Source organism: Coregonus clupeaformis, unplaced genomic scaffold (genome assembly GCF_020615455.1).
Source record: "Coregonus clupeaformis isolate EN_2021a unplaced genomic scaffold, ASM2061545v1 scaf2652, whole genome shotgun sequence".
NCBI lineage: Eukaryota > Metazoa > Chordata > Actinopteri > Salmoniformes > Salmonidae > Coregonus > Coregonus clupeaformis.
The window spans coordinates 1-68930 of record NW_025536106.1 but is presented as its reverse complement, the minus strand read 5'-3'; the positions used below and the strand labels follow the sequence as shown (position 1 = coordinate 68930).

Here is a 68930-nt window from a genome sequence, read left to right as displayed (position 1 = left end):
AACACAGAGTTATATATGGGGTAAAACAAAACACAAAGTCAAAAATACAACAGAAAATATATATACAGTGTGTGTGCAAATAGTATGGGAAAGTATATGGAGGTAAGTGTAATAAATAATACTGTGCAAAATAATTATACTTAGTATTAACACTGGAATGATAGGATGTGCAAGAGATGATATGCAAATAGAGAGGGATACTTGGGGTAAAATGAGCAAAAAATAAAAGAACAACAATATGGGGGATGAGGTAGTTGGGTGGGCTAACTTAGATGGGCTGTGGACAGGCACTGATCTTAAGGTGGCTCTGACAACTAATGCTTAGGGGTTAGTGAGAGGGAGATAAGAGTTCCAGCTTCAGAGATTTTTGTAATGCCAGCCATTGGCAGCAGAGGAACTGGGAAGGAAAATGGCGGCCAAAGGAGGTGTTGGCTTTGGGGATGACCAGTGAGATATACCTGCTGGAGCGCAACTACGCGGTGGAAGTGTAGCTATGGTGACCAATGAGCCAAGATAAGGACGGGGATTTGCCTAGCAGTGATTTATAGACGCCTGGGAGCCAGTGGGTTTACAACTTAAAGATGTAGTGAGGACCAGCCAACAAGAGCGCAGCAGGCCACCAGTGGTAGTAGTATATGGGGCTTTCAGACAAAACGGATGGCACTGGTGGATAGACTACATCCAATTTGCTGAGTAGAGTGTTGAGGCTATTTTGTAAAATGAGCATCGCCGAAGTCAAGGATCGCTAGGATAGTCAGTTTACTTACGAGGGCATGTTTGGCAGCACGAGTGAAGGAGGCTTTGTTGCGTAAATAGGAAGCCGACTCTAGATTTAACTTTGGGATTGGAGATGTTTATGTGTAGAGTCTGGAAGGAGAGTTTATAGCCCAACCAGACACCTAGGTATTTGTAGCTGGTCCACATAATTTCTAGGTCAGACCCGTCGATAGTGATTTAGTCGGCAAGATAGCACAGCAAAGGCCTGGATTGGAAGAGCCTGCATTTAGTTTTACTAGTGTTTAAGAGCATGTTGGAGGCTACACTGAAGGAGTGTTGTATGGCATTGGAAACGCTTCATGCTTAGTTAACACAGCGCAATGAATAGGGCCTGATGTATACAGCAAATGGTTATTCGTTGCGTAGAGGGAGAGAGTCACCAGCAGCAAGAGCGACATCATTGATGTACACAGAGAAAAGAGCCGCCCAAGAATTGGAACCTGGTGGCACTCCCATAGAGGACTGCTATAGGTCCAGACAACAGGCCTCGATTTGGACAAATAAACTCTATCTGAGAAGTGGTTGGTGAACCGGAAGTAGAGTCATCTGAGAAACCAAAGGCAATATTTAGTCTGCCAATAAGCAGTGGTTGACAGAGATAAGCTGGCAAGGTCGAGTGAAGACGCCGCACAGTACTGGTTCCATTATCGATCGCGTTATGGTATCGAAGACCTTGAGCGTGTGAGAGCGCACCCGATGACCAGCCCGGAAACCGGATTGTGTAGCAGAGAAGGTTACTGTGGGATTCAAAATGGTTCGCTGATCTGTTTGTTAACTTGGCTTTCACAAAACTTTCTAAAAGGTAGGGCAGGGATTGGATATAGGTCTGTGACAGTTTGGATCTAGTGTCACCTTTGAAGAGTGGGATGACCGCCAGCTTTCCAATCCTGATATCAGACGTTACTGTAATGAGAGAGAGTTGAACAGGCCGGGCACAAGGGCTACTACAACTTCGTAAGGCTAGTTTTAGAAAGAAGGGGTCCAGATTGTCCAGCTCAGATGATTTGTAATCCAGATTTTGCAGCTCTTTTTCTAGAATATCAGCTGTCTGAATTTAGAGAAGGGCGGGGAAAAGGGGGCAAGTTGAGCGGAGGGGTGCAGAGTCTGGAGCATGGGATAGTGGTAGCAGCAGGTGGAAAGTATGGCCAACCGAGAAACACCAAGCTTTGTTGAAATTTCCGATTGGCTGTAGACTTATCGGTGGTGACGAGAGTTTCCTAGCCCTCAGTGCATATATATAGTGTATATAGTAGGCATATAGTGTAGAGAATCATTGATACCATCTATACCACTGTTAAATTGGACAGACAAAACCGAAAGAAAAAGACACAAAAACTGAACTTAAAAATGGGGGAAGCAGAGAAATAGCTCACAGCAGAACCGATCTACTGCTTTCTTAGAGTTGCTTTAATAATGAGAAATGACAGATCTATAACTCACATCTCTATGTGAATTTTGTTGGTTCCTCGAAAAAGATACATATTGTGCGCTTAAACAGAGATGTCAAATTGAGATTCACATTCCTTCAAATGACTCGGCTAAGAAAGCTGCAGACATAGAGTTAGACATGAATGAAAACAAAACGACAACACAACATATAACATAAAAATGAAGTTAAAAACTGTGAAAACGGATAAGATAACTTAAAAGAGCAGGTTTCTGAGAAAAATGCAGCATATACTTTCCTTTTCCTGCTTGCGCCGCTGACACTTACAGATGAGTCCAAAAATCGCTAGTTCTCATCAAACTACATGAAGGAAAATCGTAGGTGAATACTTTTACAATGTTAATAAATTATATCTTTTTAGCAAACAGGTACGTGTGAGCTGGGTGTTCACACCAAGCAACGCGGACATAAAGAAGTGCTCCTTCCCATATCAGCCAGTAAGTTTCTTGTTAAACAAGCTTCTGTCTTTCATTTATAGTGTATCATCATTCTCTGCTGCTATGTATACCATTTTACATGTAATCCTGTAGCTTAATACCACCTTCTTGCAGGCAGAAGATAAATGGATCCTGATAATAGTAGTTCTGAGACAGACACAGAGCTGTTTTCTTCAACATACACAATGTTGTGCGGGAAAAAGCATTCTACATGCAAACAAGCAAACAACAGAAGGTTATGCATAGAAGCAGAGACCCACTACGTGAGAAGGTGAACATGTAATGATCCACTACATTCACGTCAACACTTCACCAGGAATAATTTTTTCCTTTAGATGAGTTTACTCAGGCTACAGGTAAAGTTTAGTAGCAGAAGTGCTTATTTCAGTGAGCGAGGAAAGAGTCATCATGATATCTGTTCAGACCAGATGCATTCTCAAAACTCTTGGTATAGCCCACAGCATGATTGAGGCCCATTTGTTCCATCTTGACTGGCTGTAATTCCTGACTCTGGAGATGGGAACCAGTTTGACATCCGAAGGCACCAGAGTAGTAAGCCCAGTACATCACTGGGCTGGAGCTCCCGTGCTAGTCCAGGACCTCTATACCAGGAGGCTGTCAGATGAAGCTGCCCGAAGAAATTGCCAAAGACTCCAGCCACCACACACACACACACACACACACACACACACACACACACACACACACACACACACACACACACACACACACACACACACAAACACACACACACACACACACACACACACAAACACAAAAACACACACACACACACACACACACACACACACATTGAATCAGCACTGCACTCGTGGGATATAGCCTTCACACTACCTCGCACTCCTGCACATTGACTCAGTACTGGCACTCCAGTATATAGCCCCACTACTACACTGCACTTGTGCACACTGACCCAGTATCTGGTACTTCTGGGATATAGCCTCATCATGCTACCTCGCACCCCTGCACATTGACTCAGTACTGGTACCGTATATAGCATCATTACTACCTCGCACCTATAAATACTGACTACAAGTACTGCCACTCTAGTATATAGCCTCATTACTAACTCGTAAAACCACTGCGACATTGGACCCAGTACTGGTACTTAGTATATAGCCTCATTACTACCTTGTGACCCGCACATACTGAACTCGGCACTGGTACTCCTAGTAATATACCCGCATTTTTACATCGTACCCACATTTACCCAGCACTGGTACTTCTAGTATATAGCCTCACTCACCTCTGTGACCTGCACACTGACTCAGTACTGGCACTCCTAGTATATAGCCCTTACTACTACCCCGTACCCTGCACAATATTGACTCAGCAATGCTAATCTCTAGTATATAGCCTCATTGAACCACGTGCACCCTGCACATTGACTCACATGCTACTTCTAGTATAGAACCTCACAACCTCGCACACCTGCACACTGACTCAGTACTGGTACTCCTAGCATATAGCCTCATTACTACCTCACCACCTGCACACTGACTCAGTACTGGTACTGATAGAACATATAGCTCATTACTACCCCAATGCACCCTGCACATTGACTCAGTACTGGGTACTCTAGTATAGCCCTACACATTACACTCGCACTCTGCACATTGACTCAGTACTGCTACCCCAGTATATAGCCTTATTACTACATCGCACTCCCTGCATATTGACTCAAGTACTGGTACTCCTAGTATATATAGCCTTCACTACACCCTCACCCTTCACATTGACTCAGCACTGTAGTGTACTCCTAGTATATAGCCCCACTCACCCAGCACCCTGCACACTGACCCCAGCACTGGTACTCCTAGCATATAGTCTCACACTACTACTCAGCACTAACTGCACATTACTACCACTGGTACTCTAGTATACGCCCCATTACTACCCCGCACTCTAAGCACATTGACTCAGTACTGCTACTCCTAGTATATAGCATCATTACTACCTATACCTGCATCATTGACTCAGCACTGTACCTAGTGCATATAGCCTCAGAATACCATCAGCACCCTGCTATTACTGACTCCAGTACCGGTACTCCTAGCATATAGCCCCACTACTACCTAAGCACTCCGGCAAAACTGACTCACCACTGTTACCTCCTAGCATATAGCTCATTACCACCCGCATATGTACATGACTCAGTACTGGTACTCTGGTATATAGCCCCATTGTTTTTATTGTCTCACACATTCCTTTAATTAAGCTCATTATTTGTCTTACATTTTAACTCGTAGGGAATTGTTGGAAATTGGCTCAGAAGTAAAATTGTCACTGTAAAGCCCACAACTTTCATTCGGCAAGCATGTGACAGATAATATTTTATTTGATTTTAAGAATATGGCATACCAGTGTGAAAACTCCTGCAGTTATAGAATGACTTATTCATTGACTGACTGTTGTCTTGTGTGTATGCTACTCCTCCCCCAGTGTGGTCTAAGAACAGTAAGCCTGTCCACACCACCATCCTGAACCCCCACATCCACCTGATCGGGGAGGAAGCTGCTTGCATCGCCTACATCCGTATCACACAGTACATTGACACCAACGGCATGCCCCGCACTGCCCAGTCTGAGGAGACACGAATCTGGCATCGCCGTGACGGCAAGTGGCAAATAGTCCACTTCCACCGCTCTGGATCACCCTCCGCCATCACCAAGTAAGCCAGTCTGGTGAGTGTCTCCTCACCTCTCCTTTACTCTCTATACTGGAGACACTCAGCTCAGATCAGTCCTGCCATCGGGTGGGAGATGTAGGAATTTCATGTAGGACTGCCATCGGGTGGGAGATGTAGCAATTTCATGTAGGACTGCCATCGGGTGGGAGATGTAGGAATTTCATGTAGGACTGCCATCAGGTGGGAGATGTAGGAATTTCATGAAGGCCTGCTAGTACTCAATGCCAGAGATTCTGTAGCTGTACAGGCATGGGCTTCTGTAATAAGGGTCAGTTTTCTCTATTTCCCTGCTATTTGTTTTTGAATGAAGTCAGTTAACCTCTCGTCTCCACCTCTGACCCCAGCTGAACTCCAGAGCAGGAGGGTTTGAGTGAGACGTCTCTCTGAGTGACACCGGTGGGTTACCAGCCGGCTGCGTGGGGACACAGAGGGACGCCCACCGACCGGCCTGAGGAACCACGAGCCCGCCCGCCCTCCTGCCCGCCCGCCACATCTCATCTCTTTACTTGAAATCAGTTTTATGCCTCCTCTGAACTCCGTCACAAGCAAATCACAGTAACGTCACACTATGTCACTGTCTCATGTATGTACTGTATATGCTGTGCGTTTCAGGAACATTTTAGCCGTGTCATGCTGTCTCGCCACACGTCCTTCTCTGACTTTCTTGTTTTTGTCATACTACAGTACTTGGCAGAGGCACAATTAGTCCCAATGGATCTATGAGTAGGATTCAATCTGTAAAGTATAGCCGCAGGAAGTAGGCGTGCTGAGTGTGCTGCTGCACCCTGATAATCATCTTCCCGCGGCTGTAAAGCACTCGCAGTAATCGCCACATACAGTTTTCCTTACACTTTACTTTTTTTATTCAGTTAGACTTAACAGTACACCATACCGCTGCACACAGCCATACAGTTTATTCTCTGAACCCGGACTTGAAAGCTATGATGGAAACATTAAAGTTATACCATGTATCCTTGAAGGGGAATTATAATGCCAAAATATCTATATTTTTGTTAACTTGAAACACATTGGATCATGAGAAGTGGGAAAGCATTCACAAAGCGTGAAATGTTCTTTTTGATAATGAATGTCTTATGGTGTGTTCCAGATTGATAATCCACTACCACATGATCATGGCACCTCAAGAGCACATTTAACGTAGACAACAGAGGAAACCATACTTTGCCCTCACAGGTTTAAATGATTAAATGGCTGACCGTTGGTCTGAATAGCCCCTTACCTCATGTGATGATATGATTGGGCAGCAAACTGCCATTTCTGGGCTTCAATACTATACACAAATACATAGTTACATGTTGTTGAAACAGGTATATTTAACATGAGTACTCAAATCAAATTTTATTAGTCACATACACAGTTTACAGCAGGCATAAAATGTGCAGTGAAATGCTTATATGCTAACTCCCTCAACAATGCTCCCTCAACAATTCTCCATCAGCAATTTTCCATCAACAATTCTCCCTCAACACTTCTCCCTCAACACTTCTCCCTCAACACTTCTCCCTCAACACGGCTCCCTCAACACTGCTCCCTCAACAATTATCCCTCAACACTTCTCCTCAACACTGCTCCTCATCAATGCAGTACATTAATATTAATAATAACATTAAGAGTCCAGTCAGAAATATCAAGTAATCAAAGTAATAGTAACATAGATATGTACATAATAGAACATAATACTGGATGTGGGAGGAGCATCAAAGCACTTCTTTAGGTTCTTCCAATGAGGACTGTCGGTATTTACCATATATCTTCCACACTGTTTAGTGTTATCAATACTGTACCCCTCTTGCTTGTTAGAGCAGTTTAACTTCCTTTCAACAGACAGTGTAAACTACAGTATTCTGCCTACTTCAGAGTAAGAAGCTATTTATAACAGACCACTAACACTGCCCCAGGATGTTCTGCAATAAGTTAGATTGGTGTTTTTATACTAAATCATTTGTTCTTCTGATAAAGATTTGTTGTGGATTTAAAAAATGACAATAAATTTGAGTGACTTTGTTTTATTGATGCATCCCATTCCCTCTATGTCTTCACTCTCCAGTGTTAACATCTCTGTTTATTGCATGCAAGTGTATAAATGAGCGGTGGATCTCTCTGCTTGTGTTTCTAGTTCTCAAATTTGTCAGATTTTTAAAAATATTATATCTTTTTACTGTCAGAAGAATGTCCAAACGGGACTAATTAGAGCTGCAGTATGTGTTTCTTATGTGCAACAATAAATGCCTCACATAATATTTGATTGTGCGTTGAAAAACTGCCAGAATTGAATTTGATTTAAACAAAAGTTGTTTACTATTGGCAGTTCAACACAGATTTATATTAAACTTTGTACTGTAAAGCAATTTGCGATCAAATCTGCTGAATACGACAAACAAATGTTTTCCTCAAAATGTTTGATAGGGAAGGATACAAGAAGAACCACAACAGCCAAATCCTCCTTCTAGAACTGATTCTACAGATTGTATACTTGTTTTATACAGTAGTTTAGTCTTATTGTGAAAATGGCCAGACCTACAGCCTACTGCTTTAATACAGCACAAGAACTTCCATCACACTGCTGGTCTGATGTTGCTCTTTCTGTCCTGGCACCATTGAATGGAGCACACTGAGGACCTTATGGTACTGTATAGGAGCACAGCATGAAGTAGGATTTATATTATTCTGGATATGTGACGCTTTCTTTATATTATTCTGGATATGTGACGCTTTCTTTATATTATTCTGGATATGTGACGCTTTCTCTCTTTTTTATTATTCTGGACATGTGAAGCGTTTGTATTTTTCTGGGTTTGTGACACTTTATTTGTATTATTCTGGATATGTGACGCATTCTTTATACTATTCTGGATATGTGACGCTTTATTTTTATTATTCTGGATATGTAACGCTTTCTTTCTTTGTAATATTCTGGATATGTGACGCTTTCTTTCTAAAGGTTCAAAGTCATCATTTGCAATTGTTATATAATATATTGTGAATGTGGGTCTGTAAATAAAAACATTATAATGTTAAAGTATTGCAAATCATTTACAGTGTTTTAAGTGATCAGAGTTTCAGTAATGTGATCTATAGGTCTTCAATCATAGTATTATTTGAAATTATTGAATTGATTTGATTATGAAGACACATTCCCGTCGCTGTGGAAGAAGTTTACCTTTTTGTAACAACTTTGACCTCATGGTGTAAGGCAACTTGCTGTTGGCTGGGCTCCCGGCTTGTGCCATTAAACCCTTGCAACTTATCCAAAACGCTACAACCCGTCTGATGTTCAACCTTCCCATGTCACATCCACTACAAGACCATGGTACTTGCCTACGGAGCAGCAAGAGGAACTGCCCCTCCCTACCTTCAGGCTCTGCTCAAACCCTACAACCCAACCTGAGTTATTTGTTCTGACACCTCTGGTCTCTTGGCCCTCCCACCCTCTCATCCAGAGCGACTTCCAGTTCGTGCATTCATCTTAAGGAGGGCAGCTCCCGCTCAGCCCAGTCCAAGCTCTTCTCTGTCATGGCACCCCAATGGTGGAACCAGCTTCCCCCTGAAGCTAGGACAGCAGAGTCCCTGCCCATCTTCCAAAAACTTCTGAAACTCTACCTCTTCAAAGAGTATCTTAAAATATCCCACAGCACCTCTCACGCTTGACTCTTTCCCCCCCTTACTAGTTCTGACTTTGTTGATGGCTACTTCATTGAGGAAAATGTGCTTACTATGACTGTGGTGTGTTGTTATCCAACCTAGCTACCTTAAGATTAATGCACTAACTGGAAGTCGCTCTGGCTGAGAGCATCTGCTAAATGACTAAAATGTCAAATGTAAAAAGGCCATTGAGTGAGACCATTTTTCTCAGAGCAGTATGCCATTTCTCTTCATAGTTTTGCATCCGTTGAGCCTGGTGAGTTTCATGAAACCACTTCTGAGAGATGACACTTTGGTGCTCCTCCCACTCTGTTTTCATGTTTATGGAGGGCAGTATTGAGAGCTACAGGAAAGTGAATGTTGTCTTGAATGAAACACCATCAAGTAGAACATCATGTTATTACATTTATATATTAGTGACTAGAGTCATTGTTGTGTATAGAACTACACATCTAACACAGAACTAGTCCTGATTTTATTGACTTTTATTAAGAACTGTGATGTTAAAAAAACATAATATTAATTAAAGCATGTAATTTAATCTGTAATCCACAAAGTCTGTCTAATCATCTACATTAAAAAGATATATATAGAAATGTATATACATAGAAACATATATTCATAGAAACATACGCTACCGTTCAAATGTTTGGGGTCACTTACAAATGTCCTTGTTTTCGAAAGAAAAGCATTGATCAGAAATACAGTGTAGACATTGTTAATGTTGTAAATGGCTATTGTAGCTGGAAACTGCTGATTTTTAATGGAATATCTACATTGGCGTACAGAGGCCCATTATCAGCAACCATCAGTCCTGTGTTCCAATGGCACATTGTGTGTGCTAATCCAAGTTTATCGTTTTAAAAGGCTAATTGATCATTAGAAAACCCTTTTGCATTTATGTTAGCACAGCTGAAAACTGTTGTGCTGATTAAAGAAGCAATAGAACTGGCCTTCTTGAGACTAGTTGAGTATCTAGAGCATTAGCAATTGTGGGTTCGATTACAGGATCAAAATGGCCAGAAACAAATAACTTTATTCTGAAACTCGTCAGTCTATTCTTGTTCTGAGAAATGAAGGCTATTCTATGCGAGAAATTGCCAAGAAACTGAAGATCTCGTACAACACTGTGTAATTCTCCCTTCACAGAACAGCGCAAACGGGCTCTAACCAGAATAGAAAGAGGAGTGGGAGGCCTCGGTGCACAACTGAGCAAGAGGACAAATACATTAGAGTGTCTAGTATTAGAAACAGGCGCCTCACAGGTCCTCAACTGGCAGCTTCATTAAATAGTACCCGCAAAAAAACAGTCTCAACATCAACAGTGAAGAGGCAACTCTGGGATGCTCACATTCTAGGCAGAGTTGCAAAGAAAAAGCCATATCTCAGACTGCCAATCTTAATTTTTTCTTTTTATTAGCCAGTCTGAGATATGGCTTTTTCTTTGCAACTCTGCGTAGAAGGTCAGCATCCCAGAGTCGCTGCTTCACTGTTGATGGGGGAACAGGACGAGGAGGGGGAGCCAGGGGACAGGTGGCGACGGGCTTGAGGAGGGACACATGGAATGTGGGATGCACCCTCGTGGTGGGGGGAAGTTGCAGGCGGTAAGCCACTGGGTTGACTCGCCGGACCAATTTGAATGGCCCGACGAACCGGGGGGACAGCTTCCTGGAGAGCCACACCCTCTGTCCCGGGCGAAGGACCAGGGCCGGGCAACGCCTGTGGTTGGCCTGATGTTGAGACCTGACCGAGGCCCGCTTAAGCGCCGCCTGTACCTGCCTCCAGGTGTGGCGGCAGCGACTGTTGTGGGCCTGGTCCGACGGGACCGCCGCCTCCTCCTCTTGCTTGGGGAATAGGGGGGGTTGGTACCCGTATTGGCGCTGGAAGGGGGACAGGCCGGTGGACGAGCAGAGAAGGGTGTTGTGGGCGTACTCCGCCCACGGCAGTCGCTGACTCCATGTAGCTGGGTTGCCGGAGGCGTAACACCTCAGCACCCCTCCAGATCCTGGTTGACGCGCTACGTCTGCCCGTTTGACTGGGAATGGAAGACGGAAGACAAGCTGACAGAGGCGCCGAGGCATGTGGCGAACGCCTTCCAGAACCTGGAGGTGAACTGAGGGCCCCGATCCAACACCACATCTTGGGGAAGGCCATGGACCCGGAAAACGTGCTGCACCACCAACTTAGCCGTCTCCCGGGCCGATGGGAGTTTGGGAAGGGGAATGAAGTGGGCAGCCTCCGAGAACCGGTCCACAACAACCAGGATGACCGTGTATCCATCAGAGGGGGGTAGGGCGGAAATGAAATCCAGCGAGATGTGGGACCAGGGGCGCTTGGGGATAGACAGGGGTCGGAGCAGCCCTGCCGCGGGCTGACGTGAGCTCTTCGTGCGCGCACACACCGGGCAAGCAGTCATGAAGGCGCGCGTATCCCCCTCAGCATATGGCCACTAGAACATCCTAGCAGGAACACCAAAGTCCTAGCGCCCCCCGGATGGCTGGTGAGGTCGGACGCGTGCGCACACTGAAGCAGTCGTGAGCGCGCAGCCTTGGGTACGTACATCCTCCCCGATGGACCTCAACCCGGATCGGGCTCCCGCCGTAGCGCTGCTCTGACCAGCCTATCGATTCCCCACCAAACTGGGGCAGCAATCAGGGCATTGGGGACAATGGGGTCGGCCCTCTACACCAGGTCCACGGGGTCGAACTGCCGGGAGAGCGCGTCAGGCTTGGTTTTCTTTGACCCCGGATGGTATGAGATGGTGAACCGGAACCTGGTGAAGAACAACACCCACCTGGCCTGGCGCGAGTTGAGCCTCTTGGCCCCCCTGAATGTAGGCTATGTTCTTGTGGTCAGTCCATACGACAAATGGATGGGTGCCTCCCTCTAGCCAATGTCTCCACTCCCCCAGGGCGAGCTTGACCGCTAGCAGGTCACGGTTCCCCACATTGTAATTCCGCTCCGCAGGGGACAGCCGAAGGGAGAAAAAGGCGCTGGGGTGAGTCTTACCGTCCGTGAGGAACCACTTGGATAGGACTGCTCCCACTGCAACATCTGAAGCATCCACCTCCACAATGAACGGCAGGAACGGATCAGGATGCCTGAGGACCGGGGCCGATGTAAAGCGCCGCTTCAGCGCATCAAATGTGTTCCCCGCTTCTGGGGTCCAGGCAAAGGAGCGAACGCTCGCCTGGGTGAGGGCTGTCAGGGGAGCGGCTAGGGAGCTAAAATTGCGAATGAATCGCCTATAAAATTTGCTAACCCTAAAAACCGTTGTAGTTGTTTGGGGCCAATCCAGTACCGCTCTGACCTTGGCTGGGTCCATCCGTAGGTCCCCCTGGGTGACGATGAACCCCAGGAAGGAGACTGTAGAGGGACGGATGTGAACCTCGACGAGTGCCTCGTCGATATACTCCCTCATGGCCAGCGTCTCCGGCCGGGACAAGGAATACAATCGCCCTCGTGTGGGCATGGTGCCCGGCAGGAGATCGATAGCACAGTAGTATGGTCTATGAGGAAATAGACCCTTGGCATGCCTCTTACTAAACACCTCCCCCAGATCCCAATACTCCCGGGGAACGCCTTCCAGGTCTTGGGCGGTGACGGAGTCTGTAGCCGCCGTCCTCCTGGTAGGCGGTTCGGAGTGCGGAACCTGGGGAAGAGGTGAGGACTGGTAGGTGGTCTGGGACGGTGGTTTGGGCTGATGAGTGGTCGGTGTAGACCGGAACAGGACGTCGCCTCCCTGCAGGATGAGCAGCCCAGTGGACCAATCTATCCGGGGTTTGTGGGCGACCAGCCAGGGGTGCCCGAGGACGAGGGGACACTCCGGAGAGTCCACAATGAAAAACTGGATATCCTCCCATACTCGAACACCTTGCGTAGCTCCCGGGTGAATAGGTAGGAATCGGAGCATGCCGGAGTTTGGCTCTCCCACTCCGAGGTAGCCAAAGAAAGGGCCCGACCCGTCAACAGAGTGATAATGTAGGCCAGCCGGCCCTGCTCCGTCGGGAAGGAGGAGGGTTGTAGGCTGAATACCAGGGAACACTGGGTGAGGAATTCCCTGCAGCCCTCTGGACGTCCGTCGTTCCTCTCCGGAGGTGGTTGGCGGGGTTCCCGCGATGTCCCAGGCGAGACTGGAGATGACGCTGCCGCGACATCCGCTCCGCCGGCTGCCGGTGCTGGTCGGGTGTCCACCCGGCTCTGCACGGCGATCGTCAGCTGGCGGAGATTCTCGGTGATCTGCTGCAGGCTGCGGTCGTGCTGGTTCAGCATGGCTCCCTGCGTTGCCAATGAACTATGATACTATGCTGCCTCTGCTGGGTCCATAGTGGCTCAGTTTTCTGTAAGGGTTGGTGTGAGGTGTGACCCAGGTGTGGTGCAAGTTAGACATAAGGCAGTAGGCAAAGATGGTGAAACAAGGAACTTTACTGATGGTCCCGAAACCAGGATACAAAATAACAGACTTTACACACAAAAAAAGGTGGAGCAAATAAGACTCCAAAAAAGGCAGGCAGACAGCCAAAAATATGAAATACTAACTATGACTGAAATAATCAATAAACAGGGAGAACACTTCTAACGTACCTGTCCAGACACTGATTAGTACTGCTTGGCATAGTGAAACTAGCAGAGAAAACTGAGCAAGGGAACACAGGTGAATCAGATTGACACAGGTGACACCAATAGGAAGATGATTAGTCCTGATTGTGAGTGAGGAGGTGCCTAAAGTTGTCGGAGGATGACACCTAGTGGGTTGCTCCGGAACTGCGAACCACTCCTGTAACAACATCCACAAATTATTACATACCAATCTGAAGCGTAACATATCATACTAAATGGGTTTCTTAGATTTATGTGCAGAATAATATGAAATGCTCTGAGACCAGGTTGATAGTCTAGTCACTGGCTAGTGTGAGCGGATGTCAAAGATCACAAACTGTTGTTCAAATAGTTTTCATACTATAGAAGAGAGGACCGAGATGAGATGATAGCTACGTGAAGAGCATAATACTTTTCTAAAATAAATACATTTAGTCCTTTTTTCGGACTTTAGATTTTTACTATTTAGACTTTGGTGAGTGAATCTGGTCAGTATATTTATATGCATTTTCTTCATCACATTAGTTTTAAGGTTACTGCATGAGTTATATATGAAGACTGATACTTGAGGAAAAGACCGGTCTTTTTTAAATTAATTTATGATAATGTAGGCTCCAGGCTACTATAAATTGCATGCAATTGATAATAATTTGTGATTATAATGGTAAATTATATGGTTGAACACATATATTAATGCTTTGCTGGTTGGCCGGATAGACTCGTCCTGGACTAAAAAGCTATTTCAATAGACATACTTTATTGATCATGTTTTTTTAGTTGCGGACTAGGCTTAATCTCTGTCAAGAAAACTGGCCCATACAGAATTAACCTTCCCAAAGGTACCATTACTAACGAAACCAATCTTTACAACAAGAAAAATAAATAGTTTCAAACACACATTGGGAACTATTGTCAGGATCTCTACAATGATATTGATAATGGTTGTAATGGATCAAAGAATTTAATCAACTCAAAAATCTAATCAAATTGTATTTGTCACATGTGCTGAATACAACCTTACCGTGAAATGCTTACTTACAAGCCCTCAATCAACAATGCAGATTTTAAAAAAAGTAAGTAAGAAAATATTTGCTCAAATCAAAAATTAAATAATAGGTTTCTGCTTTTTTGAATATGTTTATTCCATTGCAGTAAATCAGGGTTCAAGTTAATGACCTTTTAATTGCGTTCCTTGGGTTATGTTTTAGATATATAATTTTCTCTATTCATCCATCTCACCTGTGGACAATCATCATTAAATAATATGGTAGTAAATGCCTAACAACATATAATGTTACTTGCAAGCAGGCCCAGTATTCTTGTGGTTTGCTGTTCACACCAGGCATGCACTGCTTACAAAAGTGTCAAAGTATTTCTGTCACCCTGACAAACAAGCACGTTGTCTTGTCTACAAGCCTGTCTTTCATTTGTAGAGTATCAGCACATTATGATCCGTTCACATCAATTCACACAGTTTTGATGGTACTGCTCCTGTGAGACTTCTGCTAAATGTCACTTGTCTTGTGCAGGCTGAAGAGAAATGGATCCTCTGATTACTATAGTTCTGGTGGTGACAGCAGCAGCAGCACAAGGTGAGACATGATATAACACAGAACAGAGTATAAGGCCTAGCCAAGACTTAATAAGACACTAACAACAATGATGCTAATTGTTGAACATGTTCTGCTAATTCAATTTTACATTTATTTGCTTCTATACTTACCAAATGTAAAAATACATTTAAAAAAAGCCCAAAAAAAGCCAAAATCTATAAGAGTGGGTCCACTGAAAACAAGTGTTAAATAAATAATTAAAACTGAGATATATAAAATATTTGCATTGCATGAATGTGATTATATTGTATTGTGCTTTTGTTATATTTTCATTAAGAAATATTTCCACTTGAATGCACCTTCAGACTTACATTTATGCAAAACAGACATACACTTACATACTGACCTAAGATCATTGCTCCACAGTTAGTGCCATGGTCTGTAATCTCTCTCAAGAGAATGGAACTCACCAATGCTATGGGGCTTTGGGAGAATCATTGTCCTTACACCTTGGTTCACACATTAGCAATGACCAAATAAGCTTGAAGAAAGGTGATAAACGTGTTCTAAACTTCAAAACTGGAGAAGACTGGAGATCTAAATTGCCTCAGGATTATATGAATCGCTCTCAGTTCATTAATAATGGAACATTCAGACTGGACAGAGTTATAGAGGACGACTCTGGAGATTACCAATTGGAAATACATAATTCAGAGGGAACAATGATGCTCAGAGTCAACATGCTACTGGTGATACAAGGTAGGAACCTTTTTGTTTTTTAATTCGACCTAAATACTTCACGCATCCTTTTCCTGGTGAGGGAGATTTCTGAAAGGTCGCCAGGGTGTCAGTACTTCAATAGGGTTATAATGTAGGACTTGGCAGCAGTAGTACAACACAGAGAGTATATTGTTACATCATACAATACTTTAGATATAATGTTTGCATGAATCAGAGGTAGGGTATTTGAGTGATCTCTTGTGTTTGTGTCTGTCAGCCCCGGTGTCAGAGCCAGTGTTGTCTCACCTCTGTCTGCCTCATGGAGAGACCGTGGTCACATGCTCTTCAGAGAGAGATGGTCTTCAGTACAGCTGGACCCTGAACGGCCAGAATCTGACCAGGAGTGTAGCCTATGACCACTACCAGATCAGTGTCATCACGTTGAAGAGTGATGTGACAGGAACCCTGACCTGTATGGTTCAGAATAAAGTTAGCAGCAGCAACTCTACTATTGATCTCCCCTTGGCCTGCCCAGGTAATCTCAGGACAGTTGACTTCATTCCCACTTTTTGAATTAAGAGTACAACTCTGTTTCATTTGCATGGTCAACAAGTGTTGTGTACTGATGTTTTCTTTCTAGTTGTCTCTTCCCAGTTTCCTTTTGTAGCTGTGACAGTGGCTGTGGCTCTGACTGTTGGAATTCTCACATTACTTCTTGCACTGTTTGTCGGTATTAACCATCTATGCAAGAAACGAAGATCCAGATTTGATACTTCAGGTAAAATGTAAAAAGTAATTTAGTTTCATGTCCAGAACATACATTTGAAATGTTGAATAAACATGACATTTTGTTTCATGTCCAGATTGTACAACAGCTTTCCTTTCATTTTTCAGAAAACGGTGACGAGGGTGTTGTAGACACTGTTGTGAAAATAGGCAAGCAAAGAAATCCAGCAAGGAAGCAGAGGCCCCCAGCCACAGAGATGGTGGAGTATGGACAGATCAAAATGGCTGTGAACCCGGATGTGGCAGCCAGCCCATAGACTCAAGGGTAGACATTTTATCCACATGTAGCTTTATAAAGCAGATATAAGACAAGGGTTGACTGAACATTATGTGGATGCATTGATTGAGTAGATCAGACAGACCATCAAACTTAAAGACTAGTGCCAAATCAACACATCAAGATGACATCATGCATCGTGCAACGAATGCAATGAAGATGCACTGCATGTAGTTTTGAGTTTGTTAACATAAATAATAATCTAATTTTGAATTGTGAACATTTCCTTCAAACTGAGCTGCAATATCATACTGTAAATGTAATGCTTTCTTTCTTTTGAGGCATCCATGTTGTTGTACCAATGTTTATTTGTGTTCAAATACTCATTTACAATTGTTATGTAATATATTGTTAATGAGGGACTGTAAATAAATAAACTATCTTTTACATTGTTTAAAGTATTTAGAGCTGTTCATGTGTGATTTCTTACATATATTGTTGCAGTGATAATTCAAAACAATTATATTGGTAAGAGAATAAAAGATAAGACAAAACTGTATTTAGTTGTATGTATGAAACAAAGTTGTGGAAACTTAAGAAATCAAGTTAAGTTGACAAAATTTAACTTTTTAAGACAATGGGTTAAATCATATTTTTAAGATGTTTACTCGACAATGTAATGACTTTTGTATGATCTGTTATGGAGGTGTGAGGACCCCCGGTGACTCATCAGAGAGCACCATCAATGTAAAGTATTGGACAGTTTGAATGTGAAACTTCAAAGTGCACAATATTTAATTGAATCAGTCCTTTTGAACCAGTCAATGTCTCCCTGTGAAAATGTATCTGTATAATAATAAGATGATTGAATGTGATGACCCACAACAGATAATTGAGGAAGACGATCGTTTTTTCTGAAATCATACACTTATATTGCTAATGTATTGCTATTTCAGATATCAGATATTACAGTATTACTATTCCTCTTCCTGCTTCAGTGCTGCTGACACTTACAGATGGTCCAAAAATCCCTTGTTCTCATCAAACTACATGAAGGAAAATGGTAGTGAACGATAACTCACAATGTGTAATAAGTTACAACTTCTGTTTTTGCAAACAGGTACTTGTGGTTGGGCGCAATGTATACATTTTTACATTAATCCTGTAGCTTAATTCACTCTTCTTGTGCAGGCAGAAAATAAATGATCCCCTTGGTAATTTTAGTTCTGTTGGCCAAAGCAGCAGCACAAGGTAAGACATTATATTACAAAGATTATAATGAAATCTATTGTATTGAACATGAGCTCAGCTATGGTAGGATCCAAAAAGGAAATCGCAAAAAAAATGGTAATCGTTGAAAATGTTCTGTGAATACCAATTGACATTTATTAGTCAGTTACTGTAGAAAATCCCCTCTCTTAGCCTCCATTCAAAGACACTAGCTATGAGACACTTTCCACTAGCAGAGAGCAGAGGTAATGGGGGGGGGTGGAATTTCCATTGTTTACAGCTACTCTGCCCCCCAACTTTCACACCCTTGCTCCTGGAACATTCCGTTGCTAGGGGCAACTCTGCTGATCAACTCAACTGACAGGGGTCAGCCAATCACAGGCCCTATCTGGTGGGGTAACAGGCCCCTTTCCTGCCTGTTTCTTTAGTTGAGCTTAGTGTTGCAGAGAGATAGGCATGTGCACAGATATGGGTCTACCTGTGCCCAAGCACCTGCCCCTTTGTCCTCCCACTTACCAAGTGCCCTTTTGTTGGCACTATCCTAAATTAGCCATGGATGGAGATAGGGATTTACTTCATTCTGCGTACTGGCAATGATTAACTTAGGCATGACATGCCAGCAACAAACGCTGACACTTCACATCCAAGTATATCTGACCAAATTATGAAAGACACGCATTGTAATTTTGAATTCCGTAAAGTAAGTGTGGAAGAGGTGAAAAATGTGTTATTGTCGATCAACAATGACAAGCCACCGGGGTCTGACAACTTGGATGGAAAAATACTGAGGATAATAGCGGACGATATTGCCACTCCTATTTGCCATATCTTCAATTTAAGCCTACTAGAAAGTGTGTGCCCTCAGGACTGGAAGGAAGCAAAAGTTATTTCCCTACCTAAGAATAGTAAAGCCCCCTTAAATGGCTCAAATAGCCAACAAATCAGCCTGTTACCAACCCTTAGTAAACATTTGGGAAAAATTGTGTTTGATCAGATAAAATGCTATTTCACTTTCAACAAATTGACAACAGACTTTCAGCACGCTTATAGGGAAGGACATTCAACAAGCACAGCACTTACACAAATGACTGATGATTGGCTGAGAGAAATTGATTATAAAAAGATTGTGGGGGCTGTTTTGTTAGACTTTAGTGTGGCCTTTGACATTATCGATCATAGTCTGTTGCTGGAAAAACGGTATGTGTTCTGGCTTTACACCCCCTGCTATATTGTGGATAAAGAGTTTCCTGTCTAACAGAACACAGAGGGTGTTCTTTAATGGAAGCCTCTCCAACAAAATATTTCAAAAACTAAAAGCTTTGTATTTGGGACAAATCCTTTACTAAACCCTATACCTAAACTAAATCTTGTAATGAATAATGTGGAAATTGAGCAAGTTGAGGAGACTAAATTGCTTGGAGTAACCCCTGGATTGTAAACTGTCATGGTCAAAACATATTGATACAACAGTAGCTAGGATGGGGAGAAGTCTGTCTATAATAAAGCGCTGCTCTGCATTCTTAACAGCACTATCAACAAGGCAGGTCATAAAGGCCCAAGTTTTGTCGCACCTGGAGTACTGTTCAGTCGTGTGGTCAGGTGCCAGAAAGAGGGATTCACAGTCCCCAAGTCAAGAACAGACTATGGGAGGCGCACAGTACATTTGTACATTTTACATTTTAGTAATTTAACAGACGCTCTTATCCAGAGCGACGTACAGTTAGTGCATACACTTTTCATACAGTACTACATAGAGCCATGACTACATGGAACTCTATTCCACATCAAGTAACTCATGACAGCAGTAAAATTAGATTAAAAAAACAGATAAAATTACACCTTATGGAACAGCAGGGACTGTGAAGCAACACAAACATAGACACATCCATACAAACACACGATAACATACGCACTGTACACACGTACACATGGATTTTGTGTTATACATATGTGGTAGTAGAGTAGAGAGAGGCCCGAGGGCACACACTTGTTGTGAAATCTGTTCTAAATGTATTGTAATGTTTTTAAAATGTATAACTACCTTACTTTTGCTGGACCCAAGGAAGAGTAGCTGCTGCCTTGGCAACAGCTAATGGGGATCCATATTGAATACAACTACAAAAGATTATAACGGCGATTCTGATCCAACCATTAATTCATACAATGTTGTGCCCCTGGTCTGAGAGGATGGAAGTTCAGTACGTAGCTAGATGTAGAAGGCTAATGTTAACTAGCTAACGTTGCCCATGAATGGAAGTTAGGCTAGCGAGCAAGCCTTTTAGCCAGGTGACCTAGGACAACAAAACATAAGAACGTGTACTGTATGACAGAGTTATAGAACGTTTCCTCAACATGAAAGAGAGGAGGATGGCCTTGGTGTTTCTCTACAAGTAGGGTTGGTCAACATATTTTTCTACTTGTAAGAACAAGCGCGCACACACACACACACAGACAGAAATTAGAACCATCAACAGCCACATCATATTTAGTTTTCCCCAGTGATTTTAACCACATACCGCTACTGCCCCTACCCCGTCTGTTGGTCTGCCCGGTATGAAGCTCACGTGCACTTGGTTGTGCCATTATCCCAGTCTGCCCTGCAGGGTATGGAGATTGCACATGCCCAGTATCCAAACATGCATGGTTTGAGATGCAACCGGTCAAGTGTGTGTAGCGAGCTACTGTTTAAATATCAACAGTACTGCCACAGCAGCATAAGATTTGATTAACACATTTGATTTATGCTACATCATCATCAATATTCGCTCTGGTTGGCTGATAGCCTATGTGCAGCAGCACTTCATTATTTATTTCCTTATAGAATCATAGCCGTGGGAAGGGTGCTGGAGATGCTGCAGCCTATAGTCAGGAACGCACAGCAAATCTGTCAGTGAACAGCATGCAGACAAAACAGACCTTTCGCAATTATTTTAAATACAATCGTGGGAAAAACACAGGTTGGAAAGCAACCCACTAGACACAGACGTCAATTCAATGTATATTCCACCTTGGTTGAAACAACGTTGATTGAACCAGTGTGTGCCCCATGAGATGGCTCATGAGATGGCTGAAAAGAGAGAAGACTCTAGTCAGTCTGCTGTAGGCTACCAACATATGTTATCAACTTCCAAATAGGCCTATTGAGCGAACATTGTTAGCACATGATAGCAAAATGTGTAGAACAGCAGGAAACTTGCTTAAAACTGCTACATTTTCTCAGAGGAAATGGGACTTGAAATGCGGTAGTCCGGCCCCGCTCATTTTGCACAATGCGTGTCTCCACACACCTAGTCCTAGGCTATTAATGGATTCAAGACAAGGTCGTTTTCATTGATCTCAGATTCTCAGTGTCAAAGCAGCCTGTTTCGATCATTTGTGCGGTATTCAAAAATATTCTGCCAGTCTCCAGTCATGTAAAATGAAGTAGAATTACCCTAGGCTACTAAAATCCTTCCCCATGTGTACAACTTCTGTAAAGGCTTTTCCCCTCCTTCTCTTTGCCTCTACGAGAATGCCATGATATGCATGCAATGCTTTATTATAAAGGTGCAATTTATTTTTCATGCGTTACAGTACCTCAGAGTTCAGTTGATGTATAGTTAATCTGTAAATGTCATAGGTTCTTATTACTATGTTAGTAGATGCTTATACATACTTATTTCACTGTATATATGGTAGTAATTCATGCCTGGGTACTAGCCATTTTACTTACTCCTGTTTATCTGGACATCATGGCATCATTTATGTGTGTCTTAGCTATTCAGACCATGAGGTAAAATCTCTCCCCATTAGTTACTCTGGGTCAAGATGGCTGCCAGCCAGTCATTGTTCAACCTCACCCAAAATGGCCAGCCTATGACGTCATCTTGCCCCTGTCACTTGCTAGCCACATCCAAAATGTCTGCTAGTTTACATATTAGCATTCTAGCATGCTACCGCTAACCCTTAGCCCCACTAGCGGCTACCTGTACTGCACATGGGGTTTACACAGCTCTGGCCTAAAGCCTGAGGCCTACTAACCGGCACTATCCTAGCGTGATAGGCCCAATTGTTTATAATATGTTCTACTACCCACAGCCTCTGGTCTGCTAGCCTAGCATGCTATCCTTCCTTGTGTATACTCTCTGCTACTACTAGCCCATGGCCTAGCTTAGCGTGCTAGCCCACTGTTATGTATATACTGCTCTGTGTGTGATATTTTGGTCCATTGCTACTAGCATCCATGTAGGTTTAGTGGGGGGTGGTCAGAAATAGGGAAGGGTTGTGTGGTTTTTGGGGGGCACTGGTGAAGGTAGTGCATTTTTTCCCTGGTTTTACATTCACTCTTTTGCAGGTTTTACTATATAAAATGATTGAACATACAGTGTACTTACTTTGCATAAAACTAAAGTGACATCATACAAACATATACTTAAAAACAAGCCATAGAAAGTTGGTTGCAATTTCAATTTTATCCTCCAGAAACGACAGAACAATAATGCAACACATATTGTAGTTAAATTCAAATATACTAATTGACAAAAAACCTTTATTTTTTGACAGAATGTTTAAAAAAGGTATAATACTTTTAGCAAAAATGTTTATTTTTAATTCACAATCTGTAGAAGCAATGAGAATAGAAAGGTTCAGAACTTTTGTAAAACATCACAGTACGGTTGAAATATATATGGCAAATAGAAATCCTATATGGATGGTGTTAAGAGATAGATGGGAGGTATTGAATAGAGTTGAAGGATGGGACTAATAACAAATAACAACAAATAATAACAAAGATAGCTAATAATGTAAGCGTACTGTGTCCATAATAAGTATATAGGTTGTATGTTGGGAGCTTTTGGGAAAGAGCACAGTTAGAAAGATATGGCATATAGAAGCAAACCGGATGGACATCATGAAAATGATCGGAGAGGTTGAGAGTAGAAGAAGTTCAGGAGTAATATATATATATATATATATATATATATATATATATATATATATATATATATATATATATATATATATAATAGAATTATTGTAAAATTAACTGTGTCCATAAAGTGTAGATAGTAAGTATAGACCGGAAGTAGAGGCCTGGGCATTGATGTACACTAATTTACTCCAAGTAGGGAAAGGATGGCGGGGTTGAAAAGTAATAAAGGGGAGTATATATATAAAAAACATGGGGGATTGGAAGTGATGCAGACAATTACATTGATAGAAGATACAATCTATCTGCAATATTAAGCTGATCCATCCCCCAGAAAAAAAAGAAGAAAAAAAATAGAAAAAAATAATACTTAAAGTAGTCATAAGGAAACATAACTAGGAAGACACTGATGTTGCAGGAAGAGTAACATTATGGGCATTTAGGTTAAAACATGTGCTTATACTGTGAGTCTAATTATTGACCTTTCTGTTGTTGTCTGGAAGCTATAAATGAAAGGTGTGTCAGCTGACCTCTGCATGTCTTAAGATAGAGTGTGGTCACTGAGCGGAGGTCAAACTAACATCACAAACTGTAGTTCAAAGTGTATTCATATTGTAGAGGAGAGGACTTATGATAGATAGGTGGAGATCATATCATTTCTAAAATACATCTAGAGCATTTGTCATCCATTTAGTTCAAGGAATAGTCAACTTTGGTAAGTGAGTTTCATACACTTATATTGCTAATGTATTGCCGTTACAGCTATCAGCTTTTTAAAAATCCTTTATTTAAAGATGCACTATGCAGAAATTGCACCGTCATTTACTGGACGCTAAAATTCTAATGGTTAGTCTAATTTCAGTTTGTGCCAAAACAAGCATTTTTTTATTTAACCTTTATTTAACCAGGTAAGCCAGTTGAGAACAAGTTCTCATTTACAACTGCGACCTGGCCAAGATAAAGCAAAGCAGTGCGATAAAAACAACAACACAGAGTTATATATGGGGTAAAACAAAACATAAAGTCAAAAATACAACAGAAAATATATATACAGTGTGTGCAAATGTAGCAAGTTATGGAGGTAAGGTAATAAATACGCTATTGTGCAAAATAATTACAATTAGTATTAACACTGGAATGATAGATGTGCAAGAGATGATATGCAAATAGAGATACTGGGGTGCAAATGAGCAAAAAAATAAAAATAACAATATGGGGATGAGGTAGTTGGGTGGGCTAATTTCAGATGGGCTGTGTACAGGTGCAGTGATCGATAAGGTGCTCTGACAACTAATGCTTAAAGTTAGTGAGGGAGATAAGAGTCTCCAGCTTCAGAGATTTTTGTAATTCGTTCCAGTCATTGGCAGCAGAGAACTGGAAGGAATGGCGGCCAAAGGAGGTGTTGGCTTTGGGGATGACCAGTGAGATATACCTGCTGGAGCGCATACTACGGGTGGGTGTTGCTATGGTGACCAATGAGCTAAGATAAGGCGGGGATTTGCCTAGCAGTGATTTATAGATGGCCTGGAGCCAGTGGGTTTGGCGACGAATATGTAGTGAGGACCAGCCAACAAGAGCGTACAGGCCACAGTGGTGGGTAGTATATGGGGCTTTGGTGACAAAACGGATGGCACTGTGATAGACTACATCCAATTTGCTGAGTAGAGTGTTGGAGGCTATTTTGTAAATGACATCGCCGAAGTCAAGGATCGGTAGGATAGTCAGTTTTACGAGGGCATGTTTGGCAGCATGAGTGAAGGAGGCTTTGTTGCGAAATAGGAAGCCGATTCTAGATTTAACTTTGGATTGGAGATGCTTAATGTGAGTCTGGAAGGAGAGTTTACAGTCTAACCAGACACCTAGGTATTTGTAGTTGTCCACATACTCTAGGTCAGACCCGTCGAGAGTAGTGATTCTAGTCGGGTGGGCAGGTGCCAGCAGCGTTCGATTGAAGAGCATGCATTTAGTTTTACTAGTGTTTAAGAGCAGTTGGAGGCTACTGAAGGAGTGTTGTATGGCATTGAAACTCGTTTGGCGGTTTGTTAACACAGTGTCCAATGAAGGGCCTGATGTATACAAAATGGTGTCGTCTGCGTAGAGGTGGATCTGAGAGTCACCAGCAGCAAGAGCGACATCATTGATATACACAGAGAAAAGAGTCGGCCCAAGAATTGAACCCTGTGGCACCCCCATAGAGACTGCCATAGGTCCAGACAACAGGCCCTCCGATTTGACACATTAAACTCTATCTGAGAAGTAGTTGGTGAACCAGGCGAGGCAGTCATTTGAGAAACCAAGGCTATTTAGTCTGCCAATAAGAATGCGGTGGTTGACAGAGTCGAAAGCCTTGGCAAGGTCGATGAAGACGCCTGCACAGTACTGTCTATTATCGATCGCGGTTATAATATCGTTTAGGACCTTGAGCGTGGCTGAGGTGCACCCATGACCAGCTCGGAAACCGGATTGCATAGCAGAGAAGGTACTGTGGGATTCAAAATGGTCGGTGATCTGTTTGTTAACTTGGCTTTCAAAAACTTTCGAAAGGCAGGGCAGGATGGATATAGGTCTGTAACAGTTTGGATCTAGTGTCACCCCCTTTGAAGAGTGGGATGACCGCGGCAGTTTTCCAATCTCTGGGGATATCAGACGTTACGAAAGAGAGGTTGAACAGGCTAGTAATAGGGGTTGCGACAATTTCGGTGGCTAGTTTTAGAAAGAAAGGGTCCAGATTGTCTAGCCCAGATGATTTGTATGGGTCCAGATTTTGCAGCTCTTTCAGAATATCAGCTGTCTGAATTTGTGTGAAGGAGAAGCGGGGGGGCATGGGCAAGTTGCAGCGGAGGGTGCAGAGCTGGTAGCCGGGATAGTGGTAGCCAGGTGGAAAGCATGGCCAGCCGTAGCAAAATGCTTGTTGAAATTCTCGATTATTGTAGATTTATCGGTGGTGATAGTGTTTCCTAGCCTCAGTGCATATATATAGTGTATATAGTGTATATAGTGTAGAGAATCATTGTACCATCTATACCACTGTTAAATATATTGGTGTACAAAACCGAAAGAAAAAGACACAAAAACTGAACTTAAAAATGGGAAGCATAGAAATAGCTCATATAGAACCGATCTACCGTTTCTTAGAGTTGCTTTCAATGAGAATGACAGATCTATAACTCACATCTCTATGTGAATTTTGTTGGTTCCCTAAAAAGTTACATATTGCAGCTTTAAACAGAGATGTCAAATTGAGATTCACATCTCTTTTTCAAGTGACCCTGGCCAAGAAAGCTGCAGACATAGAGTTAGACATGAATGAAACAAAACACAACACAACATATAACATAAAAATGAAGTTAAAAAACTGTGGAAAACGGATAAGATAACTTAAAAGAGCAGGTTTCTGAGAAAAATGCAGTATACATTTTCCTTTTCCTGCTTCAGTGCTGCTGACACTTACAGATGGTCCAAAAATCGCTAGTTCTCATCATACTACATGAAGGAAAATCGTAGTGAATACCTTACAATGTGTAATAAATTACATCTTTTTTTGCAAACAGGTACTTGTGGTTGGGTGTTCACACCAAGCAACGTGTGACATAAAGAAGTGTTCTCTTCCTGACACGCCAGTAAGTTGTCTTGTCAACAAGCCTGTCTTTCATTTATAGTGCATCATCATTCTCTGCTGCTATGTATACCATTTTACATTAATCCTGTAGCTTAATTCACCCTTCTTGTGCAGGCAGAAGATAAATGATCCCCCTGATAATAATAGTTCTGGTGGACACATCAGAGCTGTTTTCTTCAACATACACAATATTGCAGGAAAAGTATTCCCACATGCAACAAGTAAACAACAGAAGGTTATGCATAGAAGCAGAGACCCACTCACGTGAGTATGTACTGTAATGATCCACTACATTCATGTCACACCTCACCAGAATACTCTTCTTCCTTTAGATGAGTTTACTCAGGTTACAGTAAAGTTAGTAGCAGAAGTGCTTATTTCAGGAAAGAGGAAAGAGTCATCATGACATCTGTTCAGACCAGATGCATTCTCAAAACCTCTGTATAGCTCACTCATATGATTGAGGCCCATTTGTTTTCCATCTTGACTGGCTGCATCACCTCTTGGTATGGGAACTGCTTGGCATCCGACCGTAAGGCTACAGAGTGTAAGGCCCAGTACATCACTCGGGCTGAGCTCCCTGCTATCCAGGACCTCTATACCAGGAGCTGTCAGATGAAGGCCCGAAGAAATATGTCAAAGACTCCAGCCACCCACACACACACACACACACACACACACACACACACACACACACACACACACACACACACACACACACACACACACACACACACAAACACACACACACACACACACACACACACACACACACAAACACACACACACACACACACACACACACATTGAATCAGTACTGGTACTCCTGGGATATAGCCTCATTACTACCTCGTACCCTGCACATTGACTCAGTACTGGTACTCCTGGTATATAGCCTCATTACTACCTCGTACCCTGCACATTGACTCAGTACTGGTACTCCTGGGATATAGCCTCATTACTACCTCGTACCCTGCACATTGACTCAGTACTGGTACTCCTAGTATATAGCATCATTACTACCTCGTACCTTAAACATTGACTAAGTACTGGTACTCCTAGTATATAGCCTCATTACTAACTTGTACCCTGCACATTGACTCAGTACTGGTACTCCTAGTATATAGCCTCATTACTACCTTGTAACCTGCACATTGACTCAGTACTGGTACTCCTAGTATATACCCTCATTTTTACATCGTACCCTGCACATTTACTCAGTACTGGTACTCCTAGTATATAGCCTCATTACTACCTCGTACCTGCACATTGACTCAGTACTGGTACTCCTAGTATATAGCCTCATTACTACCTCGTACCCTGCACATTGACTCAGTACTGCTACTCCTAGTATATAGCCTCATTACTACCTCGTACCCTGCACATTGACTCAGTACTGCTACTCCTAGTATATAACCTCATTACTACCTCGTACCTGCACATTGACTCAGTACTGGTACTCCTAGTATATAGCCTCATTACTACCTCGTACCTGCACATTGACTCAGTACTGGTACTCATAGTATATAGCCTCATTACTACCTCGTACCCTGCACATTGACTCAGTACTGGTACTCCTAGTATATAGCCTCATTACTACCTCGTACCCTGCACATTGACTCAGTACTGCTACTCCTAGTATATAGCCTCATTACTACATCGTACCCTGCATATTGACTCAGTACTGGTACTCCTAGTATATAGCCTCATTACTACCTCGTACCCTGCACATTGACTCAGTACTGGTACTCCTAGTATATAGCCTCATTACTACCTCGTACCCTGCACATTGACTCAGTACTGGTACTCCTAGTATATAGCCTCATTACTACCTCGTACCCTGCACATTGACTTAGTACTGGTACTCCTAGTATATAGCCTCATTACTACCTCGTACCCAGCACATTGACTCAGTACTGCTACTCCTAGTATATAGCATCATTACTACCTCATACCCTGCACATTGACTCAGTACTGGTACTCCTAGTATATAGCCTCATTACTACCTCGTACCCTGCACATTGACTCAGTACTGGTACTCCTAGTATATAGCCTCATTACTACCTCGTACCCTGCACATTGACTCAGTACTGTTACTCCTAGTATATAGCCTCATTACTACCTCGTACCCTGCACATTGACTCAGTACTGGTACTCCTGGTATATAGCCTCATTGTTTTTATTGTCTCACTACTTCCTTTTAATTTAGCTAATATTTGTCTTACATTTTAACTGTGAATTGTTGGAAATTGGCTCGTAAGTAAAAATGTCACTGTAAAGTCTACACCTTTTGTATTCGGCGCATGTGACAGATAACATTTTATTTGATTTTAAGAATATAGCATACCTAATCATAAACCAGTGTGAAAACTCCTGCAGTTATAGAATGACTTATTCATTGACTGACTGTTGTCTTGTGTGTATGCTACTCCTCCCCCAGTGTGGTCTAAGAACAGTAAGCCTGTCCACACCACCATCCTGAACCCCCATATCCACCTGATCGGGGAGGAAGCTGCTTGCATCGCCTACATCCGTATCAAACAGTACATTGACACCAACGGCATGCCCCGCACCGCCCAGTCTGAGGAGACACACATCTGGCATCGCCGTGACGGCAAGTGGCAAATAGTCCACTTCCACCGCTCTGGATCACCCTCCGCCATCACCAAGTAAGCCAGTCTGGTGAGTGTCTCCTCACCTCTCCTTTACTCTCTATACTGGAGACACTCAGCTCAGATCAGGCCTGCCATCTGGTGGCAGTTGTAGGAATTTCATGAAGACCTTCTAGTACTCAATGCCAGAGATTATGTAGCTGTACAGGCATGGGCTTCTGTAATAAGGGTCAGTTTTCAATCTTTCTATTTCATCTCTCTTATTCCCCACTATTTGTTTTTGAATGAAGTCAGTTAAACTCTCGTCTCCACCTCTGACCCCAGCTGAACTCCAGAGCAGGAGGGTTTGAGTGAGACGTCTCTCTGAGTGACACCGGTGGGTTACCAGCCGGCTGCGTGGGGACACAGAGGGACGCCCACCGACCGGCCTGAGGAACCACGAGCCCGCCCGCCCTCCTGCCCGCCCGCCACATCTCATCTCTTTACTTGAAATCAGTTTTATGCCTCCTCTGAACTCCATCACAAGCAAATCACAGTAACGTCACACTATGTCACTGTCTCATGTATGTACTGTATATGCTGTGCGTTTCAGGAACATTTTAGCCGTGTCATGCTGTCTCGCCACACGTCCTTCTCTGACTTTCTTGTTTTTGTCATACTACAGTACTTGGCAGAGGCACAATTAGTACCAATGGATCTATGAGTAGGATTCAATCTGTAAAGTATAGCCGCAGGAAGTAGGCGTGCTGAGTGTGCTGCTGCACCCTGATAATCATCTTCCCGCGGCTGTAAAGCACTCGCAGTAATCGCCACCTACAGTTTTCCTTACACTTTACTTTTTTTATTCAGTTAGACTTAACAGTACACCATACCGCTGCACACAGCCATACAGTTTATTCTCTGAACCCGGACTTGAAAGCTATGATGGAAACATTAAAGATGTACCATGTATCCTTGAAGGGGAATTATAATGCCAAAATATCTATATTTTTGTTAACTTGAAACACATTGGATCATGAGAAGTGGGAAAGCATTCACAAAGCGTGAAATGTTCTTTTTGATAATGAATGTCTTATGGTGTGTTCCAGATTGATAATCCACTACCACATGATCATGGCACCTCAAGAGCACATTTAACGTAGACAACAGAGGAAACCATACTTTGCCCTCACAGGTCTAAATGATTAAATGGCTGACCGTTGGTCTGAATAGCCCCTTACCTCATGTGATGATATGATTTGGCAGCAAACTGCCATTTCTGGGCTTCAATACTATACACAAATACATAGTTACATGTTGTTGAAACAGGTATATTTAACATGAGTACTCAAATCAAATTTTATTAGTCACATACACAGTTTACAGCAGGCATAAAATGTGCAGTGAAATGCTTATATGCTAACTCCCTCAACAATGCTCCCTCAACAATTCTCCATCAGCAATTTTCCATCAACAATTCTCCCTCAACACTTCTCCCTCAACACTTCTCCCTCAACACTTCTCCCTCAACACGGCTCCCTCAACACTGCTCCCTCAACAATTATCCCTCAACACTTCTCCCTCAACACTGCTCCCTCATCAATGCAGTACATTAATATTAATAATAACATTAAGAGTCCAGTCAGAAATATCAAGTAATCAAAGTAATAGTAACATAGATATGTACATAATAGAACATAATACTGGATGTGGGAGGAGCATCAAAGCACTTCTTTAGGTTCTTCCAATGAGGACTGTCGGTATTTACCATATATCTTCCACACTGTTTAGTGTTATCAATACTGTACCCCTCTTGCTTGTTAGAGCAGTTTAACTTCCTTTCAACAGACAGTGTAAACTACAGTATTCTGCCTACTTCAGAGTAAGAAGCTATTTATAACAGACCACTAACACTGCCCCAGGATGTTCTGCAATAAGTTAGATTGGTGTTTTTATACTAAATCATTTGTTCTTCTGATAAAGATTTGTTGTGGATTTAAAAAATGACAATGAATTTGAGTGACTTTGTTTTATTGATGCATCCCATTCCCTCTATGTCTTCACTCTCCAGTGTTAACATCTCTGTTTATTGCATGCAAGTGTATAAATGAGCGGTGGATCTCTCTGCTTGTGTTTCTAGTTCTCAAATTTGTCAGATTTTTAAAAATATTATATCTTTTTACTGTCAGAAGAATGTCCAAACGGGACTAATTAGAGCTGCAGTATGTGTTTCCTTATGTGCTAACAATAAATGCCTCACATAATATTTGATTGTGCGTTGAAAAACTGCCAGAATTGAATTTGATTTAAACAAAAGTTGTTTACTATTGGCAGTTCAACACAGATTTATATTAAACTTTGTACTGTAAAGCAATTTGCGATCAAATCTGCTGAATACGACAAACAAATGTTTTCCTCAAAATGTTTGATAGGGAAGGATACAAGAAGAACCACAACAGCCAAATCCTCCTTCTAGAACTGATTCTACAGATTGTATACTTGTTTTATACAGTAGTTTAGTCTTATTGTGAAAATGGCCAGACCTACAGCCTACTGCTTTAATACAGCACAAGAACTTCCATCACACTGCTGGTCTGATGTTGCTCTTTCTGTCCTGGCACCATTGAATGGAGCACACTGAGGACCTTATGGTACTGTATAGGAGCACAGCATGAAGTAGGATTTATATTATTCTGGATATGTGACGCTTTCTTTATATTATTCTGGATATGTGACGCTTTCTTTATATTATTCTGGATATGTGACGCTTTCTCTCTTTTTTATTATTCTGGACATGTGAAGCGTTTGTATTTTTCTGGGTTTGTGACACTTTATTTGTATTATTCTGGATATGTGACGCATTCTTTATACTATTCTGGATATGTGACGCTTTATTTTTATTATTCTGGATATGTAACGCTTTCTTTCTTTGTAATATTCTGGATATGTGACGCTTTCTTTCTAAAGGTTCAAAGTCATCATTTGCAATTGTTATATAATATATTGTGAATGTGGGTCTGTAAATAAAAACATTATAATGTTAAAGTATTGCAAATCATTTACAGTGTTTTAAGTGATCAGAGTTTCAGTAATGTGATCTATAGGTCTTCAATCATAGTATTATTTGAAATTATTGAATTGATTTGATTATGAAGACACTTTCCCGTTGCTGTGGAAGAAGTTTACCTTTTTGTAACAACTTTGACCTTATGGTGTAAGGCAACTTGCTGTTGGCTGGGCTCCCGGCTTGTGCCATTAAACCCTTGCAACTTATCCAAAACGCTACAACCCGTCTGATGTTCAACCTTCCCATGTCACATCCACTACAAGACCATGGTACTTGCCTACGGAGCAGCAAGAGGAACTGCCCCTCCCTACCTTCAGGCTCTGCTCAAACCCTACAACCCAACCTGAGTTATTTGTTCTGACACCTCTGGTCTCTTGGCCCTCCCACCCTCTCATCCAGAGCGACTTCCAGTTCGTGCATTCATCTTAAGGAGGGCAGCTCCCGCTCAGCCCAGTCCAAGCTCTTCTCTGTCATGGCACCCCAATGGTGGAACCAGCTTCCCCCTGAAGCTAGGACAGCAGAGTCCCTGCCCATCTTCCAAAAACTTCTGAAACTCTACCTCTTCAAAGAGTATCTTAAAATATCCCACAGCACCTCTCACACTTGACTCTTTTCCCCCTTACTAGTTCTGACTTTGTTGATGGCTACTTCATTGAGGCAAATGTGCTTACTATGACTGTGTTATGTTGTTATCCAACCTAGCTACCTTAAGATTAATGCACTAACTGGAAGTCGCTCTGGCTGAGAGCATCTGCTAAATGACTAAAATGTCAAATGTAAAAAGGCCATTGAGTGAGACCATTTTTCTCAGAGCAGTATGCCATTTCTCTTCATAGTTTTGCATCCGTTGAGCCTGGCGAGTTTCATGAAACCACTTCTGAGAGATGACACTTTGGTGCTCCTCCCACTCTGTTTTCATGTTTATGGAGGGCAGTATTGAGAGCTACAGGAAAGTGAATGTTGTCTTGAATGAAACACCATCAAGTAGAACATCATGTTATTACATTTATATATTAGTGACTAGAGTCATTGTTGTGTATAGAACTACACATCTAACACAGAACTAGTCCTGATTTTATTGACTTTTATTAAGAACTGTGATGTTAAAAAAACATAATATTTATCAAAGCATGTAATTTAATCTGTAATCCACAAAGTCTGTCTAATCATCTACATTAAAAAGATATATATAGAAATGTATATACATAGAAACATATATTCATAGAAACATACGCTACCGTTCAAATGTTTGGGGTCACTTACAAATGTCCTTGTTTTCGAAAGAAAAGCATTGATCAGAAATACAGTGTAGACATTGTTAATGTTGTAAATGGCTATTGTAGCTGGAAACTGCTGATTTTTAATGGAATATCTACATTGGCGTACAGAGGCCCATTATCAGCAACCATCAGTCCTGTGTTCCAATGGCACATTGTGTGTGCTAATCCAAGTTTATCGTTTTAAAAGGCTAATTGATCATTAGAAAACCCTTTTGCATTTATGTTAGCACAGCTGAAAACTGTTGTGCTGATTAAAGAAGCAATAGAACTGGCCTTCTTGAGACTAGTTGAGTATCTAGAGCATTAGCAATTGTGGGTTCGATTACAGGATCAAAATGGCCAGAAACAAATAACTTTATTCTGAAACTCGTCAGTCTATTCTTGTTCTGAGAAATGAAGGCTATTCTATGCGAGAAATTGCCAAGAAACTGAAGATCTCGTACAACACTGTGTAATTCTCCCTTCACAGAACAGCGCAAACGGGCTCTAACCAGAATAGAAAGAGGAGTGGGAGGCCTCGGTGCACAACTGAGCAAGAGGACAAATACATTAGAGTGTCTAGTATTAGAAACAGGCGCCTCACAGGTCCTCAACTGGCAGCTTCATTAAATAGTACCCGCAAAAAACCAGTCTCAACATCAACAGTGAAGAGGCAACTCTGGGATGCTCACATTCTAGGCAGAGTTGCAAAGAAAAAGCCATATCTCAGACTGCCAATCTTAATTTTTTCTTTTTATTAGCCAGTCTGAGATATGGCTTTTTCTTTGCAACTCTGCCTAGAAGGTCAGCATCCCAGAGTCGCTGCTTCACTGTTGATGGGGGAACAGGACGAGGAGGGGGAGCCAGGGGACAGGTGGCGACGGGCTTGAGGAGGGACACATGGAATGTGGGATGCACCCTCGTGGTGGGGGGAAGTTGCAGGCGGTAAGCCACTGGGTTGACTCGCCGGACCAATTTGAATGGCCCGACGAACCGGGGGGACAGCTTCCTGGAGAGCCACACCCTCTGTCCCGGGCGAAGGACCAGGGCCGGGCAACGCCTGTGGTTGGCCTGATGTTGAGACCTGACCGAGGCCCGCTTAAGCGCCGCCTGTACCTGCCTCCAGGTGTGGCGGCAGCGACTGTTGTGGGCCTGGTCCGACGGGACCGCCGCCTCCTCCTCTTGCTTGGGGAATAGGGGGGGTTGGTACCCGTATTGGCGCTGGAAGGGGGACAGGCCGGTGGACGAGCAGAGAAGGGTGTTGTGGGCGTACTCCGCCCACGGCAGTCGCTGACTCCATGTAGCTGGGTTGCCGGAGGCGTAACACCTCAGCACCCCTCCAGATCCTGGTTGACGCGCTACGTCTGCCCGTTTGACTGGGAATGGAAGACGGAAGACAAGCTGACAGAGGCGCCGAGGCATGTGGCGAACGCCTTCCAGAACCTGGAGGTGAACTGAGGGCCCCGATCCAACACCACATCTTGGGGAAGGCCATGGACCTGGAAAACGTGCTGCACCACCAACTTAGCCGTCTCCCGGGCCGATGGGAGTTTGGGAAGGGGAATGAAGTGGGCAGCCTCCGAGAACCGGTCCACAACAACCAGGATGACCGTGTATCCATCAGAGGAGGGTAGGGCGGAAATGAAATCCAGCGAGATGTGGGACCAGGGGCGCTTGGGGATAGACAGGGGTCGGAGCAGCCCTGCCGCGGGCTGACGTGAGCTCTTCGTGCGCGCACACACCGGGCAAGCAGTCATGAAGGCGCGCGTATCCCCCTCAGCATATGGCCACTAGAACATCCTATGCAGGAACACCAAAGTCCTAGCGCCCCCCGGATGGCTGGTGAGGTCGGACGCGTGCGCACACTGAAGCAGTCGTGAGCGCGCAGCCTTGGGTACGTACATCCTCCCCGATGGACCTCAACCCGGATCGGGCTCCCGCCGTAGCGCTGCTCTGACCAGCCTATCGATTCCCCACCAAACTGGGGCAGCAATCAGGGCATTGGGGACAATGGGGTCGGCCCTCTACACCAGGTCCACGGGGTCGAACTGCCGGGAGAGCGCGTCAGGCTTGGTTTTCTTTGACCCCGGATGGTATGAGATGGTGAACCGGAACCTGGTGAAGAACAACACCCACCTGGCCTGGCGCGAGTTGAGCCTCTTGGCCCCCTGAATGTAGGCTATGTTCTTGTGGTCAGTCCATACGACAAATGGATGGGTGCCTCCCTCTAGCCAATGTCTCCACTCCCCCAGGGCGAGCTTGACCGCTAGCAGGTCACGGTTCCCCACATTGTAATTCCGCTCCGCAGGGGACAGCCGAAGGGAGAAAAAGGTGCTGGGGTGAGTCTTACCGTCCGTGAGGAACCACTTGGATAGGACTGCTCCCACTGCAACATCTGAAGCATCCACCTCCACAATGAACGGCAGGAACGGATCAGGATGCCTGAGGACCGGGGCCGATGTAAAGCGCCGCTTCAGCGCATCAAATGTGTTCCCCGCTTCTGGGGTCCAGGCAAAGGAGCGAACGCTCGCCTGGGTGAGGGCTGTCAGGGGAGCGGCTAGGGAGCTAAAATTGCGAATGAATCGCCTATAAAATTTGCTAACCCTAAAAACCGTTGTAGTTGTTTGGGGCCAATCCAGTACCGCTCTGACCTTGGCTGGGTCCATCCGTAGGTCCCCCTGGGTGACGATGAACCCCAGGAAGGAGACTGTAGAGGGACGGATGTGAACCTCGACGAGTGCCTCGTCGATATACTCCCTCATGGCCAGCGTCTCCGGCCGGGACAAGGAATACAATCGCCCTCGTGTGGGCATGGTGCCCGGCAGGAGATCGATAGCACAGTAGTATGGTCTATGAGGAAATAGACCCTTGGCATGCCTCTTACTAAACACCTCCCCCAGATCCCAATACTCCCGGGGAACGCCTTCCAGGTCTTGGGCGGTGACGGAGTCTGTAGCCGCCGTCCTCCTGGTAGGCGGTTCGGAGTGCGGGACCTGGGGAAGAGGTGAGGACTGGTAGGTGGTCTGGGACGGTGGTTTGGGCTGATGAGTGGTCGGTGTAGACCGGAACAGGACGTCGCCTCCCTGCAGGATGAGCAGCCCAGTGGACCAATCTATCCGGGGTTTGTGGGCGACCAGCCAGGGGTGCCCGAGGACGAGGGGACACTCCGGAGAGTCCACAATGAAAAACTGGATATCCTCCCATACTCGAACACCTTGCGTAGCTCCCGGGTGAATAGGTAGGAATCGGAGCATGCCGGAGTTTGGCTCTCCCACTCCGAGGTAGCCAAAGAAAGGGCCCGACCCGTCAACAGAGTGATAATGTAGGCCAGCCGGCCCTGCTCCGTCGGGAAGGAGGAGGGTTGTAGGCTGAATACCAGGGAACACTGGGTGAGGAATTCCCTGCAGCCCTCTGGACGTCCGTCGTTCCTCTCCGGAGGTGGTTGGCGGGGTTCCCGCGATGTCCCAGGCGAGACTGGAGATGACGCTGCCGCGACATCCGCTCCGCCGGCTGCCGGTGCTGGTCGGGTGTCCACCCGGCTCTGCACGGCGATCGTCAGCTGGCGGAGATTCTCGGTGATCTGCTGCAGGCTGCGGTCGTGCTGGTTCAGCATGGCTCCCTGCGTTGCCAATGAACTATGATACTATGCTGCCTCTGCTGGGTCCATAGTGGCTCAGTTTTCTGTAAGGGTTGGTGTGAGGTGTGACCCAGGTGTGGTGCAAGTTAGACAGTAGGCAGTAGGCAAAGATGGTGAAACAAGGAACTTTACTGATGGTCCCGAAACCAGGATACAAAATAACAGACTTTACACACAAAAAAAGGTGGAGCAAATAAGACTCCAAAAAAGGCAGGCAGACAGCCAAAAATATGAAATACTAACTATGACTGAAATAATCAATAAACAGGGAGAACACTTCTAACGTACCTGTCCAGACACTGATTAGTACTGCTTGGCATAGTGAAACTAGCAGAGAAAACTGAGCAAGGGAACAAAGGTGAATAAGATTGACACAGGTGACACCAATAGGAAGATGATTAGTCCTGACTGTGAGTGAGGAGGTGCCTAAAGTTGTCGGAGGATGACACCTAGTGGGTTGCTCCGGAACTGCGAACCACTCCTGTAACAACATCCACAAATTATTACATACCAATCTGAAGCGTAACATATCATACTAAATGGGTTTCTTAGATTTATGTACAGAATAATATGAAATGCTCTGAGACCAGGTTGATAGTCTAGTCACTGGCTAGTGTGAGCGGATGTCAAAGATCACAAACTGTTGTTCAAATAGTTTTCATACTATAGAAGAGAGGACCGAGATGAGATGATAGCTACGTGAAGAGCATAATACTTTTCTAAAATAAATACATTTAGTCCTTTTTTACTTTAGATTTTTACTATTTAGACTTTGGTGAGTGAATCTGGTCAGTATATTTATATGCATTTTCTTCATCACATGAGTTTTAAGGTTACTGCATGAGTTATATATGAAGACTGATACTTGAGGAAAAGACTGGTCTTTTTTAAATTAATTTATGATAATGTAGGCTCCAGGCTACTATAAATTGCATGCAATTGATAATAATTTGTGATTATGATGGTAAATTATATGGTTGAACATATATTAATGCTTTGCTGGTTGGCCGGATAGACTCGTCCTGGACTAAAAAGCTATTTCAATAGACATACTTTATTGATCATGTTTTTTTAGTTGCGGACTAGGCTTAATCTCTGTCAAGAAAACTGGCCCATACAGAATTAACCTTCCCAAGGTACCATTACTAACGAAACCAATCTTTACAACAAGAAAAATAGTACATTGGGAACTATTGTCAGGATCTCTACAATGATATTGATAATGGTTGTAATGGATCAAAGAATTTAATCAACTCAAAAATCTAATCAAATTGTATTTGTCACATGTGCTGAATACAACCTTACCGTGAAATGCTTACTTACAAGCCCTCAAACAACAATGCAGATTTTTTAAAAAGTAAGTAAGAAAATATTTGCTCAAATCAAAAATTAAATAATAGGTTTTGCTTTTTTGAATATGTTTATTCCATTGCAGTTAATCAGGGTTCAAGTTAATGACCTTTTAATTGTGTTCCTTGGGTTATGTTTTAGATATATAATTTTCTCTATTCATCCATATCACCTGTGGACAATCATCATAAAATAAAATGGTAGTAAATGCCTAACAACATATAATGTTTTGCAAGCAGGCCCAGTATTCTTGTGGTTTGCTGTTCACACCAGGCATGCACTGCTTACAAAAGTGTCAAAGTATTTCTGTCACCCTGACAAACAAGCACGTTGTCTTGTCTACAAGCCTGTCTTTCATTTGTAGAGTATCAGCACATTATGATCCGTTCACATCAATTCACACAGTTTTGATGGTACTGCTCCTGTGAGACTTCTGCTAAATGTCACTCCTCTTGTGCAGGCTGAAGAGAAATGGATCCTCTGATTACTATAGTTCTGGTGGTGACAGCAGCAGCAGCACAAGGTGAGACATGATATAACACAGAACAGAGTATAAGGCCTAGCCAAGACTTAATAAGACACTAACAACAATGATGCTAATTGTTGAACATGTTCTGCTAATTCAATTTTACATTTATTTGCTTCTATAGTTACCAAATGTAAAAAAATAAATAAAAAAAAGCCCAAAAAAAGCCCAAATCTATAAGAGTGGGTCCACTACACACAAGTGTTAAATAAATAATTAAAACTGAGATATATAAAATATTTGCATTGCATGAATGTGATTATATTGTATTGTGCTTTTGTTATATTTTCATTAAGAAATATTTCCACTTGAATGCACCTTCAGACTTACATTTATGCAAAACAGACATACACTTACATACTGACCTAAGATCATTGCTCCACAGTTAGTGCCATGGTCTGTAATCTCTCTCAAGGGAATGGAACTCACCAATGCTATGGGGCTTTGGGAGAATCGTTGTCCTTACACCTTGGTTCACACATTAGCAATGACCTAATAACATTGAAGAAAGGTGATAAACGTGTTCTAAACTTCAAAACTGGAGAAGACTGGAGATCTAAATTGCCTCAGGATTATATTAATCGCTCTCAGTTCATTAATAATGGAACATTCAGACTGGACAGAGTTATAGAGGACGACTCTGGAGATTACCAATTGGAAATACATAATTCAGAGGGAACAATGATGCTCAGAGTCAACATGCTACTGGTGATACAAGGTAGGAACCTTTTTGTTTTTTAATTCGACCTAAATACTTCACGCATCCTTTTCCTGGTGAGGGAGATTTCTGAAAGGTCACCAGGGTGTCAGTACTTCAATAGGTTTATAATGTAGGACTTGGCAGCAGTAGTACAACAGAGAGAGTATATTGTTACATCATACCAGTGGCGGCTCCTGAAAAAATTCTCAGGAGGGGCAATTTTTCTGATGATTTAGGTGACCTACACACATTTAAAAAAAGATATGTCCAGCAACAACATGAAGACAGGGGCAGCATATAAGTCAATACCAGAAGCATTTATTGACTGATCTCAAAAGTGTTGGCTTACCAGGGTTGGTGGAGCCCAGTGGCGGCTCCTGAAAAAATTCTCAGGAGGGGCAATTTTTCTGATGATTTAGGTGACCTACACACATTTAAAAAAAGATATGTCCAGCAACAACATGAAGACAGGGCAGCATATAAGTCAATACCAGAAGCATTTATTGACTGATCTCAAAAGTGTTGGCTTACCAGGGTTGGTGGAGCCCTCAGTTTCATCTTTGCCTCGCAAAGCTAACTCAAACACTCCGCAAAACTTCACACACTGGATTAGCCGGCTGAGGATGTGGCGGTTCTTGCTAATGTCGTAGTAAATATATTTGTTATAGTGAATATGGAATATGATATGTTGAGTAAAATGTTGTGCTAAGATCTATTTAGGTCAGGAGCTGGTTATAAGTTATGTTCCTATCCAATAACAATGGACAAAAGGGTCCTATCTTGTCAGCCTTGTCAGCAGGTGGCCAAGGACAACACCCACGCCATAGGCCTCTCAGTTCTTCCAACTCACGAGTTCTTGCTCTGAGGACACACACACACACAAACACACACACACACACACATCATCACTGTTAAACACACACACACACACACATCATCACTGTTAAACACACACACACACACACACACAAAAAATCCCTCTCTTAGGCTGAACATTTGAAGACAGAGAACCCGACTCAGAGCCAATGCAACAGTGACAGTAGCCTGGAGGGGACCTCGCCCAACTCATCAGGACCAATCAGAAGATCAGAACTACTAGATTGAACCTACTTCATTTATTGCATAAAATGTCTGCACACAATGTTTCGGGGCTCTCTTCAGATAATAATAATAATAATAATAATAATATGCCATTTAGCAGACGCTTTTATCCAAAGCGACTTACAGTCATGCGTGCATACATTTTTGTGTATGGGTGGTCCCGGGGATCGAACCCACTACCTTGGCGTTACAAGCACCATGCTCTACCAGCTGAGCTACAGAAAGTGGATACTCATGGATGCGCATTGCAATTGTAAAATGTCAACACAATTGGAGACACCACGTCATTTTTGGAGACATGTTATTGACAGTAAACTATTGTAGATGCGACTGCTAACTAAATAAAACATTTTAGCTGGCTAGCTAATCATCTTAGCTAAATGTGGGGCAAACAATTCAGTTATTTACCGTTAATTTGAGGGATTGGGGTGAAAGAAATCGAGTTACATAGTGATACTTTACGATATACTGTATTGACAATATCGCAATATTTTAGCGCTAGTTGGCTGTACCTGCACCAAAACACCATTATTGTTCCTTCATAGCTTGTTCTCAATCTTTTCACATTGGGAGCCAATTTGTTTTCAGCACTTTTATTTCCATGACTGATCAAAACTCGTTCTCATGGCTTTCTGATCCCTCTGCAACAGACATATGGTGCGCAATAAAAATCACAGTATCGAATCGCAATACGTATAGAATCATGAGACTCGCAATGCTGATGCATATATCTTATCGTGAGGTTCCTGGCAATTCCCAGCCCAAGTTCATTTGCCACAACAAATCTCTTCGCTAGCAAACGCAATGTGTCTCCAGCAATGTTTACTTTTTTTGACGTTCTATGGCATCTCCACTTTCCAAGCATATATGACCACATGTAATATTTTGGTAAGTGATGCAAATAGTGAACTATGTAGGGCCAGGATGTAAAATATATGTAGCTGCAGCAATTTCTCTTATCTGATATGGTAAGTAATGGGGCTTGATTTATAGCTCCCTAAGAGTTTGACGAACGGGTCCGTGAAACGCGATTGCAGATATCTTTACCTCTGAATAAACTGCCTTATATTATACAATTATCCACCTTGTCCAAAAGTCTCTACTTTTTCTCCGTTCTCCAGTAAACTTGTTTTATCAACAATAGTAAGGTTCAATGACACAGAAAGCAGTTCAATGTCGGGGTACAGTCGCTCTCTTACCAGGATCGCGGTCCGCTCTGACCAGGGTGAAGGTGGCCGGCTCCACCTCTCTGCCAGCAGCGTTTTCATTATTTAGTCCGTTCGTAGCGGGTATGTACACGATCAACAAGATCAGTCCAAAACCGAAGATCAGTCCAAAGCAGAATGTTTGCAGAATGTTTGTAAACTAAGTCTACAAATTAAAAACATAAAATAACGCCACACTGCAGGTCGCAACATAGACGCTGATAGCCGCCATTGTCTTAGTTACGTTCAACGTTACGTCACGTATGACGAAAGCGCGTAAGTGCATGCACACAGACACCCATAGAGAATGTATTGAAAGCTTTGAAATGTGAAAAAAATAGATTTTACATGACAGGCTATGAGAGACTTCTGGGCGATTTTCAACCTGACTGAAATCGCCCAAAAAACGGGCGGGGCCATTTGAAGCACGACTTTAGCCTGATTTGACATTTAGTGGCTGGCAGATCAGACGTGAACACTGATAACTGCTGTTGCCGTGATATAATTTTTTATAAATTTATTTTAAAAAAATTATAATTTTTTATTTTTTTTTTATTTTTTATAATTGATTAGAAAAAAAATCCCTTCCTTTTCCCGTTTGGCAGTGCGTCGCCCATATCGCCCTATTGAACAAGCCGTCCCTGGTGGAGCCCTCAGTTTCATCTTTGCCTCGCAAAGCTAACTCAAACACTCCGCAAAACTTCACACACTGGATTAGCCGGCTGAGGATGTGGCGGTTCTTGCTAATGTCGTAGTAAATATATTTGTTATAGTGAATATGGAATATGATATGTTGAGTAAAATGTTGTGCTAAGATCTATTTAGGTCAGGAGCTGGTTATAAGTTCTGTTCCTATCCAATAACAATGGACAAAAGGGTCCTATCTTGTCAGCCTTGTCAGCAGGTGGCCAAGGACAACACCCACGCCATAGGCCTCTCAGTTCTTCCAACTCACGAGTTCTTGCTCTGAGGACACACACACACACAAACACACACACACACACATCATCACTGTTAAACACACACACACACACACACACATCATCACTGTTAAACACACACACACACACACACACACAAAAATCCCCTCTCTTAGGCTGAACATTTGAAGACAGAGAACCCGACTCAGAGCCAATGCAACAGTGACAGTAGCCTGGAGGGGACCTCGCCCAACTCATCAGGACCAATCAGAAGATCAGAACTACTAGATTGAACCTACTTCATTTATTGCATAAAATGTCTGCACACAATGTTTCGGGGCTCTCTTCAGATAATAATAATAATAATATGCCATTTAGCAGACGCTTTTATCCAAAGCGACTTACAGTCATGCGTGCATACATTTTTGTGTATGGGTGGTCCCGGGGATCGAACCCACTACCTTGGCGTTACAAGCACCATGCTCTACCAGCTGAGCTACAGAAAGTGGATACTCATGGATGCGCATTGCAATTGTAAAATGTCAACACAATTGGAGACACCACGTCATTTTTGGAGACATGTTATTGACAGTAAACTATTGTAGATGCGACTGCTAACTAAATAAAACATTTTAGCTGGCTAGCTAATCATCTTAGCTAAATGTGGGGCAAACAATTCAGTTATTTACCGTTAATTTGAGGGATTGGGGTGAAATAAATCGAGTTACATAGTGATACTTTACGATATACTGTATTGACAATATCGCAATATTTTAGCGCTAGTTGGCTGTACCTGCACCAAAACACCATTATTGTTCCTTCATAGCTTGTTCTCAATCTTTTCACATTGGGAGCCAATTAGTTTTCAGCACTTTTATTTCCATGACTGATCAAAACTCGTTCTCATGGCTTTCTGATCCCTCTGCAACAGACATATGGTGCAAAATAAAATCACAGTATCGAATCGCAATACGTATAGAATCATGAGACTCGCAATGCTGATGCATATATCTTATCGTGAGGTTCCTGGCAATTCCCAGCCCAAGTTCATTTGCCACAACAAATCTCTTCGCTAGCAAACGCTAATATTTTGGTAAGTGATGCAAATAGTGAACTATGTAGGGCCAGGATGTAAAATATATGTAGCTGCAGCAATTTCTCTGATCTGATATGGTAAGTAATGGGGCTTAATTTATAGCTCCCTAAGAGTTTGACGAACGGGTCCGTGAACGCGATTCCAGATATATTTACCTCTGAATAAACTGCCTTTATTACACCATATCCACATCCAGTAAACTTGTGATTATCAACACTAACCTCATCGTTGTGGCGGCGGACAGCTAGCCTGTATCCCTCGTCATCCAGTTGAGTGAGTGGCAATGTCTTTTTTCGTTCGTACCAATTTTTGGAAAATCCTCGGGTGTAGGACTTTCCGCCTTTAGTAGAAACCTGTTGAATTATTAAATTTGGTCTGGGAGGTCCTAATTGTTTCGTTGCCAATTTATCTTCATTTGTTCGCCGACAAAAAGGAACTTCTTTCAAAGACACAATCGAGTTGGACTGAAGCCTAGCCATTTTGATAGTAGTAGTGAATTGATTGAGGCTGCTACCTGGTCTTTTCTTAGTTACGTTCATTCGTGGTTACGTTATGTATGACGAAAGCGCGTAAGTGCAAGCCCACAGACACCCATAGAGAATGTATTGAAAGCTTTGAAATGTGAAACAAATAGATTTTACATGACAGGCTATGAGAGACTTCTGGGCGATTTTCAACCTGACTGAAATCGCCCAAAAAACGGGCGGGGCCATTTGAAGCACGACTTTAGCCTGATTTGACATTTAGTGGCTGTCAGATCAGACGTGAACACTGATAACTGCTGTTGCCGTGATATAATTTTTTATAAATTTATAATTTTTTTAAATAATTTTTTATTTTTTTATTTTTTTATAATTGATTAGAAAAAAAATCCCTTCCTTTTCCCGTTTGGCAGTGCGTCGCCCATATCGCCCTATTGAACAAGCCGTCCCTGCATCATACAATACTTTAGATATAATGTTTGCATGAATCAGAGGTAGGGTATTTGAGGTATCTCTTGTGTTTGTGTCTGTCAGCCCCGGTGTCAGAGCCAGTGTTGTCTCACCTCTGTCTGCCTCATGGAGAGACCATGGTCACATGCTCCTCAGAGGGAGATGGTCTTCAGTACAGCTGGACCCTGAACAGCCAGAATCTGACCAGGAGTGTAGCCTATGACCACTACCAGAACAGTGTCATCACGTTGAAGAGTGATGTGACAGGAACCCTGACCTGTACGGTTCAGAATAAAGTTAGCACCAGCAACTCTACTATTGATCTCCCCTTGGCCTGCCCAGGTAATCTCAGGACAGTTGACTTCATTCCCACTTTTTGAATTAAGAGTACAACTCTGTTTCATTTGCATGGTCAACAAGTGTTGTGTCCTGATGTTTTCTTTCTAGTTGTCTCTTCCCAGTTTCCTTTTGTAGCTGTGCCAGTGGCTCTGCCTGTTGGAACTTTCACATTACTTCTTGCACTGTTTGTCGGTATTAACCATCTATGCAAGAAACGAAGATCCAGATTTGATACTTCAGGTAAAATGTAAAAAGTAATTTAGTTTCTCGTCCAGAACGTACATTTGAAATGTTGAATAAACATGACATTTTGTTTCATGTCCAGATTGTACAACAGCTTTCCTTTCATTTTTCAGAAAACGGTTATGAGGGTGTTGTATACACTGTTGTGAAAATAGGCAAGCAAAGAAATCCAGCAAGGAAGCAGAGGCCCCCAGCCACAGAGATGGTGGAGTATGGACAGATCAAAATGGCTGTGAACCCGGATGTGGCAGCCAGCCCATAGACTCAAGGGTAGAAATTTTATCCACATGTAGCTTTATAAAGCAGATATAAGACAAGGGTTGACTGAACATTATGTGGATGCATTGATTGAGTAGATCAGACAGACCATCAAACTTAAAGACTAGTGCCAAATCAACACAACAAGATGACATCATGCATCGTGCAACGAATGCAAGGAAGATGCACTGCATGTAGTTTTGAGTTTGTTAACATAAATAATAATCTAATTTTGAATTGTGAACATTTCCTTCAAACTGAGCTGCAATATCATACTGTAAATGTAATGCTTTCTTTCTTTTGAGGCATCCATGTTGTTGTACCAATGTTTATTTGTGTTCAAATACTCATTTACAATTGTTATATAATATATTGTTAATGAGGGGCTGTAAATAAATAAACTATCTTTTACATTGTTTAAAGTATTTAGAGCTATTCATGTGTGATTTCTTACATATATTGTTGCAGTGATAATTCAAAACAATTATATTGGTAAGAGAATGAAAGATAAGACAAAACTGTATTTAGTTGTATGTATGAAACAAAGTTGTGGAAACTTAAGAAATCAAGTTAAGTTGACAAAATTTAACTTTTTAAGACAATGGGTTAAATCATATTTTTAAGATGTTTACTCGACAATGTAATGACTTTTGTATGATCTGTTATGGAGGTGTGAGGACCCCCGGTGACACATCAGAGAGCACCATCAATGTAAAGTACTGGGCAGTTTGAATGTGAAACTTCAAAGTGCACAATATTTAATTGAATCAGTCCTTTTGAACCAGTCAATGTCTCCCTGTGAAAATGTATCTGTGTAATAATAAGATGATTGAATGTGATGACCCACAACAGATAATTGAGGAAGACGATCGTTTTTCTGAAATCATACACTTATATTGCTAATATATTGCTATTTCAGATATCAGATATTACAGTATTACTATTCCTCTTCCTGCTTCAGTGCTGCTGACACTTACAGATGGTCCAAAAATCCCTTGTTCTCATCAAACTACATGAAGGAAAATGGTAGTGAACGATAACTCACAATGTGTAATAAGTTACAACTTCTGTTTTTGCAAACAGGTACTTGTGGTTGGGTGTTCACACCAAGCAATGTGTGACATAAAGAAGTGTTCTCTTCCTGACACGCCAGTAAGTTGTCTTGTCAACAAGCCTGTCTTTCATTTATAGTGTATCATAAAATGCAATGTATACATTTTTACATTAATCCTGTAGCTTAATTCACTCTTCTTGTGCAGGCAGAAAATAAATGATCCCCTTGGTAATTTTAGTTCTGGTGGCCAAAGCAGCAGCACAAGGTAAGACATTATATTACAAAGATTATAATGAAATCTATTGTATTGAACATGAGCTCAGCTATGGTAGGATCCAAAAAGGAAATCGCAAAAAAAAAATGTAATCGTTGAAAATGTTCTGTGAATACCAATTGACATTTATTAGTCAGTTACTGTAGAAAATCCCCTCTCTTAGACACTAGCTTTGAGACACTTTCCACTAGCATAGAGCAGAGGTAATGGGGGGGGGGAATTTCCATTGTTTACAGCTACTCTGCCCCCCAACTTTCACACCCTTTCTCCTGGAACATTCCGTTGCTAGGGGCAACTCTGCTGAGCAACTCAACTGACAGGGGTCAGCCAATCACAGGCCCTATCTGGTGGGGTAACAGGCCCCTTTCCTGCCTGTTTCTTTAGTTGAGCTTAGTGTTGCAGAGAGATTGGCATGTGCACAGATATGGGTCTACCTGTGCCCAAGCACCTGCCCCTTTGTCCTCCCACTTACCAAGTGCCCTTTTGTTGGCACTATCCTAAATTAGCCATGGATGGAGATAGGGATTTACTTCATTCTGCGTACTGGCCAATGATTAACTTAGGCATGACATGCCAGCAACAAACGCTGACACTTCACATCCAAGTATATCTGACCAAATTATGAAAGACAAGCATTGTAATTTTGAATTCCGTAAAGTAAGTGTGGAAGAGGTGAAAAATGTGTTATTGTCGATCAACAATGACAAGCCACCGGGGTCTGACAACTTGGATGGAAAAATACTGAGGATAATAGCGGACGATATTGCCACTCCTATTTGCCATATCTTCAATTTAAGCCTACTAGAAAGTGTGTGCCCTCAGGACTGGAGGGAAGCAAAAGTTATTTCCCTACCTAAGAATAGTAAAGCCCCCTTAAATGGCTCAAATAGCCAACAAATCAGCCTGTTACCAACCCTTAGTAAACGTTTGGGAAAAATTGTGTTTGATCAGATAAAATGCTATTTCACTTTCAACAAATTGACAACAGACTTTCAGCACACTTATAGGGAAGGACATTCAACAAGCACAGCACTTACACAAATGACTGATGATTGGCTGAGATAAATTTATTGTAAAAAGATTGTGGGGGCTGTTTTGTTAGACTTTAGTGTGGCCTTTGACATTATCGATCATAGTCTGTTGCTGGAAAAACTGTATGTGTTCTGGCTTTACACCCCCTGCTATATTGTGGATAAAGAGTTTCCTGTCTAACAGAACACAGAGGGTGTTCTTTAATGGAAGCCTCTCCAACAAAATATTTCAAAAACTAAAAGCTTTTGTATTTGGGACAAATCCTTTACTAAACCCTATACCTAAACTAAATCTTGTAATGAATAATGTGGAAATTGAGCAAGTTGAGGAGACTAAATTGCTTGGAGTAACCCCTGGATTGTAAACTGTCATGGTCAAAACATATTGATACAACAGTAGCTAAGATGGGGAGAAGTCTGTCTATAATAAAGCGCTGCTCTGCATTCTTAACAGCACTATCAACAAGGCAGGTCATAAAGGCCCAAGTTTTGTCGCACCTGGAGTACTGTTCAGTCGTGTGGTCAGGTGCCAGAAAGAGGGATTCACAGTCCCCAAGTCAAGAACAGACTATGGGAGGCGCACAGTACATTTGTACATTTTACATTTTAGTAATTTAACAGACGCTCTTATCCAGAGCGACTTACAGTTAGTGCATACACTTTTCATACAGTACTACATAGAGCCATGACTACATGGAACTCTATTCCACATCAAGTAACTCATGACAGCAGTAAAATTAGATTAAAAAAACAGATAAAAATACACCTTATGGAACAGCAGGGACTGTGAAGCAACACAAACATAGACACATGTATACAAACACACGATAACATACGCACTATACACACGTACACATGGATTTTGTGTTATAGATATGTGGTAGTAGAGTAGAGAGAGGCCCGAGGGCACACACTTGTTGTGAAATCTGTTCTAAATGTATTGTAATGTTTTTAAAATGTATAACTGCCTTAATTTTGCTGGACCCAAGGAAGAGTAGCTGCTGCCTTGGCAACAGCTAATGGGGATCCATAATGAATACAACTACAAAAGATTATAACGGCGATTCTGATCCAACCATTTATTCATACAATGTTGTACCCCTGGTCTGAGAGGATGGAAGTTCAGTACGTAGCTAGATGTAGAAGGCTAATGTTAACTAGCTAACGTTGCCCATGAATGGAAGTTAGGCTAGCGAGCAAGCCTTTTAGCCAGGTGACCTAGGACAACAAAACATAAGAACGTGTACTGTATGACAGAGTGATAGACTGTTTCCTCAACATGAAAGAGAGGAGGATGGCCTTGGTGTTTCTCTACAAGTAGGGTGAGTCAACATATTCTTCTACTTGTAAGAACAAGCGCGCGCACACACACACACACACACACACACACACACACACACACACACAGACAGAAATTAGAACCATCAACAGCCACATCATATTTAGTTTTCCCCAGTGATTTTAACCACACACCGCTACTGCCCCTACCCCGTCCGTTGGTCTGCCCGGTATGAAGCTCACGTGCACTCGGTTGTGCCATTATCCCAGTCTGCCCTGCAGGGTATGAAGATTGCGCATGCCCAGTATCCAAACATGCATGGTTTGAGATGCAACCGGTCAAGTGTGTGTAGCGAGCTACTGTTTAAATATCAACAGTACTGCCACAGCAGCATAAGATTTGATTAACACATTTGATTTATGCTACATCATCATCAATTTTCGCTCTGGTTGGCTGATAGCCTATGTGTAGCAACACTTCATTATTTATTTATTTCCTTATAGAATCATAGCCGTGGGAAGGGTGCTGGAGATGCTGCAGCACCCCAGACACCCCTGATCAATTAAAATAAATTACCAAAGTTATAGAATTACTGCTGTCTGTTCAGAAATCAATGAAATCATTCAGAAGAGCCTAGTACACCATGTGTAGGGCTATAATTTAGCCACAAAGGATCAATAGCTTCTTTAATAAAAATAGCCCATCTATATAGTGTGTGTAGCATAACAACTAGGCATAGCCTATAGTCAGGAACGCACAGCAAATCTGTCAGTGAACAGCATGCAGACAAAACAGACCTTTCGCAATTTTTTCAAATACAATCGTGGGAAAAACACAGGTTGGAAAGCAACCCACTAGACACAGACGTCAATTCAATGTATATTCCACCTTGGTTGAAACAACGTTGATTAAACCAGTGTGTGCCCCATTAGATGGCTCATGAGATGGCTGAAAAGAGAGAAGACTCTAGTCAGTCTGCTGTAGGCTACCAACATATGTTATCAACTTCCAAATAGGCCTATTGAGCGAACATTGTGTCAGGGTTGAGTGTAGAGGGAACGTGGAATCACACGCAGGACACAGAGATTCGAAAACAGATGTCTTTAGTGAAGTCCGTAGTACAAGCCAACACGGCAACAGGCCATAGGCGAAAACAAACGCACACCGGACTGTCCAAAGTAAGTACGCACAACGTGCAGGACTCTCTAAGTAAAACGAATACAGAGAGCACAAAACAGAGGACCAACAACAACACGTGACATCGAACAATTACACACAACACCTGACCAAACACAAGAGAACTAAATAGGGTGCCTAATGAACACTTAACAATAAACAGGTGTAACAAACAGACAAAACCAATCAAACATGAAACATCGAACGGTGGCAGCTAGTACTCCGGAGACGACGACCGCCGAAGCCTGCCCGAACAAGGAGAAGGAGCCGCCTCGGCCGAAACCGTGACAGTATCCCCCCCTTGACGCGCAGCTCCAGCCGTGCGCCGCCCCCGGCCTCGGGGACAACCAGGAGGACGCGGAGCAGGGCGCGTAGGATGACCACGATGGAACTCGGTCAGAAGAGACGGGTCTAGAATGTCCCTCCTCGGCACCCAGCACCGCTCCTCCGGGCCGTACCCCTCCCACTCCACGAGATATTGGAGACCCCCCATCCGGCGTCTCGAATCTAGGATGGCCCGAACAGTGTACGCCGGAGCCCCCTCGATGTCCAACGGGGCGGAGGAGTCTCTTCTATCTCAAAATCCTGGAGTGGACCAGCTACCACCGGCCTGAGGAGAGACACATGGAACGAGGGGTTAATATTTTTGTAATCAATGGGCAGTTGTAACCTGTAACACACCTCGTTCAATCTCCTCAGGACTTTAAAAGGCCCCACAAACCGCCGACCCAGCTTCCGGCAGGGCAGGCGGAGGGGCAGGTTTCTGGTTGAGAGCCAGACTCGATCTCCAGGTGCGTACACTGGCCCCTCACTGCGGTGGAGGTCGGCGCTCGTCTTCTGTCGACAGATGGCTCGCTGCAGATGGACGTGTGCAGCGTTCCACGTCTCCTCCGAGCGCCGCACCCACTCATCCACCGCAGGGGCCTCGATCTGGCTCTCATGCCAAGGTGCCAGAACCGGCTGGTACCCTAACACACACTGGAAAGGGGTTAGTTTAGTGGAGGAGTGGCGGAGAGAGTTCTGTGCCATCTCGGCCCAGGGCACATATCTCGCCCACTCCTCCGGCCGGCCCTGGCAATATGACCTCAGAAACCTACCCACATCCTGGTTGACACGTTCGACCTGCCCATTACTCTCCGGGTGGTAACCCGAGGTAAGGCTCACCGAAACCCCCAACCGTTCCATAAATGCTCTCCAGACTCTGGAGGTAAACTGGGGGCCTCGATCAGACACTATATCCTCGGGTACCCCGTAATGCCGGAAGACGTGAGTAAATAGAGCCTCAGCGGTCTGTAGGGCAGTAGGAAGACCCGGCATGGGAAGGAGACGACAGGCCTTCGAGAACCGATCCACAACGACCAGGATGGTGGTATTCCCCTGTGAGGAGGGAAGGTCGGTAACAAAATCCACCGAGAGGTGAGACCAGGGTCGTTGTGGAACGGGCAGGGGTTGTAACTTACGCCGGGGCAAGTGTCTGGGTGCCTTACACTGGGCACACACTGAGCAGGAGGAGACATAAATCCTCACATCCCTGGCTAACGTTGGCCACCAGTACTTAGTACTAAGGCAGTGCACCGTCCGGCCAATACCTGGATGTCCAGAGGAGGGTGACGTGTGAGTCCAATAAATAAGCCGATCCCGGACCTCGAGCGGGACGTACGTCCGACCCACCGGACACTGTGGAGGGCTAGGATCGGTGCGTAATGCCCGCTCGATCTCCGCATCGACCTCCCATACCACCGGTGCAACCAGACAAGACTTAGGTAGTATGGGAGTGGGCTCCACGCACCTCTCCTCTGTGTCATACCGCCGAGACAGGGCATCTGCCTTCCCGTTCTGGGACCCAGGGATGTAAGTGATCTTAAACACGAACCGGGCTAGAAACATAGTCCACCGAGCCTGGCGAGGATTTAGTCTCCTAGCTGCCCGAATGTATTCCAGGTTACGGTGGTCAGTCAGAATGAGAAAAGGGTGTTGAGCCCCTTCAAGCCAATGCCTCCACACCTTTAGGGCCTGTACCACGGCTAACAGCTCCCTGTCCCCTACGTCATAATTCCACTCCGCCGGACTGAGCTTTTTCGAATAAAAAAGCACAGGGGCGGAGTTTAGGCTAGTGTGCCGGACCGTTGTGAAAGAACAGCCCCGATACCGGCTTCAGACGCGTCCACCTCCACTTGGAATGGTAAAGTGGGATCCGGGTGCGCCAGAACTGGAGCCGAGGTAAACAGGTCCTTCAGTTTCCCAAAAGCCCTGTCCGCCTCAGCTGACCACCGCAAGCGCACTGGACCCCCCTTCAGAAGGGACGTTATGGGAGCTGCCACCTGTCCAAAACCCCGGATAAACCTCCGGTAGTAATTCTCAAAACCCAAGAACTGCTGCACCTCTTTAACCGTGGTTGGGGTTTGCCAATTACGCACGGCTGACACACGGTCAACCTCCATCCTCACCCCTGACGCAGACAACTGATAACCCAAAAAGGAGACCGACTCCTGGAAGAACAGACATTTCTCGGCTTTGACATACAGGTCATGCTCCAACAATCTCCTCAATACTCTGCGCACCAGGGCTACATGCTCGACCCGGGTAGAACTGTACACCAGAATATCGTCGATGTACACCACTACTCCCTGCGCCTGCATGTCCCGGAAAATCTCATCTACAAAGGATTGGAAGACTGATGGAGCATTCATTAACCCGTATGGCATGACGAGATACTCGTAATGACCGGAGGTAGTACTAAATGCTGTCTTCCATTCATCGCCCTCTCTAATGCGCACCAAGTTATATGCGCTCCTGAGGTCCAATTTTGTGAAGAACCGTGCCCCGTGTAATGACTCCGTCATAGTCGCAATCAGCGGGAGCGGATAACTATATTTCACAGTCACCTGATTTAGACCGCGGTAATCAATACACGGGCGCAAACCTCCATCCTTTTTCTTCACAAAAAAGAAGCTCGAGGACACGGGTGAAGTGGAGGGCCGTATGTATCCCTGTCTCAGAGACTCGGCAATGTATGTCTCCATTGCCCTCTTCTCCTCCTGTGACAACGGATAAACATGGCTCCGCGGGAGCGCAGCTCCTGCCTGGAGGTCTATCGCACAATCCCCCTGTCTATGAGGCGGCAACCGTGCCGCTCTTGTCTTGCTAAACACGAGTGCCAAATCCTCATACTCAGGTGGAATGTGCAGTGCGGGCATCTGGTTCGGACTCTCCACCGAGGTCGCCCCTACGGAAACACCCAGACATAGCCCCTCACACTGAGCAGACCACCCTTTAAGAGCCTTCTCTCGCCACGAAATAGTAGGATCATGGGTAATCAACCAGGGAAGCCCCAGTACCACCGGATATGCAGGAGAGTCGATCAGATAGAGCTGTATCGTCTCCTCATGACCCCCCTGCGTCTCCATCCTAAGTGGCGCTGTGACCTCCCCTAATCAACCCGGATCCCTAACGGACGACTATCTAGGGCATGTACAGGGAAAGGATTGTTAACCGGAAAGAGGGGAATCCCTAACTCTACACAGAATTTGCGATCTACAAAATTCCCAGCTGCGCCTGAATCTACTAGCGCCTTATGCTGGGAACGAGGTGCAACCTGTGGAAAACAAACAGGTATAGTTATGTGTACGACAGAAAGCTCTGGGTAAGTGGGGCGCCTACTCACCTGGGAGGACTCCCCAATGTGTGGTCTGCCGTCTCCTCCACCAGGGGACCCTCCCCAGCACCTAGCCGCGGTGTGCCCTCCACGGCCACAGTTGGTGCAGGGGACGGCCCCCCTCGGGCTCCTTCTTCTCCCTCCTCTAGCGCCAGCACCTCCGAGCTCCATCGGGCTCGGCTCGGGAGGCGCTGGAGGGTGGAATGGGCGACCCCCACCTGGGACGTCCCGCGGGTAGCGAGCAGGGTGTCCAGCCGAATGGCCATGTCAACCAACTGGTCAAATGAGAGTGTAGTATCCCTGCACGCCAACTCTCTGCGGACGTCCTCCCAGAGGCTGCAGCGAAGTGGTCTATGAGTGCCCGCTCATTCCACCCCTGCATCTGCCGCTAGAGTCCGGAACTCCAGTGCAAACTCCTGAGCGCTCCTCATCCCCTGCCGGAGGTAGAATAGACGCTCCCCCGCCGCCTTCCCCTCTGGTGGATGGTCGAACACTGCACGGAAGCGGCGGGAGAACTTCGCATAGGTGATAGTAGCGGCGTCTATTCTCCTCCATTCGGCGTTGGCCCACTCCAACGCCTTGCCGGTGAGACAGGAGATGAGGGCGGAAACGCTCTCGTGTCCCGAGGGCGCCGGGTGTACGGTGGCAAGGTAGAGTTCCACTTGTAACAGGAACCCCTGACACCCGGCAGCGGTGACGTCGTACGCCCTCTGGAGCGAGAGCCGAATCCCACTGGGTTCCGGTAGTTGGACGGGCGGGCTGACCGATGGTGATGGTGCGGTAGGTGGGGGTGTGGTTACCCCGCTGGTCTCCCATCGATGGAGGGTGTTCATCACTCGGTCCAGGGCGTGCCCGATTTGGTTGATTCTATCCTCTTGACCACGAAGGCGCTCCTCCATGATCTCGGTGGGTGCGGGTGCTCCTGCTGATTCCATATAGATGGTGTGTAATTCTGTCAGGGTTGAGTGTAGAGGGAACGTGGAATCACACGCAGGACACAGAGATTCGAAAACAGATGTCTTTAGTGAAGTCCGTAGTACAAGCCAACACAGCAACAGGCCATATGCGAAAACAAACGCACACCGGACTGTCCAAAGTAAGTACGCACAACGTGCAGGACTCTCTAAGCAAAACGAATACAGAGAGCACAAAACAGAGGACCAACAACAACACGTGACATCGAACAATTACACACAACACCTGACCAAACACAAGATAACTAAATAGGGTGCCTAATGAACACTTAACAATAAACAGGTGTAACAAACAGACAAAACCAATCAAACATGAAACATCGAACGGTGGCAGCTAGTACTCCGGAGACGACGACCGCCGAAGCCTGCCCGAACAAGGAGAAGGAGCCGCCTCGGCCGAAACCGTGACACATTGTTAGCATATGATAGCAAAATGTGTAGAACAGCAGGAAACTTGCTTAAAACTGCTACATTTTCTCAGAGGAAATGGGACTTGAAATGCGGTAGTCCGGCCCCGCTCATATTGCACAATGCGTGTCTCCACACACCTAGTCCTAGGCTATTAATGGATTCAAGACAAGGTCGTTTTCATTGATCTCAGATTCTCAGTGTCAAAGCAGCCTGTTTCGATCATTTGTGCGGTATTCAAAAATATTCTGCCAGTCTCCAGTCATGTAAAATGAAGTAGAATTACCCTAGGCTACTAAAAACCTTCCCCATGTGTACAACTTCTGTAAAGGCTTTTCCTCTCCTTCTCTTTGCCTCTACGAGAATGCCATGATATGCATGCAATGCTTTATTATAAAGGTGCAATTTATTTTTCATGCGTTACAGTACCTCAGAGTTCAGTTGATGTATAGTTAATCTGTAAATGTCATAGGTTCTTATTACTATGTTAGTAGATGCTTATACATACTTATTTCACTGTATATATGGTAGTAATTAATGCCTGGGTACTAGCCATTTTACTTACTCCTGTTTATCTGGACATCATGGCATCATTTATGTGTGTCTTAGCTATTCAGACCATGAGGTAAAATCTCTCCCCATTAGTTACTCTGGGTCAAGATGGCTGCCAGCCAGTCATTGTTCACCCTCACCCAAAATGGCCAGCCTATGACGTCATCATGCCCCTGTCACTTGCTAGCCACATCCAAAATTTCTGCTAGTTTACATATTAGCATTCTAGCATGCTACCGCTAACCCTTAGCCCCACTAGCGGTTACCTGTACTGCACATGGGGTTTACACAGCTCTGGCCTAAAGCCTGAGGCCTACTAACCCTGGCCTACTATCCTAGCGTGATAGGCCCAATTGTTTATAATATGTTCTACTACCCACAGCCTCTGGTCTGCTAGCCTAGCATGCTAGCCTTCCTTGTGTATACTCTCTGCTACTACTAGCCCATGGCCTAGCTTAGCGTGCTAGCCCACTGTTATGTATATACTGCTCTGTGTGTGATATTATGGTCCATTGCTACTAGCATCCATGTAGGTTTAGTGGGGGGTGGTCAAAAATAGGGAAGGGTTGTGTGGTTTTTGAGGGGCACTGGTGAGGGTAGTGCGTTTTTTCCCTGGTTTTACATTCACTCTTTTGCAGGTTTTACTATATAAAATGATTGAACATACAGTGTACTTACTTTGCATAAAACTAAAGTGACATCATACAAACAAATACTTAAAAACAAGCCATAGAAAGTTGGTTGCAATTTCAATTTAATCCTCCAGAAACGACAGAACAAATAATGCAACAAATATTGTGGTTAAATTCAAATATACTAATTGACAAAAACCTTTATTTTTTGACAGAATGTTTAAAAAGGTATAATCTTCGTAAATGATATCATCGGTAGGACTGGGTGGAGTTATGTCGCACATACAGCTTACAAAAACAATGGAAATGTCTGCTCTACCCAATATTACAACCAAATAATTGCAGCCTTACCGCAAAAGTGGAAGAGGAAAGTGGAAGGGGGAGAAAGTAAGGAACTTGTCTGTCGGCCTTGCATTAAAGAACATAATTGGTTAAGGAAAACTGTGATAAATAAAAAAGTATATCAGTTTCACTTAAGGACCAAAGGATTGACAGCCGTCCCATATAGATTGCAAAATAGTTGGGAAGAGATTTTTGACGTACCGATCCCATGGCATAGTGTTTATGAACTGACACGCAAAACGACACCGGATTCAAAAATTAGAATCTTTCAATTTAAATTATTATATAAAATTATTGCTACCAATAGAATGTTATTTATATGGGGATACAATCTTCCCAGCTCTGCAGATTTTGCTGTGAAGAGACAGAATCATTAGATCATTTGTTTTGGTTCTGTCCATTTGTAGCTTGTTTTTGGACACAGGTCCAGGAATGGCTAAAGGATTGCAATATTTACCTGGAGCTAACCTTGCAGATAGCCTCCGAGGCGGAATGCCCACCTACCCGCGCCTTTGGGGGGGGGGGGGGTACTGTCACGCCCTGGCTCTGGGGACTCTTTAATGTTGAGCCAGGGTGTGTAGGTTTATTGTTTGGTTTTCTATGTGTGTCATTCTAGATCGTTTATTTCTATGTTGGCCAGGGTGGTTCCCAATCAGAGACAGCTGTGGCTTGTTGTCTCTGATTGGGGACCATACTTAGGCAGCCTGTTTGGCACAGTTTATTGTGGGATCTTGTTCCGTATGGTTTGTTGTATTACCTAGGACTTCACGTATCGTTTTGTTGTTTTTGTTCGTGTTGTGTACACTTAATAAAAGTATGTACGCCTATCACGCTGCGCCTTGGTCCGCATCTGTCAGCGATCGTGACAGATGCAGACAATTACATTGATAGAAGATACATTCTATCTGCAATATTAAGCTGATCCATCCCCCAGAAAAAAAAAAAAAAACATGTGCTTGTACTATGAGTCTAATTATTGACCTTTCGGTTGTTGTCTGGAAGCTATAAATGAAAGGTGTGTCAAACTAACATCACAAACTGTAGTTCAAAGTTTATTCATATTGTAGAGGAGAGGACTTATGATAGATAGGTGGAGATCATATCATTTCTAAAATACATCTAGAGCATTTGTCATCCATTTAGTTCGAGGAATAGTCAACTTTGGTAAGTGAGTTTCATTAACTTATATTGCTAATGTATTGCCGTTACAGCTATCAACTTTTTAAAATCCTTTATTTAAAGATGCACTATGCAGAAATTGCACCGTCATTTACTGGACGCTAAAATTCTAATGGTTAGCCTAATTTCAGTTTGTGCCAAAACAAGCATTTTTTTATATATTTTTATTTAACCTTTATTTAACCAGGTAAGCCAGTTGAGAACAAGTTCTCATTTACAACTGCGACATGGCCAAGATAAAGCAAAGCAGTGCGATAAAAACAACAACACAGAGTTATATATGGGGTAAAACAAAACATAAAGTCAAAAATACAACAGAATGGTAGGAGAACTAGGAGTACCAGTACTGAGTCAATGTGCAGGGTACGAGGTAGTAATGAGGCTATATACTAGGAGTACCAGTACTGACTCAATGTGCAGGGTACGAGGTAGTAATGAGGCTATATACTAGGAGTATCAGTACTGAGTCAATGTGCAGGGTACGAGGTAGTAATGAGGCTATATACTAGGAGTACCAGTACTGAGTCAATGTGCAGGGTACGAGGTAGTAATGAGGCTATATACTAGGAGTACCAGTACTGAGTCAATGTGCAGGGTACGAGGTAGTAATGAGGCTATATACTAGGAGTATCAGTACTGAGTCAATGTGCAGGGTACGAGGTAGTAATGAGGCTATATACTAGGAGTACCAGTACTGAGTCAATGTTTAGGGTACGAGGAAGTAATGAGGCTATATACTAGGAGTACCAGTACTGAGTCAATGTGCAGGGTACGAGGTAGTAATGAGGCTATATACTAGGAGTACCAGTACTGAGTCAATGTGCAGGATACGAGGTAGTAATGAGGCTATATACCAGGAGTACCAGTACTGAGTCAATGTGCAGGGTACGATGTAGTAATGAGGCTATATACCAGGAGTACCAGTACTGAGTCAATGTGCAGGGTACGAGGCAGTAATGAGGCTATATACCAGGAGTACCAGTACTGAGTCAATGTGCAGGGTACGAGGTAGTAATGAGGCTATATACTAGGAGTACCAGTACTGAGTCAATGTGCAGGGTACGGGGTAGTAATGAGGCTATATACTAGGAGTACCAGTACTGAGTCAATGTGCAGGGTACGAGGTAGTAATGAGGCTATATACCAGGAGTACCAGTACTAAGTCAATGTGCAGGGTACAAGGTAGTAATGAGGCTATATACTAGGAGTACCAGTACTGAGTCAATGTGCAGGGTACGAGGTAGTAATGAGGCTATATACTAGGAGTACCAGTACTGAGTCAATGTGCAGGGTACGAGGTAGTAATGAGGCTATATACTAGGAGTACCAGTACTGAGTCAATGTGCAGGGTACGAGGTAGTAATGAGGCTATATACTAGGAGTGCCAGTACTGAGTCAATGTGCAGGGTACGAGGTAGTAATGAGGCTATATACTAGGAGTACCAGTACTGAGTCAATGTACAGGGTACGAGGTAGTAATGAGGCTATATACTAGTTGTACCAGTACTGAGTCAATGGGCAGGGTACGAGGTAGTAATGAGGGCTATATACTAGGAGTACCAGTACTGAGTCAATGTGCAGGATACGAGGTAGTAATGAGGCTATATACCAGGAGTACCAGTACTGAGTCAATGTGCAGGGTACGAGGTAGTAATGAGGCTATATACTAGGAGTACCAGTACTGAGTCAATGTGCAGGGTACGAGGTAGTAATGAGGCTATATACCAGGAGTACCAGTACTGAGTCAATGTGCAGGGTACGAGGTAGTAATGAGGCTATATACTAGGAGTACCAGTACTGAGTCAATGTACAGGGTACAAGGTAGTAATGAGGCTATATACTAGGAGTACCAGTACTCAGTCAATGGGCAGGGTACGAGGTAGTAATGAGGCTATATACTAGGAGTACCAGTACTGAGTCAATGTGCAGGGTACGAGGTAGTAATGAGGCTATATACTAGGAGTACCAGTACTGAGTCAATGTGCAGGGTACGAGGTAGTACTGAGGCTATATACTAGGAGTACCAGTACTGAGTCAATGTGCAGGGTACGAGGTAGTAATGAGGCTATATACTAGGAGTACCAGTACTGAGTCAATGTGCAGGGTACGAGGTAATAATGAGGCTATATACTAGGAGTACCAGTACTGAGTCAATGTACAGGGTACGAGGTAGTAATGAGGCTATATACCAGGAGTACCAGTACTAAGTCAATGTGCAGGGTACGAGGTAGTAATGAGGCTATATACTAGGAGTACCAGTACTGAGTCAATGTGCAGGGTACGAGGTAGTAATGAGGCTATATACTAGGAGTACCAGTACTGAGTCAATGTGCAGGGTACGAGGTAGTAATGAGGCTATATACTAGGAGTACCAGTACTGAGTCAATGTGCAGGGTACGAGGTAGTAATGAGGCTATATACCAGGAGTACCAGCACTGAGTCAATGTGCAGGGTACGAGGTAGTAATGAGGCTATATACCAGGAGTACCAGTACTGAGTCAATGTGCAGGGTATGAGGTAGTAATGAGGCTATATACTAGGAGTACCAGTACTGAGTCAATGTGCAGGGTACGAGGTAGTAATGAGGCTATATACTAGGAGTACCAGTACTGAGTCACTGTGCAGGGTACGAGGTAGTAATGAGGCTATATACCAGGAGTACCAGTACTGAGTCAATGTGCAGGGTACGAGGTAGTAATGAGGCTATATACCAGGAGTACCAGTACTGAGTCAATGTGCAGGGTACGAGGTAGTAATGAGGCTATATACTAGGAGTACCAGTACTGAGTCAATGTGCAGGGTACGAGGTAGTAATGAGGCTATGTACTAGGAGTACCAGTACTGAGTCAATGTGCAGGGTACGGGGTAGTAATGAGGCTATATACTAGGAGTACCAGTACTGAGTCAATGTTTATTTATTTATTTTTATTTCACCTTAATATAACCAGGTAAGCCAGTTGAGAACAAGTTCTCATTTACAACTACGACCTGGCCAAGATAAAGCAAAGCAGTGCGATAAAAACAACAACACAGAGTTATATATGGGGTAAAACAAAACATAAAGTCAAAAATACCACAGAAAATATATATACAGTGTGTGCAAATGTAGTAAATTATGGAGGTAAGGTAATAAATAGGCTATAGTGCAAAATAATTACAATTAGTATTAACACTGGAATGATAGATTTGCAAGAGATGATGTGGAAATAGAGATACTGGGGTGCAAATGAGCAAAATAAATAACAATATGGGGATGAGGTAGTTGGGTGGGCTAATTTCAGATGGGCTGTGTACAGGTGCAGTGATCGGTAAGGTGCTCTGACAACTGATGCTTAAAGTTAGTGAGGGAGATAAGAGTCTCCAGCTTCAGAGATTTTTGTAATTCGTTCCAGTCATTGGCAGCAGAGAACTGGAAGGAATGGCGGCCAAAGGAGGTGTTGGCTTTGGGGATGACCAGTGAGATATACCTGCTGGAGCGCATACTACGGGTGGGTGTTGCTATGGTGACCAATGAGCTAAGATAAGGCGGGGATTTGCCTAGCAGTGATTTATAGATGGACTGGAGCCAGTGGGTTTGGCGACGAATATGTAGTGAGAACCAGCCAACAAGAGCGTACAGGTCACAGTGGTGGGTAGTATATGGGGCTTTGGTGACAAAACGGATGGCACTGTGATAGACTACATCCAATTTGCTGAGTAGAGTGTTGGAGGCTATTTTGTAAATGACATCGCCGAAGTCAAGGATCGGTAGGATAGTCAGTTTTACGAGGGCATGTTTGGCAGCATGAGTGAAGGAGGCTTTGTTGCGAAATAGGAAGCCGATTCTAGATTTAACTTTGGATTGGAGATGCTTAATGTGAGTCTGGAAGGAGAGATTACAGTCTAACCAGACACCTAGGTATTTGTAGTTGTCCACATACTTCTAGGTCAGACCCGTCGAGAGTAGTGATTCTAGTCGGGTGGGCAGGTGCCAGCATTGTTCGATTGAAGAGCATGCATTTAGTTTTACTAGTGTTTAAGAGCAGTTGGAGGCTACTGAAGGAGTGTTGTATGGCATTGAAACTCGTTTGGAGGTTTGTTAACACAGTGTCCAATGAAGGGCCAGATGTATACAAAATGGTGTCGTCTGCGTAGAGGTGGATCTGAGAGTCACCAGCAGAAAGAGCGACATCATTGATATACACAGAGAAAAGAGTCGGCCCAAGAATTGAACCCTGTGGCACCCCCTTAGAGACTGCCATAGGTCCAGACAACAGGCCCTCCAATTTGACACATTGAACTCTATCTGAGAAGTAGTTGGTGAACCAGGCGAGGCAGTCATTTGAGAAACCAAGGCTATTTAGTCTGCCAATAAGAATGCGGTGGTTGACAGAGTCGAAAGCCTTGGCAAGGTCGATGAAGACGGCTGCACAGTACTGTCTATTATCGATCGCGGTTATAATATCGTTTAGGACCTTGAGCGTGGCTGAGGTGCACCCATGACCAGCTCGGAAACCGGATTGCATAGCGGAGAAGGTACGGTGGGATTCAAAATGGTCGGTGATCTGTTTGTTAACTTGGCTTTCAAAAACTTTCGAAAGGCAGGGCAGGATGGATATAGGTCTGTAACAGTTTGGATCTAGAGTGTCACCCCCTCTGAAGAGGGGGATGACCTCGACAGCTTTCAATCTCTGGGGATCTCAGACGTTACGAAAGAGAGGTTGAACAGGCTAGTAATAGGGGTTGCGACAATTTCGGTGGCTAGTTTTAGAAAGAAAGGGTCCAGATTGTCTAGCCCAGATGATTTGTATGGGTCTAGATTTTGCAGCTCTTTCAGAATATCAGCTGTCTGAATTTGTGTGAAGGAGAAGCGGGGGGTGCAGAGCTGGTAGCCGGGATAGTGGTAGCCAGGTGGAAAGCATGGCCAGCCGTAGCAAAATGCTTGTTGAAATTCTCGATTATTGTAGATTTATCGGTGGTGATAGTGTTTCCTAGCCTCAGTGCATATATATATATATATATATATATATATATATATAGTGTATATAGTGTATATAGTGTAGAGAATCATTGTACCATCTATACCGCTGTTAAATATATTTTAAATAACCATGAATATTGTATTTTCAGCTATTTGAAGCTGGTGTACAAAACCGAAAGAAAAAGACGCAAAAACTGAACTTAAAAATGGGAAGCATAGAAATAGCTCATATAGAACCAATCTACCGTTTCTTAGAGTTGCTTTCAATGAGAATGACAGATCTATAACTCACATCTCTATGTGCATTTTGTTGGTTCCCTAAAAGTTACAAATTGCAGCTTTAACCAGAGATGTCAAATTGAGATTCACATCTCTTTTTCAAGTGACCCTGGCCAAGAAAGCTGCAGACATAGAGTTAGACATGAATGAAACAAAACACAACACAACATATAACATAAAAATGAAGTAAAAAAACTGTGGAAAACGGATAAGATAACTTAAAAGAGCAGGTTTCTGAGAAAAATGCAGTATACATCGTAGTGAATACCTTACAATGTGTAATAAATTACAACATCTATTTTTGCAAACAGGTACTTGTGGTTGGGTGTTCACACCAAGCAACGCGTGACATAAAGAAGTGTTCTCTTCCTGACACGCCAGTAAGTTGTCTTGTCAACAAGCCTGTCTTTCATTTATATTGCATCATCATTCTCTGCTGCTATGTATACCATTTTATATTAATCCTGTATCTTAACTCACCCTACTTGTGCAGGCAGAAGATAAATGATCCCCCTGATAATTACAGTTCTAGTGGACACATCAGAGCTGTTTTCTTCAACATACACAATACTGCAGGAAAAGTATTCCCACATGCAACAAGTAAACAACAGAAGGTTATGCATAGAAGCAGACACACTCACGTGAGTATGTACTGTAATGATCCACTACATTCATGTCACACCTCACCAGAACACTCTTCTTCCTTTAGATGAGTTTACTCAGGTTACAGTAAAGTTAGTAGCAGAAGTGCTTCTTTCAGGAAAGAGGAAAAGAGTCATCATGACATCTGTTCAGACCAGATGCATTCTCAAAACGTCTGTATAGCTCACTCATACGATTGAGGCCCATTTGTTTTCCATCTTGACTGGCTGCATCACCTCTTGGTATGGGAACTGCTTGGCATCCGACCGTAAGGCTACAGAGTGTAAGGCCCAGTACATCACTCGGGCTGAGCTCCCTGCTATCCAGGACCTCTATACCAGGAGGTGTCAGATGAAGGCCCTAAAAAATATGTCAAAGACTCCAGCCACCCACCCACACACACACACACACACACACACACACACACACACACACACACACACACACACACACACACACACACAAAACACAAAACACATGTACAGACACCATAGACGCCACAAACACACACACACACGCACACACACACACAAACAAACACACACACACATACACACACACTGCTGCTACTTTGTTTATTACATATCCTTATTGCTTAGTCACGTTTACTCCTACCCATATGTACATACTGTATTACCTGAACTACCTGAACTACCTCGCACCCTGTACATTGACTCAGTACTGGCACTCCTAGTATATAGCCTCATTACTACCTCGTACTTCGCACATTGACTCAGTACTGGTACTCCTAGTATATAGCCTCATTCACGACCTCGTAACTGCACATTGACTCAGTACTGGTACTCCTAGTATATAGCCTCATTACTACCTCGTACCCTGCACATTGACTCAGTACTGGTACTCCTAGTATATAGCCTCATTACTACCTCGTACCCTGCACATTGACTCAGTACTGGTACTCCTAGTATATAGCCTCATTACTACCTCGCACCCTGCACATTGACTCAGTACTTGTACTCCTAGTATATAGCCTCATTACTAACTCGTACCCTGCACATTGACTCAGTACTGGTACTCCTAGTGTATAGCCTCATTACTACCTCGTACCCTGCACATTGACTCAGTACTGGTACTCCTAGTATATAGCCTCATTACTACCTCGTACCCTGCACATTGACTCAGTACTGGTACCCCTGGTATATCGCATCATTACTACCTCATACCCTGCACATTGACTCAGTACTGGTACACCTAGTATATAGACTCATTACTTCCCCCATACCTTGCACATTGACTCAGTACTGGTACTCCTAGTATAAGCCTCATTACTACCTCGTACCCTGCACATTGACTCAGTACTGGTACTCCTAGTATATAGCCTCATTACTACCTCATACCCTGCACATTGACTCAGTACTGGTACTCCTAGTATATAGCCTCTTTACTACCTCATACCCTGCACATTCTTATCCAAGATGGCGTAGCAGTGCGGTCATGTTCTTTGTTGTGTGTCCGTGTAAATAGCCTGTAATTTTTATTTTTTATTTTTTTTACATATTTCCCTATAACACTATTCATCCTTCTATTAAACTTTCCTGCAACCCGCCTCACTCAATGTGGAACGGATTCTATTATTTACTCACCTTTATCTAGAATCTCCAGTTGAAACTAATTAGCCAGCTAACTAGCTACTTGCTATTAGCCACTGTTAGCGCTTTTCACCCAGAACATCGGATTTTCTGCCGGAATAACTGAATCACTGGACCCTAACACCGGATCGCAACTAGCTAGCCGCAACCGAATGGATGTTGCTGCAGGCTAATCACCACTGCCCCGAAAGCAAGCACCAGTTAGCCTTGAGCTAGTCTCGAGCCAGGCCCATATCCCGGCTATCTACCTCTTTGTCTACTGGACGGGAGTAGCCAGATAACTAGCTACTTGCTACTTGATTCCGGCCAGTCTGCACAGCGCGTTATCGACCCAGAACCTATCGGATTTTCTGCCGGAATCACTAAATCACTGGACCTTTAACACCAGATCATCGCAACTAGCTAGCTGCAACCAAATGGATGTTGTTGTTGGCTTATCAGCCTTGAGCTAGCCTCGAGTCAGGCCTATCTCCCGCCTATCTACCTCTCTGTCAACTCGGACGGGACCTCCTAGAGTCGAAACGGAGCCCCGCCGATCCATCACGACTGGTCTGCCAACATAATCGTCTGTGGTTTCCAACAGTCTTGCGTTTCACGACCACGAAGATCCATCTGCTAGCCCCGGCCCGCTAGCGCAGCTGTGCTTCCTGCTCGCTGTGCTGTAGCACCAATCCGAACTGCTCTCGGACTCACATATTGCTGTTCACTGGACCTTATGATCACTCAGCTGCACAGCTGATGCCTGCTGGACTGTTCCTTTACACGGTACCCTGTCCTGTTTATCTGTTTAGCCTCATCCCAAACTTTCATCGCCATTACCAGTTGTTGTCTTAGCTCTCTCTAATAACACCTGTGATTGCTTTATGCCTCTCTCTCCCATGTCAATATGCCTTGCCTATTGCTGTTCCATTTAGTTCTTATTATACAATTTCAATATAGAACCCCAAGTCATTCTCAAACTGCCTCAAATAGCTCCTTTGTTCCACCCCCATACACGCCGAGACCGGCTCAATCGGGTGCCTCCAGTGATGCTATCTCTTTCATTGTTACCCAACGCTTAGGTTTACCTCCACTGTACTCATATCCTTCCATATCCTTGTCTGTACATTATGCCCTGAATCTATTCTACAATGCCCGGAAATCTGCCCCCTTTATTCTCTGTACCCAACGCACTAGAAGACCAGTTCTTAAAGCCTTTAGCCGTATCCTTATTCTAGTCCTCCTCTGTTCCTCTGGTGATGTAGAGGCTAATCCAGGCGCTGCAGCCCCCAGTATCACTCCTACTCCCCAGGAGCTATCGTTTGTTGACTTCTGTAACCGTAAAAGCCTCCTTCCTAAGTTTGAGTTATTCACTGCGTTAGCACACTCCGCCAACCCTGATGTTCTAGCAGTGTCTGAATCCTGCCTTAGGAAGGCCACCAAAAATTCAGACATGTCCATCCCCAACTACAACATTTTCCGTCTAGATAGAACTGCCAAAGGGGGTGGAGTTGCAATCTACTGTAGAGATAGCCGGCTGGTCCTCACTACAAATTCGTCGCCAAACCCACTGGCTTCAGGCGATCTATAAATCACTGCTAGGCAAATCTCTGCCTTATCTTAGCTCATTGGTCACCATAGCAACACCCACCCGTAGTATGCGCTCCAGCAGGTATATTTCACCGGTCATCCCCAAAGCCAACACCTCCTTTGGCCGCCATTCCTTCCAGTTCTCTGCTGCCAATGACTGGAACGAATTACAAAAATCTCTGAAGCTGGAGACTCTTATGTCCCTCACTAACTTTAAGCATCAGTTGTCAGAGCACCTTACCGATCACTGCACCTGTACACAGCCCTTCTGAAATTAGCCCACTCAACTACCTCATCCGCATATTGTTATTTATTTTGCTCATTTGCACCCCAGTATCTCTATTTCCACATCATCTCTTGCACATCTATCATTCCAGTGTTAATACTAATTGTAATTATTTTGCACTATAGCCTATTTATTGCCTTACCTCCATAACTTGCTACATTTGCACACATTGTATATATATTTTCTGTGGTATTTTTGACTTTATGTTTTGTTTTACCCCATATGTAACTCTGTGTTGTTGTTTTTATCGCACTGCTTTGCTTTATCTTGGCCAGGTCGTAGTTGTAAATGAGAACTTGTTCTCAACTGGCTTACCTGGTTAAATAAAGGTGAAATAAAAAAATAAAAATAAACATTGACTCAGGACTGGTACTCCTAGTATATAGCATCATTACTACCTCGCACCTGCACATTACATTTACGTCATTTAGCAGACGCTCTTATCCAGAGCGACTTACAGGAGTAATTAGGGTAAAGTGCCTTGCTCAAGTGCACATCGATAGATTTTTCACCTTGTCGGCTCAGGGATTAGAAACAGCAACCTTTCAGTTACTGGCACAACGCTCTTAACCACTAAGCTACCTGCCGCCCCATTGACTCAGTAGTGGTACTCGTAGTATATACCCTCATTACTACCTCGTACCCTGCACATTTAAATATGCCATTTAGCAGACGCTTTTATCCAAAGCGACTTACAGTCATGCGTGCATACATTATTTAATTTTTTTGTGTATGGGTGGCCCCGGGGGATCGAACCCACTACCTTGGCGTTACAAGTGCCGTGCTCTACCAGCTGAGCTACAGAGGACCACAGATTGACTCAGTACTGGTACTCCTAGTATATAGCCTCATTACTACCTCGTTCCCTGCACATTGACTCAGTACTGGTACTCCTAATATATACCCTCATTACTACCTCGTAACCTGCACATTGACTCAATACTGGTACTCCTAGTATATAGCCTCATTACTACCTCGTACCCTGCACATTGACTCAGTACTGGTACTCCTACTATATAGCCTCATTACTACCTCGCACCCTGCACATTGACTCAGTACTGGTACTCCTGGTATATAGCCTCATTACTACCTCGTTCCCTGCACATTGACTCAGTACTGGTACACCTAGTATATAGC

General features: G+C 43.7%; 2 protein-coding genes and 1 long non-coding RNA gene across 4 annotated transcripts; all 3 read left to right on the top strand.

The window, feature by feature from the left end:
* Positions 1-15080: 15080 nt before the first annotated feature.
* On the top strand, positions 15081-17284 carry LOC121542143 (hepatocyte cell adhesion molecule-like). The gene is made up of 5 exons (XM_041851633.2): positions 15081-15225; positions 15613-15945; positions 16184-16441; positions 16547-16684; positions 16801-17284. Exons 1-5 carry the CDS (start codon positions 15174-15176, stop codon positions 16947-16949), a joined length of 930 nt encoding a protein of 309 aa, XP_041707567.1. The 5' UTR covers positions 15081-15173; the 3' UTR covers positions 16950-17284.
* A 6266-nt stretch (positions 17285-23550) lies between these two features.
* On the top strand, positions 23551-32294 carry LOC121542146. 2 transcript variants are annotated; one of them, XR_005995835.2, is made up of 5 exons: positions 23551-23763; positions 26600-26668; positions 26782-26931; positions 29108-29349; positions 29604-32294. It is a non-coding gene; the product is annotated as an uncharacterized LOC121542146 (long non-coding RNA). The 2 variants fall into 2 exon arrangements; XR_006660377.1 differs by having other exon boundaries at positions 26782-26935.
* Positions 32295-38953: 6659 nt separating this feature from the next.
* Positions 38954-46269, top strand: LOC121566245. Its single transcript, XM_045219708.1, has 5 exons — positions 38954-39094; positions 39483-39815; positions 45136-45393; positions 45499-45630; positions 45747-46269. The coding sequence occupies exons 1-5, from the start codon at positions 39043-39045 to the stop codon at positions 45893-45895; spliced, it is 924 nt and encodes a 307-aa protein (XP_045075643.1). The 5' UTR covers positions 38954-39042; the 3' UTR covers positions 45896-46269.
* Positions 46270-68930: the final 22661 nt, after the last annotated feature.

What these genes read in the sequence shown, in the direction of transcription:
- LOC121542143 (XM_041851633.2), top strand. Translation starts at nt 15,174, where the DNA reads ATGGATCCTCTGATTACTATAGTTCTGGTGGTGACAGCAGCAGCAGCA. An exon ending in GACAGCAGCAGCAGCACAAG is followed by an intron (nt 15,226 to 15,612) that starts GTGAGACATGAT and finishes ATTGCTCCACAG; the next exon opens with TTAGTGCCATGGTCTGTAAT. An exon ending in ATCCAGATTTGATACTTCAG is followed by an intron (nt 16,685 to 16,800) that starts GTAAAATGTAAA and finishes TTCATTTTTCAG; the next exon opens with AAAACGGTGACGAGGGTGTT.
- LOC121566245 (XM_045219708.1), top strand. Translation starts at nt 39,043, where the DNA reads ATGGATCCTCTGATTACTATAGTTCTGGTGGTGACAGCAGCAGCAGCA. An exon ending in GACAGCAGCAGCAGCACAAG is followed by an intron (nt 39,095 to 39,482) that starts GTGAGACATGAT and finishes ATTGCTCCACAG; the next exon opens with TTAGTGCCATGGTCTGTAAT. An exon ending in TCTCCCCTTGGCCTGCCCAG is followed by an intron (nt 45,394 to 45,498) that starts GTAATCTCAGGA and finishes TTTTCTTTCTAG; the next exon opens with TTGTCTCTTCCCAGTTTCCT.